Source organism: Taudactylus pleione, unplaced genomic scaffold, assembly GCF_031769625.1.
Source record: "Taudactylus pleione unplaced genomic scaffold, aTauple2 ptg000296l, whole genome shotgun sequence".
Taxonomy (NCBI): domain Eukaryota; kingdom Metazoa; phylum Chordata; class Amphibia; order Anura; family Myobatrachidae; genus Taudactylus; species Taudactylus pleione.
In genome coordinates, this window is record NW_028284698.1 from 15,839,519 (window position 1) to 15,911,607 (window position 72,089).

Sequence of the window (72,089 nt, forward strand, 5' to 3'; positions counted from 1 at the left end):
GGTTTGCATGGTGAAGCCTTCACCATAGAGACCCATCGAAAGCTGTCAGCGGCTTTGATAGATTAGAAGTCCCTATCTCAGATCTATATGGCAATCCAATGCATAGCTAGTCATCCGATACTAACAGAAAGTAATACAGCATGTATAACACTGCTGTGTACTTTTCACCTGCAAAATAGTGATTTTCCAGGATTTTATGGTATTTTTTTTGTTGAAACATAGCTCTCAGTTACCTGAATTACAAGAGAGTTTTTCATCTTTAGTAGCAATGTACAATGTACAACTATCTAAGCTGTAATAGTAAGGTTATCCGGTCTGAAGATCTACAGTAAAAAGGTAGACATGTCTAGATAGACACCAGATGTTAGACAGTCAATAGGTCAACAGGGACAAAAGGTCGTCAGGGTCAAAATGTCGACAAAGTAAATGTCGACACGCAAGACGGTCGACAGGTACAAATGGTCGACGTGTTCAAAAGGTCGGCATGGAAATGGTCGACACAAAAATGGTCAACATCTGTTTTGTTTTTTTTAGGGTTAGGTTTAGGGTTAGGCACTTACTGAAGGGTTAGGGTTAGGTACTTACCCCGACAGTTATGGTTAGTCACTTACCCCGACGGTTAGGGTTAGCACATACCCCGACGTTTAGGGTTAGGCACCAGGAGGGAGGGTTAGGGTTAGGTACTTACTCCGATGGTTAGGGTTAGGCACTAGAAGGGATAGTTAGGGTCAGGCACCTATCCCGACGTTTAGTGTTAGGCACAAGTAGAGAGGGTTGGGGTTAGGCACCAAGGGGAGGTTTAGTGTTAGGGTTTGGGTGAAGATTAGGGTTAGAAAAATAATGTGTTGACTATTTTTGTGTCGACCTTTTGACCCTGTTGACCATTTGTACCCGTCGACCTTCTTCCACGTCGACATTTAGTGTGTCGACCATTTGTCCCTGTCAACCTATTCACTGTCGAACAATCTGGTGTCTATCTAGACATTGTCTACCTCTTTACTGTATATCTTACAATCCACACCCATATTAAGACCATGTTATTCCTGGTATATAGAAAGTACAGTATATAGAGAAACAATAAGAATAGATCTGCAAATTGCAGGACACAGTGCAGGACGTTTGGTAAGTGAGAATAGTATCACAATAAAGATAACAATATTTGTGGGAGATGACACTACCATAACTGAATGCCTTTTACAGACTTTGGGCATATTCAATTAGCCACAATTAGCCATGGTAATGAAATAACTTTTCGCACAATGATTTTTTGCGCCCTTCACGTGCAAATTCTGCTTATCGCATCTATGTGCGCACCTGTTTTTTGTGCAATTCAATTCCAAAAGTTGAAAAGTGGCATTAGCGCATTTTTTTTCCGTTTTCACCAGCAATAAATATAGGTGAAAATGGGGAAATGTACCTGCACCCCAAAAAAGGCAAAGTAATATAGGATAACATTCCAGAAGTGTTTGGGGTTCTTAAATTGTATCAAATGGCTGTATTATACATATTTCTCAAACAGTCAAGTAATGATATAAAAAAGTTTTTTTTTGGCAAAATAAATGTTCTTTTTAAATTGGGGTGCATAAGTATGTCTATATTTGTGTCATTTAAAGACACTTACAAAAACCATCAAAATACGCCTCTAACACTCACCTGCAATCTTAAAAACACCTGTCCCATTCATGCAACAGCCCATATACCTGTCTCACATCAGTTAACCAATTATTCTGCACTTTTTCACACCAAAAATGATGTCATTAGTGGCCAAATTCAGATAATTAAAAACTTATTTTTGACTAATTAGTCATTATTGAGGGTATCCTAGTGGTTCTAAACCAAGTCCCCACATTTTTAGCTAAAAATAGGTGTTTGCACATCATTTACTATTTAGGAGGTGGTGAAAACTTTTTGCAGCAAATGGTATGGAGAATTCACACCTGCAAGAAGTCGCAGCTAATAGGATTGTGCAATAAGTACACATTTGCATGATAAACTTTTTTTTTTTTTTGCAGAAAAGCGGCTTTTCGTGGCTAATTAAATTCCCCCCTAAGCTATAAGAAATACCTACTGTGCTCACCTGCTATATAACATCATTTGTACTGACACCTGATTGTTTATTTTTCCAATAACTAGTTGTTATTGTTATAAATAAAAAAAGAAATAAAATAAACATAATTTCATATGTTATAGATAAATTTAAATCTGACTAATTTACATTGATAAAATCACTCCCACAACATAATTTAGGAAACCCCTGTGTTATGCAGTGGTCATTTCACCCATGGCTCCCAGTGGATGTTACATGCACATAGACACATCCAGCATACACCATATACAGCACAGTGATATGGGCAGGTAACTGCCACATGTTGTTTTTGAGGCATGCGGCTGCCGCCAGGACAGCTGAGCTGTTTACTTTTAGACCAGTGACAGTTGGACGTTAGCTGTGGATGCAGAGATGGAGAACGCTGCCATGAAGAGAAGGATGATTTCCAACTCATCTGATGAGGAAGATGTGAAGGAGTCCATCATGAGGAGGAATAAGAAGAGATGAAGAAAGTTATCTAGCTCAGAGGAGGAGAGGAGTGGGGCTCGAGAGGCGATGAAGAGACGGATTGTTTTCAACTCCTCTGATGAGGAAGATGTGAAGGGATCCATCATGAGGAAGACTAAGAAGAGATGGAGAAAGTTACCATCTAGTTCAGAGGAGGAGAGGAGCGGGGCTGGAGAAGCCAGAAAGAGGAGGATGGATTCCAGCTCATCTGATGAGGAAGAGCAGAAGGGATCCATCAAGAGAAATGATAAGAAGAGATGGCGAAAGTTACCATCTAGCTCGGATGAGAAGAGCGGAGCTGAGAGGAAGATGAGCGACGTACATGACGCAGATGCAGAGAGAAGAAGTAAGGGAAACTCACACATACAAACTATATTCATATAAACACTGTGAATGTCTTTTGGTCGCTGTACAACATTAGAGAAGTGCTGAGGCCTCTATCTCATCTACTAATATTTAAAAATACATTTATAAGAATTTATTTGTAATATGCTAAATTAGCTACATCAAAATCTAAATTACTGTTATTTGCCTTGCTGGTCAATCTGAGAATGCTTATACATCCCAATATTGGGAGTAAAGAAATAAAAAGCAAGTAACTTTGTATCTGGAACAAACCATGTTGCAATGCAAGTGGTGCAAATACATTTATATATTTTTATGCATGCAGGGTAAATACTGGCTTGTATTGCATGTAGCCCACAAATACTGGACAGCTTTATATTTACACTGCAATTTAGATTTTTGTGTGTACGCGCCCATCTAAGGGCCGTATTCAATTAGCAGTGATAATTACGCCGCCGCCAGCAGAATCTTGTTTCTGCCATCATCTCTTGTTTTATATCGGGCGTGCCCCCGCATTTTCCCTATTCAATTCCAAAGGACGCGAAGACGGCAAGCTGCGATGTCGGGAACAGGCGGAAAGTGCTGTTAGAAATGGGGAAATCATCCTGAACCCCCCAAAAAGGTGCAATAACATTGGGGATCAATGTAGATGTCCCCGAATAGGGCTAATAAAGCTGTTTGGGGTATTTAAGTTGTTGCAATAGCTTCTAATTAGTGTCTTTGCACTAGTGAAGAATGGCATAAAGCAGTTGTTTTGGTGAAAATAAGTACAGTACTCAAATTTGTGGTACTTCAAAATGGGTGCTAGCATATTTTAAAGTCTCTAAAGTGAAGTTAAGAATATCGTAAAAAACCCACCTGTTGCAAGCACCTGCAATCAAAAAAACACCTCACCCCTACTTACAGACCCCCCAAAAGTCTATTTCGCTACATTTTATGTTTATACCCCAACTTTGTACTTTTTTACCCCCATTTTCAAAGTCATTTTTTGCGGTGTACCTCTCTTTTTTTTTTTTTAAGGATTTTTTGATGCAGTTATCATTTGGGGGGCAGTCCCAAGGGTGCTGAGTGGTTTCCCCACCTTTGCACCCCAAATCCGCAATTCTGCACTTTTTCTCTGTCTATTTTCAAAGGCGAATCTTTTCCGCCTATTACATTGCATTGACTTTCCGCGTATGCGAAAAGTCTTTGAAATTGAATACGGCGTAAAGTTTCCGCCTGGCGAAATGACGTCATCCGCTATACTTTTCCGTGAATTCCGACCTTTCGCGTCTAATTGACTAGGGGCCTAAGTCTCTGCACATTTTAAATCTGCCCAACATGCAGTGCAGCATGGTTTTACCAAGGTGCACAGTTACTTGCTTTGCTCCCAACTCAGGATCAGCTCCTGTATCTTCTCCACAAGTATCGCTAATGTGTAATACAATGACTGTGCTATCTGTCTGTGCCATGGAGCTGCTCTTTTGAATCAGCCACACATAAGAGCTCAGGTTTGGAGCAATGATATGATGTAATTGGATGTAGAGACTTATGGTGAGCTGCTCATGGCAAGAAAGCTTTAGTCACTTGCACTAGAGACTTAAACCGCTGAAATCGGATGGCTGTCTGACACTCACAGGCTGTTACATTTACCTCACATATGTTTACATTTCTTATTGAAAGTGTATTTACAGTATACTGTTTATAACCTATGTCTATTTGCAGAAGGGTGGCCATCGATGGTTACCATCAATGGGCCCATCGCTGATTACCATCGATGGCACGGAAAGCATTTATGGTAAACCAGCGATGGTTTGCACCTTTGATGGCTACCGCTGCTGGGGGCTCAGCGGGCCAATCAAAAATGGGTACGGGGCTTAGCGGGGGCTGGAGGCGGGGCTATGCTCTGTCCTGTCAGGGAAGAAAAAAAATCGGCTCCCACTCTTCCATTGATGGCAGGGAACCATTTTTAAAATCATTATCGTTCATATCTAACAACAAATCTGACTGTGTGTATGCATCAGTACATAAACAAATGAGCACACAAGAAAGACAGCTATTAACAGTACAAAACAATGCAGGACAAGGACATGGTTTATAAACATTGCCGCATAACACTTAAATAGGTAACAGGGTGTCAGCAAACAAGTGTTAGGTGCCTTTGTGGGGAGTTAGCAGTAAATGATAGTATAAGTAAGGCAAGGAGAAGCACGTGAGGGAAAAGGCCCTGCTCGTGAGAGCTTATATTCTATAGGTGACTAAACACAATAGCTTATCCACAAAAGAGTGCTAAGTATAAAAATGTATATCACAAATACATTTCTTGACATCAATTTAATAATATAAAAAAACCAAAAATATATAAAAGAAACCTTGACCCAATAAATAAATACACACACATAAAATATATAAACCCATGAACAATATCAAGCCTTCATAAGCTTATATCCCAAATATTCAATATATAGATAGATAGGGAGCACCACTGCAGCAGGCATCCCTACTCCCAATCTGATAGTGGAGAGACCTTGGGTATAAATGTCTGATGTAAGGTGCAATAATACAGTCACTGATGAATAGTCACCTCTCGGAGGGATCTGTGAAGAGCTGACAGTCCAAATATTCATACAGATCTTCAGTCCTGTAGCAACATGACAGTGTTACTAGTGCCTGGGGAGGAGGATAATCAGCACCACTTGGTTCTTGTGGGGATAAATTGTAATTATACATTTTGAATAGTCCATTAAATCAACATCTCTCTAATAGGAAGTTCCATAAACGTAATAGGACAATGATCCTCACAGGAGCGAAATGAAGCCCACTTAATGGAATGTGTAGTAACGAGTGCCAGTGCTATCAGTCCTTATAATAAGTGATTCTGGGATACAACATACTTATCACAAATGCAGCTTCCAGTTTGCTTTTAGTAAATGCAGTTATGTAAATGGGTTGGGTATGAAATCCTGATGGCTGAATAGCCGCAGGGTGAAATACCGACGCTGGAAGCCTGAACAAGAAGAATCCCGACGTGGTAGGTAAGTCAGCTAATCCTACCCTTCTCTCCCCCCTAACCTTCCCTTGGTGGTGCCTAACCCTAAAACTCCCAGGGCGGTGCCTAACCCTAAGTCCCCCCAGGGTGCCTAAACCTAACCCCTTCTCTCCGCAACCTAAACCTAACCCTTCCAGAGGGGGTGCCTAACCCTAAGTCCCCCCAGGGGTGCCTAAACCTAACCCTCCTTCCCCCCCTCCTTGTAGAACTAAGTAGCCGGATTACATTCGTTCGGGAAGCCTTCTGTCGGTATTCCGTCATTGGGCTAAAGATAGGCGTCGGGATTTAAACGCCTATCTTTAGTCCCAAGTCGGGATTTAAACGTCAGGATTTAGTGAGCTTCCCGCCCATCAGTGTTTTGACTACATCCCATGTAAATAATGTGCTAATGCTCTGGATATCGGAATACAGCACAACACAGTAACATCAATGACAATAAGCACAGCTGGCAGTTTGCTTTATCAATAATCACGCAAAACAAAGTGCTAGTCAGCAGCAGAATTAATCAGTGGGGACGGCTACATAGTATCAAGGAGCCAATCCAGCTGTGGCTGTGGATGACAGAACAATTCGGGGTACCACTGGTGCATCAGCGTCTTTTATCAGAGATGTCCAAAGCTGCTCCCTGGGAGGATGGCTTGCTATAGAGATTGCAATTACTAATTATTTTCTACAACCCCCCACCCACACTCTCCCCACGAAACAATCCGAAGTTGGCACAGCGGGTTTAAGCTACAAAAACACTTTACAGGGCTTGGTAAATAAGTGCCAGACTGCTTTCCCTATTGAGAATAATGGGGACTGATGTTGCAGCACTAATTAGCTTTTTTCAAGATATTTCTGATATCTCCTTTATTAGGCTGTTGTTAAATAGCCCCCGTACTGAAAATGTCGAAACTGCACTGCATGATTTAAGTAAAAAGGGACTTTTGAGAAAACAAATGACTCTTATTAAATCGTTTTTTACTGACATGTTTGCTACATGAAAATGTTTAAGTAAAAGTAATAGCAGCATCCACAAAAGAATGGGGTCAGGGATTGTAAGCAATATTCAGTCCTGCACAATCTCATGATCACTGGGGTAACCTTTCAGTATGTATTTATGTTATATGTATATCAGAAGTTTTTCTGGGCCAGATTAATGCTGGATAGATATTTTGGCCGGTATATGGTGTGCGCATTGGCCAGTGTGCCAATATGTCTATAAACAATGTCGTTCACAGACATATTACGTTGGCTGTGCAGCAACAGGCTGCTGGTGACTGACATCACAACTAGGCCGGGCGGGCACATGTAAATGCCCGCGCAGTTGTGACGTCAGACATGACACATCGTGTGATGATTGGTAAGTGTGTATGCGCTTACCAGTTGTCAGATAGGATGGCAGATCGGACGAAATAGCCAATCCGTCGTCCTAATGTGTACCCACCTTACCACTTGCCTGGCACTAACGCATAAGATGCGACCGCAGCCAGGAGTGCGTTACCTGACCAGGTCACATCTCATGCGTTAGTGCTGCATGTCCGACTCCCCCTTGAGTAATGGAGGAAATCCGTTGCACACATGTGCAGAATGGATTTCCTCCTCCTCAGGTCCCCTGGGAGAGCCGACATCACTCCCAATATCGCGCCCCAGAATGCCATGTAAACGACACTCCGGGTGCATGCACTAAAAGTAAAAGTGCGAGGAGGCCTCTGATAACTGGTAAGCTGATCTCTAGGCAGGGGCGTATTTATAATGGGTGCAGGGTATGCGGTGCACACAGACCCCTGAGTCCTGGGGGGCCCACACTGTACACCCTGCACCCATATGTAGTTTACTTACTTATACTTTCCGATGTCTTCAGAGTTCTGCTCTGCAGCAGAAATCAATGTGACCCGTGCATGCGCAGAAAAGAGGTCTCCGGGAATAAGGTGCGGCTGCCATTTTCCCGGAGACCTGCGCAAGTGCAGTAGATTCTGGCATTAAGCCAGAATCTTCTGCGCTCAGTGCGCTGTCAGAGTGGAGGGGGCCCAAACAAAGGCAGCACATGGGCCCCCTCCTCTTTTAAAATGCCCCTGAGAACAGCTGCAACAGGGGGACTGATGATCAGTTCCCCCTGCACCACGCTCTGCTGCACTCTGCAAGAAGGAGGTGAGGGCTAGACACGGGGGGCATCATTTGGCTCTACGGAGGGAGGGGGGTTTTAATATAATATAATATAAATATAATATTTAATATAAATATTAAAATATGTTTTTTTTTCTGGGGGGCTATATATATGATATACCTTCACGTACATAGTGACACATGGGGAGGGGGTGGCTCAATTGGGGACCCATTGTCCCTGGGGGTGAGGGTGGGGGCTCTGCCAATGGGACATATTACCAATAGGGGGGTGTGGGTTAATATTGCTGGGAATTCTTTTTACACTGCGGATTAATTTTGATGGGGGGTGGTAAATGACATTTCAATAGGGGCCTATGGACACAGGGGTTGGGGGGTGCATAACACCTCCTAGGATATATATTTTTTAATAAAATATTTAAACATATTTTAAAAAATACTCTATAAAGTTAATTAAATGATATAAAAAAAAATTCTGTGCAGTTTTGATGAAAATAAATTGTCAGCTAAGTGGTTAAGGGCCACCTGACAAGAAACAGTATGGGCATGGCCAGTGCTGTGTGGGTGTGTCATGATGGGAGGAGGGGTAATGGAGACAGCAGGAAGCCACAGACTTATATAGTGTAAGCAGCAGGGTCCCCAGCAGCACAGAGTATATCAGGAAATGAGTGATGTGCTAGTAAACAGGTACTAAATATCTGAGCCCAGTAATTTATGAAACTTATTAAATGTATTGTTTTTTTTTTTTTTAAGGTTGCTTCGCATAAGACATAAAAGCTGCTGTTATCCATTGCTAGTTTATGTACAGTATATTACTGCTCCAGGCCAGCACTGTAATTTTTGTTTGCCAAAGCAAAATTCCTCTATTTTATTATTGGGAACAATCTCAGGTTGAGTTTACGTATTCCATTTCCATTGTAAATACAGGAAAAGTTCTTATTTAACAGTACTAAACACTAGGGGTGTGCACCGGCCACTTTTCGTGTTTTGGTTTTGGATCTGGATCTTTCTTCATGTTTTGGATCTGGATTGGTTTTGCCAAAACCACCCTTCTGTGTTTTGGGTTCTGGGTTTTGTGTTTTGGATCTATATTTTTTTGAAATATAGAATTTGTGGGGTTTTCTACTTCTATGCTATTATTAACCTCAATAGCATTAATTTCCACTAATTTCCAGTCTATTCTGAACACCTCACACCTCACAATAGTGTTTTTAGTCCAAAAGGTTGCACCGAGGTAGCTGGATGACTATGCTAAGCTACACGAGTGGGCGGCACAAACACGTGGCCCATCTAGGAGTGACACTGCAGTGGCAGACAGGATGGCAGTTTGAAAAACTAGGCCCCAAACAGTACATAATGCAAAGAAAAAAAGAGGTGCAAGATGGAATTGTCCTTGGGATTATGTTGTATAAACAGGACATGCACACTTTAACAAACCAATCATTTCAGCGCCAGGGTCTGCCACACGACTGTGGCTGAAATGATTGGTTTGTTTGGGCCCCCACACAACAAGCTGGCAATTAATCTGTCCCTGCACAAACTGGATCTACGGAGGCAAGATGTCATCCTCATCCTCCTCATCCACCGATTCCTCACCCTCTTCAGTGTTGTGTACATCCTCATCCTCATAGAGTATTAATTAGTTCCCGCTGGAATCCACCACCACAGGTCCCTCTGTACGTTCTGGAGGCTGGGCTCCATGGAAGTTGATAATTCATTTTTATGAACATCATCTTCTCCACATTTTGTGGAAGCAACCTCCTACGCCTTTCGCTGATAAGGTTCCCGGCTGCACTAAACACTCTTTCGGAGTACACACTGGAGGGGGGCAACTCAGGTAAAATAGAGCCAGTTTGTACAGCTGCCTCCAAATTGCCTCTTTTTCCTGCCAGTACAGGTACGGACTGTCTGACATTCCTACTTGGATGCTGTCACCGATGTAATCCTCCACCATTCTGTCAATGGTGACAGTATCATATGCAGTGACAGTAGACATGTCAGAAATTGTTGCCAGGTCCTTCAGTCCGGACCAGTTATCCAAACTTGGTCCTGCCTGCCCTGCTTAACCCCCGGGGGCTGCTTAAGATACCTAAGTTTTTTCCTGGCAGCCCCAGTTGTGGGAGAAAATGAAGAAGGAGCTGTTGACGTGTCACGTTTCGCTTCAGCTGACAGTGTTTTCACCAGCAGGTCTTTGCACCTCTGCAGGATTGTGTCGGCCAGAAAGAGAGACACCACATAGGCTTTAAACCTAGGATCGAGCACGGTGGCCAAAATGTAGTGGTCTGATTTCAACAGATTGACCACCCTTGAATCCTGGCAAAGCGAATGAAGGGCTTCATCCACAAGTCCCACATGCCAAGCGGAATCGCTCCATCTTAGCTCCTCCTTCACTTTCTCCAGCTGCTTCTGCAAAAGCCTGATGAGGGGAATGACCTGACTCAAGCTGGCAGTGTCTGAACTGACTTCACGTGTGGCAAGTTCGAAGGACTGGAGAACCTTGCAAAACACGGAAATCATTCTCCACTGCGCTTGAGTCAGGTGCATACCCCCTCCTTTGCCTATGTTATAGGTGGATGTATAGGCTTGAATGGCCTTTTGCTACTCCTCCATCCTCTGAAGCATATAGAGGGTTGAGTTCCACCGCATCACAACCTCTTGTTCAGGTGATAGCGGGGCAGGTTCAAGAGTGTTTGCTGGCGCTCCAGTCTTCGGCATGCAATTGCTGAATAGCGAAAGTGGCGAGAAATTTTTCGGGCCACCCAAAGCGTCTCCTGCACGCCCCTGTCGCTTTTCAGAAAATTCTGCACCACCAAATTTATTGTGTGAGCAAAACATGGGACGTGGTGGAATTTGCCCAGATGTAATACCCGCACAATATTGGTGGCGTTGTCAGATATCACAAATTCCCAGGAGAGTCTAAGTGGGGTAAGCCACTGGGCGATGATTTTCCTCAGTTTCTCTAAGAGGTTGTCGGCGGTGTGCCTCTTACTGAAACCGGTGATACACAGCGTATCCTGCCTTGGAACGAGCTGGCGTTTGTGAGATGCTGCTACTGGTGATGCTGCTGTTGTTGCTGCGTAAGGTGATACATCTACCCAGTGGGCTGTCACAGTCATATAGTCCTTAGTCTGCCCTGTTCCACTTGTCCACATGTCCGTGGTGAAGTGGACATTGGGTACAACCGCATTTTTCAGGACACTGAGGACACTTTTTCTGACGTTTCTGTACAGTCTCGGTATCGCCTGCCTAGTGAAGTGGAATCTAGACGTGATTTGGAACCGGGGACACACTACCTCCATCAATTGTATAAATCCCACTGCACTAATGGCGGATACTGGACGCACGTGTAACACCAACATAGCAGTCAAGGCCTCAGTTATACGTTTTGCTTCAGGGTGACTGCTGTCGTACTTCATCCTCCTCGCTAAGGACTGTTGGAGGGTCAATTGTATAGTAAAACTAGTGGTGTTCCTACTTCCTCTCTGGGATGATGAACGACTCCCAGCAGCAACAGCAGCAGCGGCAGCAGTAGACGTAGCAATGCAGGATCCTCCGGAGGAATCCCAGATAGGAGAGTCAGTCATGCCAGTGACATGGCCTGCAGGACTACTTCCGATCCTGACTAAGGAGGAAATTGACGAGGAGGGAGTTGACGGTGTCATTTGCAGGCACTTGGATACAACAGGACAAATGGATTTAGGTGTCCCTGGACTGCTTACGGTCTTAGCCAAAGTTTCTGAACTTGACAGTAACTTTTTATGAACGCGCTGCAGGTGACGTATAAGGGAGGATGTTCCTAGGTGGTTAACATCCCTACCCCTACTTATTTCCCCTTTACATATGGTACATATGGCAAGGCAGTTGTTGTCCGGATTTGGATAGAAATATTGCCAGACCAAAGAGGTGGAATGTTTGGTCTTCTGCCCAGGCATGATCGTGATGAGCTTTTTCATCCAACAACTGTCTCCCCCGGAGCCTGATTTAAACAAACCACATCACCATCAGAATCCTCCTCGCCAACTTCCTCCTCTGCGCCAGCTACACCAGTATCCTCATCCTCTTGTACTTCAACAGTGACATCTTCAATTTGCATATCAGCAAGTGGACTGTGGGTGCTCCCTTCAGCACTTGCAGGGGGCGTGCAAATGGTGGAAAGAGCCACCTCTTCCCGTCCAGTGCTGGGAAGGTCAGGCATCGCAACTGCCACCACACTTGGACTCTCCTTGGGGATTTGTGATATCTTCTTAGAACGCACAGTTCTTCGCTGTGCTTTTGCCAGCTTAACTCGTTTGATTTTTTTAGCGGGAGGAGGGCTTCCATCGTCATGTGAAGCTGAACCACTAGTCATGAACATAGGGAAGCCGTTCCTTGCCACTCCGTGTCGTAAATGGCATATTGGCAAGTTTACGTTTCTCCTCAGATGATTTAAATGTTTTTTTTAAGGTCATTTTCCTGAACTTTGTCATTTGGGATTGTATATGCCCTCTACTATGACATTGGGCATCGGCCTTGGCAGACGACCTTGATGGCATGTTATCGCCTATGTCATGACTAGTGGCAGCAGCTTCAGTACTAGGAGGAAGTGGTTCTTGATCTTTCCCTATTTTATTTTTATCGGAGAAAGTTTGGTCCTCCATTTATGTTATATTGATATATACGTGCGGCTAAGGCGCACACAAACACAGAAAATAATTTTTTATTTTTGTTGGAGACAAGTGCACTTTGTAGGTTACACCACCCTTTAAGAAATGAGCCAGCCGCCTCTTTACTTATAGGACACAGGCGCACTTTGTTGATGCACGTGCAGCTACAGTGCACACAATTCACAAAGACAGAAAACATTTTATTTTTATTTTTTTGTGGAGTGCACTTTGGGCCTGATTCAGAGCTGGACGGTCTGAACGAGCGCCCGCTCTGAATTGGCGTTTTTTTTTTTTTTTGGGAGCGTCCTCCTGGACGCTCGCATAGCTGTGGGTTACCACCCACAACTTATGCGAGCGTCCATGATGATGGTCACGATGGTCAAGACAAAAGTGCTCAGCACTCGCGAGCGGGTCTGAATCAGGCCCTATGAGGGTTACACCACCCTTTAACAGACAGACGCACGCTTGGCTTCTGCTTTGAGGATGCACGTACAGTGCAGGCAATTCACAAACACAGAAGAAAATGTTTTATTTTTGCTGGAGTGCACTTTGGGGGTTACACCACCCATTAACAGATGCACGCTTGGCGCTGCTGCTTTGAGGATGCACGTACAGTGCACACAATTCACAAACACAGAAAAAAAATATATTTTTTGGAGCGCACTTTGGGGGTTACAGCACCCTTTAACGGATGAGCCAACCGGCCCTTTACTTATGACACAGGCGCACGCTTGGCGCTGCTCCTTTGTTGATGCATGTGCAGCCACAGTGCACACAATTCACAAACACAGAAAAAAAATTTTTATTTTGTTTTGAGTGCGCTTTGGGGGATGCACCACCCTTTAACAGATGAGCCACCCGGCCCTTTACTTATGACCCAGGCGCACGCTTGGCGCTACTTTGTTGATGCACGTGCGGTCACAGTGCACACAATTCACAAACACAGAAAATCATTTTTTATTTTGTTTGGAGTGCACTTTGGAGGTTACACCACCCTTTGACAGACAAGCCAGCCGGCCCTTTACTTATGACACAGGCGCACACTTGGCGTTACTTTGTTGATGCACATGCGGCCACAGTGCACACAATTCACAAACACAGAAAATTATTTTTTATTTTGTTTGGAGTGCACTTTGGGGGTTACACCACCCTTTAACAGACGAGCCAGCCGGCCCTTTACTTATGACACAGGCGCACGCTGGCGCTAGTTTGTTGATGCACGTGCGGCCACAGTGCACACAATTCACAAACACAGAAAAACATTTTTTATTTTGTTTGGAGTGCACTTTGCAGGTTACAGCACCCTTTAACGGTCAAGCCAGCCGGCCCTTTACTTATGACACAGGCACACGCTTGGCGCTACTTTGTTGATGCACGTGCGGCCATAGTGCACACAATTCACAAACACAGAAAATAATTTTTTATTTTGTTTGGAGTGCACTTTCAGGGTTACACCACCCTTTAACAGACGAGCCAGCCGGCCCTTTACTTATGACACAGGCGCACGCTGGCGCTAGTTTGTTGATGCACGTGCGGCCACAGTGCACACAATTCACAAACACAGAAAATAATTTTTTATTTTGTTTGGAGTGCACTTTGCGGGTTACAGCACCCTTTAACGGTCAAGCCAGCCGGCCCTTTACTTATGACACAGGCACACGCTTGGCGCTACTTTGTTGATGCACGTGCGGCCATAGTGCACACAATTCACAAACACAGAAAAAAATTTTTTATTTTGTTTGGAGTGCACTTTGGGGGTTACAGCACCCTTTAACGGTCAAGCCAGCTGGCCCCTCACTTATGACACAGGCGCACGCTTGACGCTACTTTGTTGATGCACGTGCGGCTACTGTGCACACAATTCATAAACACAAAATATATATATATTTTTTTTTTGGAGTGCACTTTGGGGGTTACAGCATCCTTTAATGGTCAAGCCAGACGGCCCTTTACTTATGGGACACAGGCGCACGCTTGGCGCTGCTCCTTTGTTGATGCATGTGCAGCCACAGTGCACACAATTCACAAACACAGAAATTTTTTTTTTATTTTGTTTGGAGTTCACTTTGGGGGATACACCACCCATAATGGTCAAGCCAGCCGGCCCTTTATTTATGACACAGGCGCACGCTTGGCGCTACTTTGTTGATGCACGTGCAGCTACTGCGCACACAATTCACAAACACAAAAAAATTTTTTTTTTTTTTCGAGTGCACTTTGGGGGTTACAGCACCCTTTAACAGACAAGCCAGCCGGCCCTTTACTTATGGGACACAGGCGCACGCTTGGAGCTGCTCCTTTGTTGATGCACGTGCAGCCACAGTGCACACAATTCACAAACACAGAAAATAATTTTTTATTTTGTTTGGAGTACACTTTGGGGGTTACAGCACCCTTTAACGGTCAAGTCAGCCGGCCCTTTACTTATGACTACTGCGCACACAATTCACAAACACAAAAAAAAAATATTTTTTTTGGAGTGCACTTTGGGGTAGCACCCCTGATGCACAGATCACCCCCTGGACAACACTACAGCACCCCTCTAGGACTACAGCCTTTATGGGACACTGCACAACACAGTCCAGCCAGCCCCTATAGACTTTGGAGTGGACACAGCCCCTATGACTGCAACTGACTGCACAACACAGCCCAGCCAGCCCCTATGACAGCAGCACAACTCAGCCCAGCCAGCCCCTATGGACAACAGCAGCACAACACCGCCCAGTCAGCCCCTATGGACAACAGCAGCACAACACAGCCCAGCCAGCCTTAGCTCCCACCTTCCCTCTTCACTGTCCACAGCCGGAGTGAGAAATGGCGCCGATGCGGGGACCTTTTATAGAATCCAAAACCCGCGAGATCCGGAAGGCGGGATGATGACGTTTTGCCTCTATTTCAGATCCGAGTCAGGCGGGAAAAGTCGAGCCTGACTCGGATACGACTCGGATCGGGGGGGCTCGGGGGGGGGTTCGGATTTCAGAAATCCGAACCCGCTCATCCCTACTGAAAACACTGGAATTAAAATTACATTTAGATCCACTCACATTGATTTAGTAAAGATAGTTCTCAGCATTAAGTCACTTTATATTTATTATCTTTTCATTGCGCTTTACATTTCAAAATTCGGAATGACAAGTTTATACAAAATATAGATCTAAAATCTTATTTATTTCAGTTTTCACTGCAAATACAGTATACTGTATCACTCATATAGTATATGGCAGTAGTACATGTTTATAAACATACCTGATATTTACTTGATGGTTGAAGTGCCTGGTCTGGCACAGCTCGGGCATACTTCCCTACTGTCCTACTTTCGGCGGGGCAGTCCCGCTTTTCTGGGACTGTTCCATTGTTCCACTCCAACTTTCTCATTATTACTGTGGCACTGCAATGGGCCCTGCCACAATTGCGATTCTTATATTTTTCTTGCTGAAAGAGAAGAATAGGCTTTTTTTTATACTGTCTCCGCTGCCCTGATAACCTCTTTAATAACCTCTGCATCTCCCTTGAGAGCTGCGCACTTGTGTATATGACAGCGTGCAGCACTGATGACCAGTCGCTGACTTATGATTGGCTTACACTAGCAGCACTGTCATGTGACCACACAGAGGTAATGGAAACATAAATGTTGTAGGCACTGCTGTGTACCACAAACAAAATAAAGGGTTTAGATATGAATGCATTTATGTGTGTATATTATTACTATGAATAGTGTTAATATTTTTACTGCACTTGGCACTCAGTAGGTAGTAGGATACAGGAAAAGAAATGTTCATTTCACTTGTATGTCCAGATTTATATGTTGTTTTTGCTGTAATAAAACCCTTAGTTAATGATCTATAATATATGGTAGATATGTTCTGTAATGTTACTTTTTCATTCCTTTAGGAACCAGCGGTGCTCAGTCATCCTGCCTTAGAGCCTCTGAAACCATCCAGAGACTTTCATTTTACCACCAGATAGGCCAGGGTAGTTTTGGAAAGGTAAGCAATAAAGTTTCAATAGTCACAGGGGCAGGGCCGGTGCTAGACTTCTAGGCACCCTAGGCAAAACTTCTGCATGCGTCCCCCCCCATACTCATTTAGCCCCTCAGGTGAAAGTGACTTTGCACAGGTGGAGTGGAGGATAAGTTTTGCGTTAAAAAAAAATATTTATATATGTATATATATATATATATATATATATATATATGGGTGTATATATATATATATACAGTATATATATATATATATAAATATATATATATATAAAACACAAAACGTATCCACCACCCCACCTGTGCAAAGTAATTTTCACCTAAGGGGCTAAATGAGTACGAAGAGGGGGGCGCAGGCAGAAGTATGTATATATATATATTGTGACACAGTTAGGTTAGGGGGTCCCTCTGCTGGGTAGAGGACTCCTTCATTTCACACACAGCAGCTGGGAAACAGTACGCCAGACTGGATGCAAGTACAAGCTGGTCGGCGCCAGTCTTTATTGTACAATGTCAGAAACAAACATAAAGAAAACATAAACATAAATCCTAGCCCTGTCGGGGCACTAACTTCACAGGTAGTTCCCTCACTACCAAAACCTGGCAGGGCCTAATGCCCTCACCAGCAACAAGGGCACAGCACAACACTTACAGTTTGGTTTTCAAGTGTCTCTGAGCAAACTCCCTGTCTGCTCTCCCAGGTGAGACAATCAGCCCTCAACACACTAGGCTTATATTGGCCACTCTCAGGTGGAAACCCTAACAAGCCTGTTACCAGGCTAAGAAAACCAAAACCTGGAGTGGCCGTGGGTGGAGTCCTCCCTCTCCTCTCACCCACAACCCCCAGGTCCCAAACCGGCTTTTCAAAAAGCCGAGACTCAAGCCTGCTACACTGCAGACTTTCTCCTGGAGGTTTAAAACACATAAGACAGGAATCTGGGACAAATGTACCTGCCACAGACCACTTTAGCAATGATCCTATCACAATATATATGCACACACACACATATATATACAGTATATATATATATATATATATATATATATACACACACACTATATATATATATATATATATATATATATATATATATATATATATATTAGGGATGTGCAGGCTCGGATAGGTTCGAGTTTGCACGTGGAGTTCGGATTTTTCCCTCCAAAAAAACGGAACTCAGAACGAGGCAAAACGTCATCTTACATGGACGAACATCATCATTCCTGGTCTTTTGTCCAGGAATGATGATGTTCGTCCATGTAAGATGACGTTTTGCCTCGTTCTGAGTTCCGTTTTTTTGGAGGGAAAAATCCGAACTCCACGTGCAAACTCGAACCTATCCGAGCCTGCACATCCCTAATATATATACATATATACATACACACAGTATCAGGGGCGTATCTAGAAGTTTTTGGGCCCATAGCAACATTTTTAAGGGCCCCCCCCTAACTTAGGTCTTACACAATGCCCACAGTAGTAGTTCCCCTAAAACAATAAATGCCCACGGTAATGGTACCCCTTATGCAATGCCCACTGTAATGGTGCCCCTTTTGCAGTGCCCCATTCTTAATAATGCCCCTGTAGTAATGCCCCTAAAAGTAATGCCCCCTGTATTAGTTCCCCCAGTAGTAATGCCCCTTGAAGTGCCCCCAGTTATAATGCCCTTGTAGTGCCCCCAGTAGTAATGCTCCCTGCAGTGCCTTAGTAGTAATGCCCCTTTAAGGGCCCCTGTAGTGCCCCCAGTTGTAGTGCTCCCAATAGTGCCCCTGTAGTGCCCCATATGATGCCCCCAGTAGTAAGGCTGCTGTAGTGCCCCATATGATGCCCCCAGTAGTAAAGCTGCTGTAGTGCCCCCATATGATGCCCCCAGTAGTAAGGCCCCTGTAGTGCCCTCAATAGTAAGGCCCCTGTAGTGCCCCCAGTAGTAAGGCCCCTGTAGTGCCCCCATATGATGCCCCCAGTAGTAAGGCCCCTGTAGTGCCCCCATATGATGCCCCTGGTAGTAAGGCCGCTGTAGTGCCCCCATATGATGCCCCCAGTAGTAAGGCCCCTGTAGTGCCCTCAATAGTAAGGCCCCTGTAGTGTCCCCAGTAGTAAGGCACCTGTAGTGCCCCCAGTAGTAAGGCCCCTGTAGTGCCCCCATATGATGCCCCCAGTAGTAAGGCCCCTGTAGTGCCCCCAGTAGTAAGGCCCCTGTAGTGGCCCCTGTAATACCCCCTGTAGTAAAGCCCCTATAATACCCCCTGTTGTGCCCCCAATAGTAAGCCCCCCCTGCGCACACACACACACAAAAAAAACATGACGTCACACCCATAGTGCACTGCGGGACCCAGAAGCCGGAGCTCAGGAGTGAGCTCCGTCCTCCAACTGCCGTTGGCGCCGGGGGGTGGGGTGGGGTAACACAATCTCAGCGGGAACCTGGCAAATGGGGGGGGTGCGATCGCTGGGCCGGAGTGCCGGACGGACTCATAAGCCCCCTCTAGTGGTCGGCCCCCCTAGGAAGCTGCCTAAGCTTGCCTAGTGAAAGCGCCGGCCTTGCACAGGGGATTTACTACAGTATATGTCTAAATTTGGATGCTATTAGAAAGCTGCAGCACAATTCTTTTCAATCTATCAGGTTTGATTTTGCATTACCATTCTATGTAAGTATATACTCATGTTTGCTTACAGATACTTAGGTTGTTAATGTGTTGTGAAGTATAAATGTGAGGCCTTTGGGGTTGGAGTGGACCATAGAAAGCAATCACTGACTGCACATGCACCATAGAAAGCAATCACTGACTGCACATGTACCATAGAAAGCAATCACTGACTGCACATGTACCATAGAAAGCAATCACTGACTGCACATGTACCATAGAAAGCAATCACTGACTGCACATGTACCATAGAAAGCAATCACTGACTGCACATGCACCATAGAAAGCAATCACTGACTGCACATGCACCATAGAAAGCAATCACTGACTGCACATGTACCATAGATAGTAATCACTGACTGCACATACACCATAGAAAGCAATCACTGGCTGCACATGCACCATAGAAAGCAATCACTGACTGCACATATACCATAGAAAGCAATCACTGGCTGCACATGCACCATAGAAAGCAATTACTTGCTGCACATGTACTATAGAAAGCAATCACTGACTGCACATATACCATAGAAAGCAATCACTGACTGCACATGTACCATAGAAAGCAATCACTGACTGCACATATACCATAGAAAGCAATCACTGACTGCACATACACCATAGAAAGCAATCACTGGCTGCACATGCACCATAGAAAGCAATCACTGACTGCACATATACCATAGAAAGCAATCACTGGCTGCACATGTACCATAGAAAGCAATCACTGGCTGCACATGTACCATAGAAAGCAATTATTGGCTGCACATGTACCATAGAAAGCAATTACTTACTGCATATGTACCATAGAAAGCAATCACTGACTGCACATGTACCATAGAAAGCAATCACTGACTACACATGCACCATAGAAAACAATCACTGGCTGCACATGCACCATAGAAAACAATCACTGACTGCACATGCACCATAGAAAACAATCACTGGCTGCACATGTACCATAGAAAGCAATCACTGACTGCACATACACCATAGAAAGCAATCACTAACTTGCGCATACACCATAGAAAGCAATCACTGGCTGCACATGCACCATAGAAAGCAATCACTGGCTGCACATGCACCATAGAAAGCAATCACTGACTGCACATGTACCATAGAAAACAATCACTGACTGCACATGCACCATAGAAAACAATCACTGGCTGCACATGCACCATAGAAAACAATCACTGGCTGCACATGCACCATAGAAAACAATCACTGACTGCACATGCACCATAGAAAACAATCACTGGCTGCACATGTACCATAGAAAGCAATCACTGACTGCACATACACCATAGAAAGCAATCACTAACTTGCGCATACACCATAGAAAGCAATCACTGGCTGCACATGCACCATAGAAAGCAATCACTGGCTGCACATGCACCATAGAAAGCAATCACTGACTGCACATGCACCATAGATAGTAATCACTGACTGCACATGCACCATAGAAAGCTATCACTGACTGCACATGCACCATAGAAAGCAATCACTGGCTGCACATGCACCATAGAAAGCAATCACTGGCTGCACATGCACCATAGATAGCAATCACTAGCTGCACATACACCATAGAAAGCAATCACTGGCTGCACATGCACCATAGAAAGCAATCACTGACTGCACATACACCATAGAAAGCAATCACTGGCTGCACATGCACCATAGAAAGCAATCACTGACTGCACATGCACCATAGATAGTAATCACTCACTGCACATGTACCATAGAAAGCAATCACTGGCTGCACATACATCATAGAAAGCAATCACTGACTGCACATACACCATAGAAAGCAATCACTGGCTGCACATGCACCATAGAAAGCAATCACTGACTGCACATGCACCATAGAAAGCAATCAGTGACTAGACATGCACCATAGAAAGATGCACATAGTCACTGTCCATGTTACTAGTCTAATCAATACTGTGTATTGTATACACTAGCCCATGGCAAGTACTTTGTAGACTTATTTATTTATTAACAGTTTCTTATATAGCGCAGCATATTCCGTTGCGCTTTACAATTGGAAACATTTATAGAACAAAACAGGGTAATAACAGACAGACATAGGCCCTCATTCAGAGCCGTACGCTCTGAGCAGAGCGCACGCTCTGAATGAGGGCCGCCCTCCATGAAAATGGAGCGTCCTCCTGGACGCTCGTATAGCTGTGGGCCACCACCCACAGCCTATACGAGCGTGCATTTTGATGGCCGCGATGGTCGTGACCATCGCGGCCATCGAAACTGCGAGCCGGAGCCTGCGGTTGAGGTTTTCAACCGCAAGCTCCGGAGTGATTTTGGCTCTATCAGAGCCAAAATCACTCCCACTGACATCACTAGTGATGTCAGTGGGCCGGCTTCTGACGGGAGGTGTTCCCGTGGGAACGCCCCCGTCAGGGAGGCACGCCCCCGGCACGCCCACCAAAGGGGGCGTGCTGTCAGTCAACATCGACAGCACGCCCCCTTTGATCAGACACAACGAGCGAAGGACTTTCCTTCGCTCGTCGCGTCTGGCGCATGCGCACGACGGAGCTCCCTCCATCGTGTGCATGCTCAGTGCATAACATCGACCCACTTGCGAGCGGACAGCCGCTCGCGAGTGGGTCTGAATCAGGGCCATAGTCAGGTGCATAAATATTGGGACATTTACAGAATTTTCAGATTTTGGCCTCTATTCACCACCACAATGGCTTTGAAATGAAACAAACAAGATGTGCTTTAACTGCAGACTTTTAGATTTAATTTGAGGTTAATTACATCCAAATCAGGTGAACGGTGTAGGAATTACAACGGTTTCTAAATGTGCCTCCCACTTTTTAAGGGGCCAAAAGTAATGGGACAAACTAAACAATCCTAAATCTGACTTTTACTTTTTAATACTTTGTTGCAAATCCTTTGCAGGCAATAAGTCACCCATTTGTTTTATTATTCCCTTTTGTTAATTTAACTTAATCCTAAACCTAGGAATAAACACACTGACACATGTATATGGAATTAAAAGAGGTCACAGCCAGAATTTATTGATCAAATTGAAATTTTAGAATAGGTGGCAAGAAGAAAGCAGTGCTCGCAAGGCCACAGCCCGATGGATACCAATACTAAATAATAGGGGCGGATCCCCGCCCTGCGCAGACTGACCTGGGGCAGTACCATCCTCCCCTAATTGGCACAGCATTGGCCCCTCCCTTGGAACAAAGACCATGTCCCCCCTTTAGGCGGTGACAAACTGGCTGCTCTCAAAGGAAAGATGCTACCACAGGCACTCCTGCGCTAATAATAGGCCGCCCATGAGCACTGCTTCCCGCCAAAGCCCGGTTCGCAGAACCAGGCCCGCCACCAAACTGTGACCTTACTGAAAATAAAGGGAAACTGCAGAGGTCACTGATCAACCACACTAGCCCCGCGCCCATGAGTTAAGCCCCATTGGGTCTATGAAAGCTCTCCGCCCTGTAACGTAAAAAACTTGGGTATTGCATGACGCGTCCGCCAACGCTAAATGACAAGCGTGCAATGGCCATATCCGCTCAATACCCACGCATGCGCCCAAATCATTGCCTCCCAAGTGGGGCCCCAAACGTCTCCTCTGCTGCCCATAGGGCATCTAGCAGGCGCTTCCAATGCATTTCTCGTAATCCTAACAATTGCAACTTACCCACTCACAACAAAAAATTGGACCTGCAAATCCAAGGGGTGCTGGCTAGCCCAGTAAAAATAGGAATTTACCCACACCCGACAATTAGCATTCCCGGACAAACCTGTCCGAGAGTTCACGTAGACATAAATTGGCATTTATACAGACAGATATTGGAATTTAATACAGACAGAAATTGCTATGTATAATAACAACAACAATCTAACCCCAAGGAAAGGGAAACAAATAGTTGGGTGACCCATCTGAAGATGAAAAACAGCAAAACCTCTTTGAGGGCAAAAGCTGAAAATCCTTTCAGAATCCCTAGCGGCAGTAGGCATAAGGCCCCTGGGATTCCCAACAAACTCGCAAGGAGCGCAACTACTTAGTGCAACTTATCCTCCTTTAAATACGACCTCACCACCCTAACTGTTTTTAATAAGTCGACTGAAACACCTGCCCCCGCTGCGCAAGCTGCTGCCCCTAACCTAAATTAATGAGTCCCGCAAAGCTCCGTAGCTACACCTAAAGCAATAAGATAATTCTGAAACACCCTCATAAACTGCCACCTGGACAAAGGGGTTGGATTAGCAAGAATAAACCAGTGCCCGCCACCTGGAGGGCCAACATTATTAAAGCACCCTGCCTGAGCAACTGGACAAATTCACGAGATATGCAAGCGCCTGAATAGAAATCCAACGCCCCCTGGCCAGCTAATCTGTCTTAAACCTATGTAATTAGCATAAGATCAATACCTGCTTAATAACCACCTTATTAAACCTTAAACCTGCTAGCGCATAAAGCTTATTAGCAGCAACTAGCTTGCCCATGGTTAGTATAATGTAATTGGCCAGATCCGCCCAAGGCATGCCTGGAAAAATTTAGAGATACTTGATAATGCTGAAGACAAACCGCCTTGGAATGACCCCCTTTCATGGCAGCCCCAGACAAACTCTGGTATATAATCATCAATCGACCTACCTCACCCGCTCTTGGAAGCTAAGACCCTGCTCATCGTACCAAACCGCCGTGTAGGTCTTTAATGTACTAGGCATCAATGACTTCAGTGTGAGGTCCTTGATGCCAGCCCAATGAAATGCCGGGCATGGAAAGGGAAGGTTAAACCATTTAAACAGGAGGCGCGATAAAATGAACCTGTCCCACTGAAAAAGATTTTAGGCGTCCGCCATACCGTTTGCAGCTCTTGAAACCTGCCATGCCCTAAATTCAATATTCCTTACCCACTTAGCAGTGTAAAATACATCAACAACCGTAAGGCCGGATCTAAGTCCGTCCTTGATTAGCACCGACCTACACCACGCTTAAGTTATCCAAAAAGGAATTCGCCTATTGCAAATCTTGCTCTCCTACAGCTCAACCGCCCCTACCATTGGGAACACTCTCTAAAAGAAGGATGTTCTTGTTTAGGCCCTGAAACCCATAAGTAACCGGCCCGGGCTCCGTGCACCACACCCTTACAAAATGCACCAAAACTTAAGGAACCGGACACATCTGTAAACAGTTGAAGTTTGAATTGGCTATAGATGCCAGAGGCCATATCTTTACGCCATTGAATTCGCACATAAGCAACCAACCAAAAACGCAGAACCTCACTCAGCTTCAAAGAGATGCAGAATGAGGTGATGAGGCTTCCTAACCCCCGCTGAGGTTCCTCCTAGCCATCTGCTGAAAGAACCCAACTCCTAGGTATGACTCTAAACGCAAAACTGAGGGGACCCAATAGCGCTTGCAACTACATTAACTAAACCTTCTTTACCGAAATGAACGCTTCTAGCAACTCCCCCGAAATGCCACGCCCTCTCCATAGACAAGTGGTATAACCCTATCAAGGTATCGGTTTCTACATCCAAGTAATATATGCGCATACTGTAAGTAGACCTTACTAACGACGAACAAGGCCGGCAAGCAAAAAAGTAAACCCTCGAAAAGTACACGAAATCAAACAGCCCATCGACAGACATCAGTCTACGTAATAGAGCTCTACTACTTTAATTCCCACATATCTAAAGAACTCGGGGTGAATGGGCGACAGCCGGAAAGCGGATTTGATATCCGCCTTAGCTAGTAGAGCCCTCCCCCCGAAACCTTGTACTATCTCCAGGGCGTTTTTTTTTTACAGATTGGCAAACGACACGACAATCTGATGGACATCATGCGTGGGAGTCCAACCCTTCTAACTGGGCAAGAGAGATGCTGTATCAACCCAAATCTACTCGGTTCCCTCTACGGTGCCGCCTTAAAGGCGGTGCACCTAAACTTTCCGAAAAGGGGGGGGATGCAAAAAGGTGGCCGCACATGCGCCCTAACCTGGCTTCCGCCTCCACCGTACCTCTAACGACTTCCGGATGGACATGTGCCGATTTCAGAATCCTCCTAGAAAACCCAGATATCGCCCATGTCAAAGGTAAACACCAACCCACGCCAAAACCTTGCCCCCCAAAAAAAGGCTGCTTCCTCCCCAAGGGGATAACGACCCAACCAACTCCTCAAAACCCCCAAATTACTCAGCAACGGCGCTTCATTGAACACCTCCGCGATGCTCGTTGCCCTATTCTCCTCAACCTGCTCCTGCGCCGCAGACCCCCTGCGCAGAGCATGCAGATATGCCAATATCCACAGCCTGCCCCTCATGATGCTGCATGTTATTACACGCGTAGCACGATACGCAACTGATGCCTGCAGATCCAGTGCGGATCAGAAAAGGCTGCTTCAGACCAGCCGAGGAATCTGCAGGCGCGTTAGGCAGTTGATTGACTGCAAGCCAAACCTCGACGTCCTTGAAACCTAATTAAAACACTGCCTACCCCTCCTGCTGTGTCCTAAATGCGTCGTATTGCCGCCAAGCAGTACCTTTAGCTGACTAGTTTAAGCCATGTACAATGTGCATGTATTTTAGCACATTCTTAATACTCCCCAGGCCTGGATTCAAGGGGCGTGCCGCAAAAACATATGCACACTCCACCGAATTCTGGTAAGAACAACATGTCGCCTCCGCAACTACCCCAGCTGACTAAGTCTGATCCAAAGACCTACTTGCGTAATCCGCAACCGCAAACATATGCAGAAATATACTCTTCTTGATCTACTCCCTAAATTTAGAACTTAAACCCTTAAGGATAGCCATATTCGCGCAGTGAACCTAATCTCCCGATGCATCCGGCACCTTAGTTGCCGACACTGTGTTAGACCTCTTAGGGCTCCCCCGCTTTGCCTTAATTTTTTTAATTTATTTATTTTTAAAAAAATTTTATTTTTTATTTTTGCGCAAAGAAACGCCTTAAATTGCGCGGCCTATCAGATGAACTGGAAGAATCGCTAGGATCAGTGGAAGATAAATGTGCGCTGCGAAATGTAGAAAAACCATGCTCACCAGAAATTGCCGCCGAAGGACCAGACATTTCCTCCTGAGCGTTCGCCAACTGTCCCTCGCTGCGCGGTGCACCCACCACGATTTGACTCGCTGATACCACTGCATCATCCGTCTGCTGGACCTTCGATAACGCGAATGGAAAGATCAGAAACTCCTACCTGGGGGCTTGAAACAAGAACTAGTGAATTGGACCGCACAGCAACTGCGCCTGCGGAATGGGGGACAGGGGGGGCAATGGGTGGCAGTGGGGGGCGTGGGCAGATTGCGGGGCAGGCAGGGGGGACAGAAGGGGGAGGATATGTGTAGTTTGGGAATATGCAGGTGCGGGGGCATGAGGCAGGGAAAAGGGGTGAAAAAACCTGATAGGAAGGTGCAAAAACCTTGTAAAAGGGGGTTAGGGTCTGGAGTTGCAGCAGGGGGGGCGTACTGGAACAGTGTGGGGGGCGGTGACTGATGGTACACGGAAGGGGCAGGATGGTAAGGGGCAGTATATTTCAAGGGGATTCTGCGTGTAGTGTGTTGGGGTATAAATATGGGGACCTGTCCTACTGCTGAGCCAGAAATGGGGCGAAGGGGTATAACTCCCGCCCCTGGGTGCCGGCAAACAACAGGGGAAAGATTGCTGGGTGGGGCACCTGGGGCCTTGGAAAACCCTGTTACTAAAGAACAGCGGTGATGGCTGGGGGGGGTGGGGAGGTCTCTGCTCCTGGAGCAGAGGGGGCGGATGAAGGGGGGAATGGGACCAAGCAGGGCTCCCTGCGTAGGCCGAAAATATATAAAATGGCCGCCGTGACCCTGTGGGCGGGGCCAACCGCCGGCGCAGGGAGCGGGCTGGCCGTGATCTGCGGTGCTGGGACGGGGGGCTGTGGCCGCCTGAGCTACTCGCGGCGCCGCCGGGGAGCCAGGCGGCCATGATCTGGGCCATGTGCGGGAGCGCAGACAGCCGCGCGGTCGCGGCCTATAGCAGGGCGCGCCCCGCTAAGAGGAAGCTACTGTGGTGAGAGGCGGCGGGGGGGCGTTGGGTGAACGGCGGGGCCTGGGAGTAAGTGAGGGGGGTACTGGAAGGGGACGGGGGGGCCGCAGGGCGAGAGGCCTGGAAGCTTCCATAAGGCGGCGGGCGGGCGGGGGGTGGGGGGCGGCTGAATGGCTGGGCATGGCTGAGAAGATACTAGCAGGGGACAGGGGATGGATGAACACAAAAGCAGGGGAGGGAGGAGGAAAATGTGGAACAGAGTCTGAAAGGAAGCAAAATAGATAAACAATAGGAGAAATACTGACAGGAGCTAGAGAGGGTGTAAGAAAAGGGTAGATAAATGAGGTGTAAAATGCAGATGGACAAGGGAAAGACAGGCAGATTAAATATAATATATAAGTGACACTTAGCCAGCCTGGTTGAATAAACTGGAAAGAGGAAGATGGCTCCCTTCCCCAGATTATTTATATGGGACCTCTAAGCCCTCCCAGAAATCCTACCATAGGCTTATACTCCTCAAATGACCAATAACTAACCGCACCCCCCTCCAGCTTTTAACCCTTAATTTACCTAACAAAATTACATATCAAACAGGGTGCTTATCTATCCTCAAACTTATTCAAGTATTCGGATGCATTTACAGCCTGAAGTCTGGAACGCATAGACATCACCAGACGCTGGGTTTCATCCCTGGTTATGCTCTGCCAGGCCTCTACTGCAAATGTCTTCAGTTCCTGCTTGTTCTTGGGGCATTTTCCCTTCAGTTTTGTCTTCATCAAGTGAAATGCATGCTCAATCGGATTCAGGTCAGGGGATTGACTTGGCCATTGCATAACATTCCACTTTTTAGCCTTAAAAAACTCTTTGGTTGCTTTTGCAGTATGCTTCGGGTCATTGTCCATCTGCACTGTAAAGCGCCGTCCAATGAGTTCTGAAGCATTTGACTGAATATGAGCATATAATATTGCCTGAAACACTTTCATTCTGCTGCTTTTGTCAGCAGTCACATCATCAATAAATACAAGGGAACCAGTTCCATTGGCAGCCATACATGCCCACGCCATGACACTATCACCACCATGCTTCACTGATGAGGTGGTATGTTTTGGATCATGAGCAGTTCCTTTCCTTCTCCATACTCTTCTCTTCCCATCACTCTGGTACAAGTTGATCTTTGTCTCATCTGTCCATAGGATGTTGTTCCAGAACTGTAATGGCTTTTTTAGATGTTGTTTGGCAAACTCTAATCTGGTCTTCCTGTTTTTGTGGCTCACCAATGGTTTACATCTTGTGGTGAACCCTCTATATTCACTCTTGTGAAGTCTTCTCTTGATTGTTGACTTTGACACATATACACCTACCTACCGGAGAGTGTTCTTTATTTGGCCAACTGTTGTGAAGGGGTTTTTCTTCACCAGGGAAATAATTCTTCTGTCATCCACCACAGTTGTTTTCCGTGGTATTCCGGGTCTTTTGGTGTTGCTGAGCTCTCCAGTGTGTTCTTTCTTTTTAAGAATGTTCCGAATAGTTGATTTGGCCACACCTAATGTTTTTGCTATCTCTCTGATGGGTTTGTTTTGATTTTTCAGCCTAATGATGGCTTGCTTCACTGATAGTGACAGCTCTTTGGATCTCATATTGAGAGTCGACAGCAACTGATTCCAAGTGCAAATGTCACACCTAGAATCAACTCCAGACCTTTTACCTGCTTAATTGATAATGAAATAATGAGGGAATAGCCGACACCTGTCCATGAAATAGCTTTTGAGTTGACAGTCCCATTACTTTTGGCCCCTTAAAAAGTGGGAGGCACATATAGAAACCGTTGTAATTCCTACACCGTTCACCTGATTTGGATGTAATTACCCTCAAAGTAAATCTGAAAGTCTGCAGTTAAAGCACATCTTGTTTGTTTCATTTCAAAGCCATTGTGGTGGTGAATAGAGGCCAAAATATGAAAATTCTGTCAATGTCCCAATATTTATGCACCTGACTATAGAGGTAAGAGGGCCCTGCTTGCAAGCTTACAATCTATAGGGAAATAGGCATTGATACACAAGGATAGGTGCTATATTTTGCAATTTGGTCCGGTCAGAATGCAGAGTTTCTTTGTGGGCTGCATGATCCAGTCACACAGGAATGTCGGCCAAATGACAGGAGTATGTGAAAGAAAGACAATATGTGAGGTTATGTGTGGACTGTGAGAGGGGATGTAATAAGACATGGAAGCTATGAAGGTTATTTGGTCAGTTCTGGAATCTGATAAGCTTGTCTGAATAGGTGAGTGTTCAGGGAACGCTTGAAGGATTGAAGACTAGAGGTAAGTCTTATTGTGCGTGGTAAGGCATTCCATAGCGTGGGTGCAGCCCGAAGAAAGTCCTGTAACCTTTCCACCAGACCACTGCCTCATAGTGGCTCACGTGTAGCAGATTTGGTGTACCAAGCACAAGGGGTGGTAGAAAACATCCAAGGTCAAGAGCCGTGCTACAGTAAGGAGGTGCCTATCAATGTGAACTGAGGGCACCTTGGCATAATGTGAACTGGAGCACTGTGAGGCCTAATTTGAAATGAGGCACCATGTGGCATAATGTGAACTGTATGTACTGTATGCTATAATGGAAACTGAGCATTAAATGAACAACTGCTACTGAGAGATGTGTCTCTGTAGAAGTATTTGGAGTCTATTTAAACTGTTGCTATGGCCCCTCAAAATTATAGTTACACCCTGACCCTACATAAAGTTAATTAAACTCCAGTGAGCAGGGATTGTTAATAGCTGGGTAGCCAATCAGGAGCTGTCTCTCACACTGTCAGCCAATAACACATTAGAGTAGCTGCATATCCCAGATACTTTAAGGGGTCTATTTACTAAGCAGTGTTAGGAGCCAGAGTGAAATGAGATAAGGTAACAGCCAATCAGCTCCTAACTGCCATCTCACAGGCTGTGTTTGAAAAATGACAGTTGGGAGCTGATTGGTTGGTACCTTATCTCATTTCACTTTGTCTCCTAACACTGCTTAGTAAATAGACCCCTAAGTCTATTTCTGCAATGTGGAAAACTAGGTGCAATTCATTGCCTAATGCACACTTAGCAAAGATTCAAGATTCGGTCAATATCCTGCCACATTGGATGCCGATGCTTAGAATACTGGCACTGGAATCCTGACACCTGTCAAAATCCTGGCATCTGCATCTCTACTGCTGGCATCCCGAAGGTATGCGGTGGTGTTATGAGGAGGGTTAGGGGCTAGGGTTAGGCACTAGGGGGAGAAGTTAGGTTCAGGGTAAGAGGTAGGTGTAGAAGAAGGGTTAGGATACCTACCATCAGGTGTCGGTATCCTAACCCTGTCAGGATGCTGGCATCGGGATTTTGACCACCGGGATCCCGAGCGCCAGCATCCCATACCCATCCCCAAATACTCCTCATCAGTATCTACATACTTTTACTCCCAGCAATCGAGGTGCTGAGAGGGGGTGCAAGGTGGTATATATATCAAAGTACCTGAAATTGGATTATGGGTGTGGGATTATGGGTGCCTACAGAACAAAAGCTTCTTATGGGTCTATCTTTTCTTATTCAGTAATCCAGCAGTTAATACACAATCACTGTGAAATAACAATGCATTTGCCTTTATATTCCTGTACTGCTTATGAGGCTGACTCTGTAATATTTCCTCTAGGTCCTGCTGGCTGCAGATTCCTATGGTAGTCACCATTTGGCCGTTAAAGTCATGAGCAAAAGAGAGCTGCTAGCGGAGGGCGAGGAGGATATGGTGTTTGTGGAGAGGAGGATATTAGAACTTGCATCGGGAAGCGCCTTCCTTATCCATGGGTACTTTGCTTTCCAGACCAAGGTACTGCTGTCATTATCTCTGTATTGCTCAATATATACACATATACCATATATCCTCAATTTCCTCTGCTGTGACTTTTCTTTCCTAGAAAGCAAATCTCATCTAATCATTTCCATATCTACAACACTTGGTGATATAGAGGTTATTGAAAATGAACAGCAGAATTGAATGTTGTACCTGAGTGTATGTCTGTAGCATCAGACTAATAAAGTGCTTCCTGCAGTTTTATATTCGTGTACACAGCAATTTTGTATCTCCTGCCACATACTGTATACTCCAGTGCTGGGACCTGGCTGTTTACTTGGCCTAAATATGTCACAGACCTTCGCCGATAATCATTAATAGTGGGGTTATCTGAGGGGCTGCAGTTACTGGACTGATTAATGGGAGGACATAGCAGGTGATGAGTATGGGATACAGGGGCGTATCTATAATGGGTGCAGGGTGTGCAGGGAACACGGGCTCCTGGTTCCAGGGGGGCCCCACACCGCACACCCTGCACCCATAATATTACTTACCTTTCCGGAGTCCCACATCGGCGCGGGGGTCCGGCGCTGTAAAACGACTGGAAAATGGCCGCGGCGGTCATTTTCCCGTCATTTGCGCATGCGCAGTACAGGGAAAATGGCCGCCACAGCCATTTTCCCGGTGACCTGTGCATACATTATAGACTCTGGGCACACTCTAGTGCCCAGAGTCTATACCTCCAGCGCTGGCCGCGCACAGCTCAGTGCGCTGCCGGCTTCCGGGCGGAGAGGAGGGGGCCCGTGTTGAAGACTGCACACAGGCCCCCTCCCCTCTAGAAATGCCCCTGATGGGATATCCTAACATGGAAATACAGATAAGAGCCAGCTGTCCACTATTCTTTTTATCATATAGTTAGGGATGTATTATTTATCATACCACCATACTAATAGAGGAGGGGACCATGTGTAGTCTCAGTCCGGGGCCCCCTCCTCTCTCTCTGGCGGTCGGCAGCACACTGAGCGCAGCGCTGCAGCAGTAGGCTCTGGGCACTAGTCTGTACCGAGAGTCTACTGTGCATGCGCAAGTCACAGGGAAAATGGTACCACAGCCATTCTTTCATCGATTTCCCTTCTGCGCATGCGCAAAACGCCAGGCAAATGGCTGCAGATTTTTACAATGCTGATAGTGCCGACATAGGACTCTAGAGTGATAAGTATTAAAAATATGGGTGCAATGGTCTGCACCCATTACAGATACGCCCCTTGCCACCATCTCTGCTATTACACATTCCTCCCTAACCTCTGTAGTAAGACATTCCCCCTCCCCCACTGCAGTAACATGCTGTATTTCTTCCCCATCCCTCCCAGCTCATACTTCCTGTCCCCTTATGACAATATGCAAATTGCACACATTTGCACACATTTGAATAGGGGGTGGGGCCAAATTATGCAAATATTATAGAATTGCATCATTAAGCCCTGCCTATTCCCGATGGACTGTGGATTCCCGGTACGATTCTACCCATTTTGCCCACATAACTAAGATGTCTACTCCTCCAGGGGTGCGGGATGACTGCCTGAAAAATCAGGAGCCTCCTGCAGGTTCCAAGAGAGTAGGCAAGTATGTCCCAACTATGCAGTAACACATTCCCCTACATATCACTTACCTGTCCTCCCATGCAGTAACACATTCCCGTACATATCATTTACCTGTCCTCCCATGCAGTAACACATTCCCCTACATAGCACTTACATGTCCTCCCATGCAGTAAAACTCTTTATGAGACCATGCTCTCCTGTAAAACAGTAACAGTCTGGTACAGTGGCAGATTTTACCAAGGAGCTGTGGGACTGCAGCTCCCCCTATAAAATCCACCACCCGCAGGGACTGCCTAGGCTAGCAGTGCTAATGACTTCTGATTGGAAGCACTCCCAGCTGATTACAGCTAAACAGGCAGTCATAGGGGGGAGGTATTTTCTCCCCCTGGGACTGCCAATCTGGACTGCAATAGCAGAGAGAGTGCTTCCCATGAGAGCCACTCCCCTGCTATCACGGTAGCCCTATTTGGGTCATAGGGGTTGCAGCTGATGCAGCCCCTAAAAGCCAGCCTGTCTACTAGCAGCTCCGGGTTAAAGTCACGCCCCTTATTCAGGCTCCGCCCCTCATGTCGACGGACTTAAGCCCTGTGACATCAGCTGTCAATCACCGGGATGGCAAGGGAGGAGAGGGCCACATAGACTGCAGCCTATGAAGTGCAAACCCCCCGACCAGGCAGGTAAGGAGCCACCACTGGTCTGGGGGCATATTGCAGAGTAGCTCATTCATTCTTGCTGCTTACTGACATTATTTACAAGAAGCCTCATTGCAGCTGTGTGGGTGAATGTAGAAACCCGCACCGACTCAGGACAATGCAAGAAAGGACAGATACAGGGAGACAGCGGTAATTCTGTACCAGGTATCTGTGCATCTGTCCTGCTTCCTGCAGGAAGAAAAGAGCGGCTTTGCCTGTGTTATGTGGCCCATAGATTGGGGATCAGTACCTTTGATAGCTTCCAATGCTAATGTAGTTATGCAGCCTTTCTGCAATTATTCATTAATTGCGATGTTTTGCTTTAGATGTTTGAATTATTATCAATGTTTGCATGTAGGATCATTTATTTCCTTTTTTGTCATTGTAAAAATAAACATTTTACTGGTATGATGTATTAAGAACTTCACTATAAAAAAACACTATAGAACAAACACAGTGTGATACTTCTTACCAGTTCTCCTACCTACTATATGTTCTCCTTGTCCTCCCTGGACTGTCCTTTTTATTCCCAAGAGGAGAAAATAACGAAAAAAAAAACATTAAAAAAATGCAAAACTCATATAATTTGATTTCTGTTTATTTATTAGTGGTAAATAGATGACACAGTCCAGTTTGTTCCCTCCTGGCTTCTCCGACATGTGTAATGATACTACTGCTTCTTCCATAAACAGGAGCATGTGCTTCTTGGCATGGAGTACGCATGTGGTGGGGATTTCCATCAGCTCCTCACAAGGGAAGGCCGCCTTGACATCCCCAGTGCAAGGTGAGGATATAGAATGATATATTGTAAAAGCAACTAGACAGAGGATGGACTTAAAGACAGTGGCCCTCATTCAGAGTCGGTCGTAAGCGGCCGCTCGGTCGTACGCCTAACGACTGCAAAACTGAAAAAAGAAGTAATCGCACGGCCTGTCGGTCGCAACCAAAGTGACGCCCATATGTGAACAATGCACCCCCTCTAGCTAGCGAGTGATAGCAGCTAGCGATCGAGTCAATCATTGTATGTTCATTTTCTTTTGAAGGTTGCGGCCGCTTGTGTTGTGTGCAAATTACACCAAAAATTAACAAAAAAACGCATAGAATAAGCCATCCCCATGAAATTTATTTATTCTTATTAGCTAATGCAAATGCAACTGAATCAATTACAAGCCAATAAGCAGTGTTATAAGCTTCAACAAACGATTATTAGCTGCTTGCATTGTGTGGCTCAAAATAGAAACATCAATCCTAACATCAATAACATTCGATAGTATCGATTATACTCTGGGGCTTGCGAGAGCATGAACCCAACCTTTATGCTGTACGATCAGCCAGGCCTCGAACCTGCTCACAGAGTGAAGTTTTACTACTTCCGGCCTTCTATGTTGGTCTTAGCAGGTAATTTATGTACGCCCCTAAAACGCCCTGAAAACGGTGAGGACCACCTGCGTTTTCAGACCTCCACCCCCGTCAACACCCACAAACGTCCTTTCATGTCAATCAACTCTTGGAAGCCACTTCCTGCTCGTAAGCCGTACGATCGACAACATTTTGGATCGCAAGGTCTCGTACGCACATGCGCACAACTAACCGTACGCATGCGTGGTTTGGAAACATCGGATGCGTACGACTGAACGGCCGCTTATGACTGACTCTGAATGAGGTCCTGTGTTGTTCTAATGTATAGAAATAGATAACACAGTGTTTATAAGTATAACATACTGCGTTATATCTAGAATTGGGATATCCATAATATTAGCAGGCAAAACAGTTGTAACATAATTGTAAAGCTGTTTTATCAAAGTGTGCAAACATGTCACCGATCACAGCTGGTCTTATGCTGGGTACACACTGAAGCGATGTGTACCTGGAAGATATGGTGGCCGACGGGCCGATTTATCGTATCCGTGGTACACATCAGAATGATGTATTGAAGGATGGAACAAACCCTCATTCCTTCCTACATTACCTTGCACAGCGCCTCATGTGTTATTGTCCCATTGGCCGTGTAGTGCGGCTGACCGGAAGATACATTTACACTATCAACCTAGCACCCACTGGCCTGGTGTGCCCTGGAGAGGGAAACACCTTTATTGAAAGGGTTTCCCGACTGTGGCATTATACCACCGCTAGAAAGAGTCTGGTGTTGGTTATGGAAAATACAGGGGACCCATACTCATTTTGTCCCCTGTATTTCCACAACCAGGACGGGATCAACAGAGCCTTTTGTTGGTTCTTAAAATACAGGAGAACTCTCCACATTTTTTCCCCTGTATATTAAGAACCAGGACAGGCTCAGCAGAGCCTAGGGCTGGTTATGCTTGTGGGGGGTGGGGTGGTGAAACGCACGTAATATATATATATATAAATATATATATATGTTTTTTAAACACACAGAAACATGCTCAGATCTTACGGACCTGTGCTTCTTTCTGTGTAACTCGGACCTGCTCAGGCTAGACTCGCTATCCTGAAGCAGGTCCCTTTTTTATTTAGTTTACAGACAATAATAGTATGTGAGCTAAACATGTATGCTCATAATGGCAAAACATCTGGATGCATGTTTTGCGAGTTGCAGGGCTGTTAGAAACATGTGAGTTTGCATATTCTCACACCCTAGTGTGAGTTCTGAAAATGTGCGGGTATAGCTCTATACTCGCTCATTTTCCAACTCACAACCAATTACATCTCGCCCTTGGTCTGGACAATCTTATAACATGAAGGTTTTTAGATATTTTTATACATAATTTTTTGGAAAATCTGCTTTTAAATGTTTGCACCTGTGACCATGAAATGTTCTCCTCCTTACACCTAGTCATGTGGCATAACAAATTATATTATGTTCTCCTCCTTACACCTAGCCATGTGGTATAACAAATTATATTATGTTCTCCTCCTTACACCTAGCCATGCAGCATAACAAATTATATTATGTTCTCCTCCTTACACCTAGTCATGTGGTATATCAGATTATATTATGTTTTCCTCCTTACACCTAGCCATGCAGAATAACAAATTATATAATGTTCTCCTCCTTACACCTAGCCATGTGGTATAACAAATTATATTATGTTCTCCTCCTTACACCTAGCCATGCAGCATAACAAATTATATTATGTTCTCCTCCTTACACCTAGTCATGTGGTATATCAGATTATATTATGTTTTCCTCCTTACACCTAGCCATGCAGAATAACAAATTATATAATGTTCTCCTCCTTACACCTAGCCATGTGGTATAACAAATTCTATAATGTTCTGCCCCTTACACCTAGCCATGTGCTAAAAACCTCTATTGATTGCAAAATGTTATTGCATTTATATATATTATTAATAATTTGGAGCTGTGCACCTGAGATTTGTCTGTTTCTGTGCCTGCAATTAGTCTCATCAGGTAGCACCTCCCATCATATATATAGTCAGGTTGTGCAGTCCAGAAATCTTTCCCATATGCTCCATTTAATGTACTTTATTGCACTTCTGAGGGAAAAGAGACACCCTCATTCTGGACTAGCACCCTTCCTTATTGGTTTCAAAGCATGGAGTATGGTAATGTATATGCACACTGTATTAGGCACAATTCTAGATAAGTCCTACAAGTTATATACTGTAGTGCAACTTTGGTTCATTTTTGGGGTGTGAGTCCCCCTGGATTGCATTGGTTAATCTGTCTCAGGGCACCGCATTATAACACATTTTCCTTTATAACACATTTTAACCCTTCACTGTGTGTGTTTAATATACATGTACTTCACTTTTTTATTTTCATTCTTTATATGCAGCTGCTCCTAACTATCTCTTTACACTGCACTTTTCTTACTATGGTGGTGCCCTGGGGCGGCTTGGCTGGGCCAGTTTTGGGGGGTCCTGCGCTCTGGATTTGAAGCCTAGTATGTCAGGGACCTACCCGAAAGAGGTTTCTTGGATATGGTGGGTAGGCCCATAACCTTGGCCATGATTATGCTTAAAACCTCTATTGATTGCAAAATTTTATTGCATTTATATATATTATTAATAATTTGGAGTTGTGCACCTGAGATTTGTCTGTTTCTGTGCCTGCAATTAGTCTAATCAGGTAGTACCTCCCATCATATATATAGTCAGGTTGTGCAGTCCAGAAATCTTTCCCACCTAGCCATGTGGTATAACAAATTATATTATGTTCTCCTCCTTACACCTAGCCATGTGGTATATCAAATTATATTATGTGCTCCTCCTTACACCTAGCCATGTGGTATAACAAATTATATTATGTTCTCCCCCTTACACCTAGCCATGTGGTATAACAAATTATATATTGTTCTCCTCCTTACACCTAGCAACATGGTATAACAAATTATATTATGTTCTCCTCCTTACACCTAGCCATGTGGTATAACAAATTATATATTGTTCTCCTCCTTACACCTAGCCACATGGTATAACAAATTATATTATATTCTCCTCCTTACACCTAGCCATGTGGTATAACAAATTATATTATGTTCTCCTCCTTACACCTAGCCATGTGGTATAACAAGTTATATTATGTTCTCCTCCTTACACCTAGCCATGTGGTATAACAAATTATATTATGTTCTCCTCTTTACACCTAGTCATGTGGTATAACAAATTATATTATGTTCTCCTCCTTACACCTAGCCATGTGGTATATCAAATTATATATTGTTCTCCTCCTTACACCTAGCCACATGGTATAACAAATTATATTATGTTCTCCTCCTTACACCTAGCCATGCAGTATAACAAATTATGTTATGTTCTCCTCCTTACACCTAGCCATGCGGTATATCAAATTATATTATGTTCTCCTCCTTACACCTAGCCATGCGGTATAACAAATTATGTTATGTTCTCCTCCTTACACCTAGCCATGCGGTATAACAAATTATATTATGTTCTCCTCCTTACACCTAGCCATGTGGTATATCAAATTATATTATGTTCTCCTCCTTACACCTAGCCATGCGGTATAACAAATTATATTATGTTCTCCTCCTTACACCTAGCCATGCGGTATAACAAATTATATTATGTTCTCCTCCTTACAACTAGCCATTTGGTATAACAAATTATATTATGTTCTAAGCAAAATGTTAGTTTGTTTTTTTAAGTATGTTGATCCTACCCTAAGCAAATTAAGGGCCAAGTCGCACGCACTGCCGATTTCTTTGTGCTACGCATGAATCTATGTCGCACTGCGCATGTGCCCAGATAGTGTGCGCACAGGGTCAGAGCTGCAATTGAGGCTCACAGGAGACACAGTCTCAGAAATGTGCTGAAAATGTAGTGGGTGTTCCTGGGCGGAGACAGGGAGGTGGCTTAGATCATACACAGATATGGCCCTTCTCATGGGTGTGCCAAGGGCGTGTAATTGAAAATGGTTGTGTACACAGACTCTTAACCACTTATGCCAGGAGAATTGGCATAAAGTCACAGATGAGCGACCATCAAAAGATGCACACACGGATGCGGCTGGGTCCCACTCAGAATCATATGCTCACCAATGCCAATATTAGCCACATTTTACATTGTCAAACACTTATAAAGCAGAAACTACATGAGATGTATATTTGGGACACACTCTTATAGTAATAAATGTGTGCTGAGAATAAAAGTAAACAGTAAGGTAAGTTACATTGGTCACTTGGGGCTCTATTTATTAACATTATTTTTACTAAAATAAAGTGAAAAAGGGTGTTTTCACACCCTTTTCACATTATTTTAGTTTCACCTGTAGTTATTACAGGGCAATTGGAGTAGAATTAGTAAAATTCTACTCCAACCCCCAGTATCACTTATTTTTAGTAAAGCAGATCGCATTTCCCATAATTGTAATGGGAAATGTGATCCGACCTAAGTTACTAAAAATAAATTGTAAAAAAATACCGGGGGAAGCCCTGTGATAATAACGCCACCTGGAGGTGGCGTTATCCAGGGTCTCCCCCGGTTACCGGGCTCCCACTCTGCTCTAACGGGGAGAGCAGAGGCGGGAGCCGGTACCAGTAATCAGCTGTGTGGTCTAAGTAGACCGCAAGCTGATTACTGTAAAAAAAAAGAAAAAAAAATGAAAATTTTTTTTTTTCCTTACCTGAATCCAGGGACCGGTGATCGGGCCTCCGGTGATGGCTCCTCTCTGGTCAGCTGGTCTCCCACAGTGCACTGGGGCCCGGTCATCAGGTGATCGGGTCCCAGTGCAGTATGGGAGATCACCTGATCGGGAAGCCCGGAGAAGATCACCGGAGGCCAGGAGGATGCAGGTAAGTGTAATGAAGGGAGGGGGGGTCGCGGGGGGTCCGCGATCGCGGGGGGTCCGTGATCGCGGGGGGTGGGGCTTAGCACCAGGGGCGGGGCTTAGCGTCGGTGGGGGGGTAGTAGCGGTGGTCGGTCGGCGCATGCGCGGGCTCTTAGTCGCGGTATTTTTTCCGAAAATACCGCGACTAGAGTGCGGATGGGATCCGCAGGGACAGAGCTTTATCGCAAGCTCTGTCCCTGCAAGGGATTTATAGTAAATCCCTGTGATATTGCCTGAATTCGCAATGCAAATTCACTCGGTAATATCACACTACAATCCGCATTCAATATGCGGATTGTAGTAAATAGAGCCCTTGATGAGGAATGTCCCTATAGTAATGTATACATATAATATTCACCACATGTGTTTGGAGGAGATTCTGCTCTCACTGTTGATGCCAGATCTCAGGTTGGGCTTCATTAGGCAGGTCAGAGAGAACAGCGGGGCGAGTCAGCTTTATATAGGAAAGGAGGCAGTTGTCAGATGCAGGGAGAAGGACACATGGGTATAACCCCATCCAATTAGGATAGAGCTGGGGTGGAGCTTATCACATAGAAAGGTGCTATTTGCCTATGGGCGTGCAAGTTGGCCAATCTTATAGAGAGGTGAATACTGTAGATTAGTGATAGGGATCACCAAAGAGAAATGAGTTAGTAAATATAAAAGAAATGTCAGAGACATTGTCAGAAAATATGAGTGTTGGCATTACGTAACCATCCTAACAATGAAACATTAACTTAATTCTATCCACCAGGTTCTATGGAGCGGAGATTGTATGTGGGGTACAATACCTCCATTCAAAGGGCATTGTCCATCGGTAAGTATATAGCTACAACATAACAATAGTATAATGACATTATATAAGTATGGATAGTATTATGCAGAATATTTACATGTTATACATTTATTCATTGCCGATATGTCCGCCTACATCTTATACACTGCTTCCCTTACACAGTAATGCTCACTCTGTATTCTCAGAACACATATAGGATCTCTCTGCACAAGTCATTTATTCTGTTATTGGGATTTGTGGGTGAGGAGAGTTTTTAAAAATTTGTACTCACATTATTCAGAGGTTCTTTCCAGAAGCTTCTCAGCTGCCTGATATGGGGATGTATTGGTTGTAGCCCCCTCACATCAGGCATTGTCAGGGTAACTCCATAGCAGTCTACATGCTGAGTATAGGACATCCTTTCTGTCTGCTTAAGGACGTCACTCTCTCCTGTAATATGGGGATATCACACTCTTACTGCACATTACACTACTGGCGGGGACCTCTGAGGAAGAGTAATTAAACATTGAAACCCCTTAATCTTTACATTAAATTAAAAGATTAAGGGACCCATTTATCAAAGTGAAAACACCTGTTTTCGGGGGTTTACCTCAAATACTAAGTATCCCCCGGATGTATGAAGGAGGGACTGCAGCAGGTATCTCCGATCCCTCCATTGTCGCTGGCAGCCGCCTCCCCCATAGGTTTCTCTGGGGGAAGCGATGCTGCCAAATGTATCAATAATGGGAATGCGAAGCATTCCTGATATTGGCCCCAGCAGCTAACGCCATCTGAAGATAGTGTTAGCCGCTGTAGTCTATAGGTAACCTACCGCATTTCAGCCAGTGGAAGGATCTCCTGGAACCCTCCGTCGGCAATGAGAGCCACTCATGTGCAGTCCGCAGGACTGCGCATGCGCAGCACCGACTGCCCACCGGAGACATCGCAGGGATGGGCTCCTTTTGGAGCCCGTCTCCCTGCATGTCCCGGATAAAACATCCAGCAGATAGGATCGCATTTTGCAATGTGATCAGGGGTGTTAATGGCATGCCCTGATTGCATTGCATAAGCGATCCTTGATAAATGGGGCTTTAAAACACTTGTACAGAAATACCAAGTTAGGATATTACCAATTTCCCTTTCATGAGTTGTGCATATAACAACAAGAGAAGGAGAACTAGACTGCAGTTAATATTGAGGAGTTATTCATAATAACATCCATTATGTACTCTTCTAGCAGATTAGTTCTCTGCCAACAATTGCAGCAAACCCCAGCAGAGAAACCTCCCCCCTGGTCTGGGAGCAGCTATAGTACCAGTAACTGTGGTTACTGCCTGGTAGCTGCTGTGCTTTCTCTATGCCATCAACTTGGGCAATCCAATACAAGACAGGAAACTGAATATTACCTAACATTAGCTAATAGTGTTATATTTCTTCTCGTGTACCAAACTGCTACCAAACTTCAGTGAGGAAATAGCAATAGCTAATAGCTCTTAGCCAGTAAAATTAGAGGCTTTAAGATGCAGTAAAAGTCTGGGAGTTAGAACAGTATACACTGGCCACTAAGCAAGATAGGTCGGGCCAAAGGAAAAAGATATACAAGTGACATGCCGGCCACTGTTCTATCATCACAGCACATTTATGTAACATACTGTGTATGCATTGTGGCACACATATCTGGCACAATTAATATGCATACTTTATCATTAATGGTATAAAACATTAATGTGTTTTATACAAATGGGACTTGGGCCCTGATTCAGTCCTGCTCGCTAAGCCGCAATCGCTGGTTACCAAAAGGGGCCGGGTATGCAAATTCCGTGATCGCACTGTGTGGCTTAAGGACGCAACGGTAGTGAGCGTATGCAGGTGTATAAAGCCGCCCACCTTTCTCTTGTAGCACACGTCATCTCCAGGAAGTGTCTGATTAATCAGTAACATCGAGAGCCATCGGAGCTGCTCGCAGCCCTTGAGGTAGCCCCTACCCCACCGCAAGCAGTGCGATCAGTTCAGGCTCAAATACAACTAAGTGACATGTTCAATGACGCTACTTTGCTAATTATGCACACCCATTAAACTCCGTTTCAACGCTCAGACACGCCTGCGTTCGCACTACCATTCCCCCGTTCACAAGCACCTTCCCCTGTCACCACCCACAAACGGCGCTATTTGTCACTCAAAGTAGCATACAGTCTGTGTACTGCGAGCGCACGATTCCCGGCCGCAGTGACTGGTTTGTGCATGTGTACTTTGAAGCATACGCATGTGCAGATGTGCGATAATTGCCCCTAGCGAGTGAGCGCAGCTTAGCGACTGGATCTGAATCAGGCTCTTGGTCCAAGCAACATCAACTATAAGAGGGGACTGTTAGATAAGTCCCCCACCCCAAGTTGAACCTCTGCAGTGCTTAGCAGGAAAATGGTTAATGGAATTCTGCTGTACCCATACAAATGTACATAAAATAGTGGGATCATATGAACACTAATTTAAAAATTCTAACAATAGGTACTGGCACTCTAGTCATTGCTCCTAAAGCTACTAATATTTAGAATGTATACATTTAAAGTTTAATATCAGTTAATGTATCAAAATAATATTTGCATAGTGCATACAAAGGCCCTCATTCAGAGCCACTCGCTAGCGGCAGTACGCTCGTTCCGAGCGATGTTCGCACATCTGCGCATGCGTACGGATCGTTATACGCATGCGTGAACCAGTCAGTGCGGCCGAAATTCATGTGCTCGCAATATAGCGAATGCCTGCTATTTTGAGTGACAGAATGAGGCGTATGTGGGTGGTAACAGGGGAAGGTGCTTGAAAATGGGGAGTGGAGATCCGAACGCAGGCGTGCTTAAAGGTCAAAACGGGCGTTTTATGGGTGTGCATAATTAATACAGCAGCGTCATTGACCACGTCACTGGGTTATTTTATAGACAGAACTGCTCGCAAGATTGTGGTAGCAAAAACCAACCACAAGAATAGCGAGCAGTTCATACGCTGGTCGATGTACTCGATTAATCTAATAAATAGCGGACATGACGTATGGTGCGAGCGGCCAGGGGGCGTTTTGAACAAATAGACGAGCGTATGTTTTGCTCGCTCGTTCAGACTTAGAGGTGTGAACAGACTGCAATTTGCTAACGGATCATTTGAATAGCCACCCCTTGTTTTTGAACGAACGACCGCAAATAGCGAACGGCTCTGAATCAGGCCCAAAGATTGTATTTTCTTCACAGAGACCTCAAGCCTGAAAACATTCTAGTTGCTGAAACGGGTCATCTGAAGATTGCAGACTTCGGTCTTGCAATTGAAAACATGCTGGGAGACAGAACAGCCAATGGATACGCAGGAACACCTGGCTACATCGCTCCTGAGGTGAGGTGCACAGGATTTCCTACTGTTAAGCTAGGTACACACTAGACGACATTTTAAATTATTTTGCTGATAACGTGACAATTTAGTTTTATCGTCCAGTGTGTACGCACTATATCATTAACAATGCGCGTCCCGTGGGTCGTTAACGATATCCCAAATTGTCTGTACTTGCATTAAAATCTGTGGATATCATTAGCGATGCCATGCTGCCGAATGCAACATGACCCCACCCCCTCTCCTCCATCGTGTGTCATTGCCAGCAACTGTGTATGCACGTACCGATGCCGGCACCCCCACCGGGTCAGTCGCATCTGACATCGCTGGGTACACATATTGTTTAGTGTGTACCCAGCTTAACTCATGTAACTAATCACATTTCATAGAGAAGCCTGGTATAATGTAATATGGCTACAAAAGTCACACTGTAAGATCACCTGTACATTACCTGCACCTACAAACTATCCAATAATGAGGAAAGTAAACTAAGATTTAATACTGTACAACAGTTTCTATACCAATAGAGGAAATGTGTAATATTCATATTACAGCTGTCATTCAGCTGATTTATGTTAAGGGGGCGTGGTCTTGTGGGAAAAGCTTTATATATACAGTGTGTATATATATATATATATATATATATATATATATATATATTATTCTCTTCTGTTACCACGTAGCCAGTTTTTGGAACCATAAATGTACACCCATACCTAAAGCATGTTCTTCATACATGTATATAAATATGCAACTACATATCTACACAAATGTATAATTACTCTATGGGCTCTATTTACTACAATCCGCATATTGAATGCAGATTGTAGTGTGATATTACCGAGTGAATTCGCATTGCGAATTCAGGCAATATCACAGGGATTTACTACAAGTCCCTTACAGGGACAGAGCTTGCGATAAAGCTCTGTCCCTGCAAATCCCCTTCGGAGCCTTATCACGGTATTTTTGCAGAAAATACCGTGATTAAGTGCCCGCACATGCGCCGACCGGTCGCCGCTGCTACCCCCCTGCACTAAGCCCCGCCCCCGGTGCTAAGCCCCACCCACACAATCACGGACCCCCTGCGACCCCACCTCCCCCCTGCAACCCCCCTCCCTTAATTACACTTACCTGCATGATCCGGGCCTCCGATGATGTTCTCCATTCCTCCGGTCATGTGATCTCCCATACTGCACTGGGGCCCGTTCACCTGATGACTGGGCAGCAGTGTACTATGGGAGACCAGCTGACCGGAGGGGAGTCATCACCGGAGGCCCGATCACCGGTCCCTGGAGTCAGGTAAGTGAATTTTTTTTTTTACAATTTTTTTTTCTTTTTTTTTACAGTGATCAGCTTGTGGTCTGTTTAGACCACACAGCTGATTACTGGGACCGACTCCTGGCTCTGCTCTCCCCATTAGAGCAGGGCAGGAGGCCGGTAACCAGGGGAGACCCTGGATAACGCCACCTCCAGGTGGCGTTATTATCACAGGGCTTTCCCTGATATTTTTTCACATTTTATTTTTAGTAACTCTGGTCAGATCACATTTCCCATTACAATTATGGGAAATGCGATCTGCTTTACTAAAAATAAGTGATACTTAGGGGTTGGAGTAGAATTCTACGAATTCTACTCCAATTGCCCTGTAATAACTATAGGTGATACTAAAATAATGTGACAAGGGTGTGAAAACACCCTTTTTCACTTTATTTTAGTAAAAATAATGTTAATAAATAGAGCCCTATGTGAGATAACTATACAAAATGCAACTACATATTTACACAAACGTATAATTACTCTATGGGCTCTATTTATTAACATTATTTTTACTAAAATAAAGTGAAAAATATAGTGTAGTATGTCTTAACAAAAATGTAATAAACATTAAAAACAGATATAAGGAGCATCTGTTACTATAACGAGACACTGTGTGGGGTGTTATGATTCTTGCCTGACACATGAGGATCACTGTTTGAAGGGTCTCTCTAATGGTTTCCTTTTCCGATGTCTTGCTGACAGGCTATCTGGTTTAGATTATTTTCTAATACAGTATTCCATATATTTCTTTGTTTTTATGTACCCATGGAGCAACTACATTTAACCATATAAGAATATTTGGTCATCCCAAAATCGTTCCTCATCTGAAATCAATACAGTGAACTTTCATTGGAAAATTGCTGGCGCAAGGATTGTTTGTCATATTGTTTCTGTTTCTATAATTACTCTGTGCCTAATATATATGGCTATTTGGTGCAACTGCGGCAATAGTGTGGGCTACTCTGTGTCCCTCAGCATTGACTATGAAGTTTTAGAGCAGGGATGGGGACCCTCAGGCCGGGGGGCCATATAAGGCCCACGGAATCATTTGGTCTGGCCATCTGAACTTTTCTCTGCTAGCCTCATGTGGCTAGCAGGGTGCCTAGGATGATACCCTCAGCCAAAATGTATGCAGCAGTGCCACCTGGAACATCCTTAGGATGCTTCAGACGGTCACACCACTGCCCTGACAGCTCCCTGGAGCATCCTGAGGATGCTCCGGGCATTGCTGTAATCACCAGCGATTGTGGCCCTGCCCCCATGTGATATCACACAGAGGGGGGGTGGCCTGAAGCGGGCCCGCAAATAATGTTATATATATCAAAATGGCTCTCGGCAGAAAAAAGGTTTCCCACCCTTGTTTTAGAGGATACTGACAGCGAAGGCCAGAGTCTGCCATTAAAGGTCCCCCTGTAGCATGCACTCCATAACGCGTTTCGAATTGTGGATCCACATCTGTAGAAGAATCGAATACAATTCGAAATGTGTTATGGACTGCATGCTACTGGGGGACCTTTGACCGTCAGCAAGCCAGGACATATTACACTCTCTGGAGTGGTGCTGAGATGCATAGCCTGGGACCTCTTGATTTTGCTGTGTTTTCAATAAGCCCACTGCAGGCTTGTCTAATGGTGAGAAGCTGTTTTTTGGTTGCCGCCTTATTTATATTATTTTGATCTTATGTAATATATATGTTTTGAATAACTTTGTTCTCTCTTTTATCCTTGACTTGGATATTTTCAATCCATCTGAGGTAGTAGCGCCATTCCTTCCACCTACATAACTTTATTTTATATATAAGCCTGTGAAGTTGGTGTTTCCTTCATTAAGGTGGTTTAGGAGGCTGCTTCTACCCAGTTTATTGTTCAAAAGTTTTGATTGCCCTTAAATTGTTGTTATTTCACATGTGACTACCTTGTTACAGTTGTATCTGCAAGATCACTGGTGATCCAACACTGCAGAGAGCTAATCCCCACACCCCCTGTTTGTCCCTCTGCTTTAGCTGCACCAATTCCTGGCTATAGCACTGGCAGGGCTGCCATCAGAAATTGTGGGGCCTGGGACTGACAAAATTGGCAGGGCCCCCCTTCCCCCACTACCTTATTCCTACAAAAAAAATTTGGCCCAAAAATATCAAGCCTGCCCTCTTATGTGCATCCAGCTAACCCCACCTTATGTGCATCCAGCCAGCCCCCCTTATGGTCATCCAGCAAGATCCCCCCTTATGTGCATCCAGCCAGCCCCCCTTATGTGTCCAACCAGCCCCCCTTCTGTGTGTGTCCAGCAGACCCCCTTCTGTGTCCATCCAGAACCCTTCTGTATCCAGCCAGCCCCTTATCTTTCCAGCCAGCCCCCCTTATGTGTCCAACCAGCCCCCATTCTATGTGTGTCCTGCCAGGCCCCCTTATGTATCCTCTAGCCCCCTTTCTGTGTATGTCCAGCCAGCCCCCTTATCTGTTCAGCCAGGCCCCCTTATGTGTCCAGCCAGCCCTCTCTTCTGTGTGTATCCAGCCAGCCCCCTCTTCTGTGTATGTCCAGCCAGCCCCCTTATCTGTCCAGCCAGGCCCCCTTATGTGTCCAGCCAGCCCCCTCTTCTGTGTGTATCCAGCCAGCCCCCTCTTCTGTGTGTATCCAGCCAGCCCCCTCTTCTGTGTGTGTCCAGACAGCCCCCTCTTCTGTGTGTGTCCAGCCAGCCCCCCTCTCCCCCACTTTCACAATCACAAGCACAGCACATTTAAACTTACCATCTGCTGCTGTGCTGTCTCCTCTGCTAAGTCCCGGCCCCCAAACACTGACGCTCCTGCATGTGTTCCCGGGCAGCCGGAGCAAGACTGTTAGAGCCGTGGCGGGTCCTGGCGCCCGCTGGGTCAACTCAATGTGATGGAGACAGCAGGCCCCCCCTTTCTGACAGGTGTCCGGGCCCAGGACTCCAGTCCCGGCAGTCCCATCAGGATGGCGGCCCTGAGCACTGGTGCTGGTTACACATTATGAGGGGATGGCAAGTACTTTTTAGTTATTTATTTGGATCTTTATAATAATGGCCATCATCATCATCACTTTATTTATAATGCTGTCTTTAGTTGTTACTATGTAAATAATAAGAAAAGGTGAGTAAGGTAGGAGACTAGATAGTAACTATTATTATATTCCTGATATCTCAAGTCAGGGAAATATCCATGATTTATAAATAATGAAATAAGGAGCTGAGTAATAGTAATGCCTGTATAGTATACATGCAGCCTTCCCCATACAACCCAGCACATGCCAATATGATTACAAGCTTGCACAGTCACTCATCAGTGTTCTGAATTGGAGCATTACATTGTATTGTTATTCTACCTCCATGTTTTCTATCCCCACATAAACACTTATTATATAGAGTGATGGACTAGGGCAGTGAGATAAAAGAGTCTAAATTAGAGAGGGACTGGTGACAGCCATAATAACTATTATCTCTCTTCTGGTAGATGCGGTCTGGCAAGAACTACAACGCTGGTGCTGACTGGTATTCGTTTGGTGTCATCCTAACCCAAATGATCACCAGCAGACTTACCTTCCAACGTAAGCTATTTAAAGCACCAGGCGCAGCAGCCAGAGACATCATTGTAAAGGTAACCTAGATATTACGTTATTTCTGTAACTTATACAATTCTAATGGCTATAGATAACGTTGTATAACATTATATACAGCATGAGGGAAATCCTAGATTTAATTTAAAATACCATTTATCACTGTGCTATAGGTTTCAAGATTATGGTATGATTTCACCACTTAAGTTAAAGTGGCAATCAGTTATAAGTCTGGTTTTGCCATATAACTGATTGCCACTATAAATTTAGAGGCAAACTTTTCGAAATCATGCCAGATCAGTAATCTCTGACCTAATAAATGACCAAAAGTGGCAAAAGTGGGCATGGCCTCGTGCCCTGTAAGACCATACCCCTGATTTGTGCCATTTTTTGTTGGCATGAATGCAATGTCACGCCACCATACTCGTCATGGTTGCTGCTGGGAGGCCCCAGCCTTTCCCAGCTCTGCTTTCACAATCCGAGGGGGTGACAGCACAAGAGCAAAGCAGCTCTGCTATTTTGGTGTCACCCCCAGATAATGTCACCCGGTGCCACCCGCACCCTCTATAGTGACACCACTGAAGTACATACACAACTGACTACATCATCAAATTATTTTCTCTGCAATCATTCTTGTTAGAAAAAGAGACAATAATAAGATAAGTAACTATAGGGAGATAAACTGGAGAAATACTAATTATTCTTACAGAGCCCATATACATATTTCTAATTGTCACATGTGTGGTCTTTGGAGAACTCTGGCTGTGTACCCCTGGCCTTGCACACCATGATGTTACATATAACTATATATTTGCCTAGTAAGATTTATAACGGTAATTATTTTATTTCCAAATTTCTAAACAATTGTCCACTTTATAATGATATCAGACCTGATCCCCCATTGTTGCACAGACATATGACAGGGCATATGGGAAGGAATGGCTTGGTGCTTAGGTGTTCCTGGAGTGGGAAATGATGATAGCTACTGGGAATGTATGCTACTGGCTGTGGCTGTAATTTGCTGCAGTGCACAATAATTGCAGGGGCGCCGATAGTGGGGGAAGCGGTACTAATTGCCCGGGCTTGCTGGAGGGGTCCAATGGGGGCCCGGGTCTGGCGCTGCCCCCCCTCCCTCTTACATCAAAGCAGCCCAGCACACGCTGCTGTGTGCTGGGCTGCAGTGGGAGATTGCTCGCAGCTGCTAAGTAGCAGCCACAGCAGTCTCCTATGCCTGTGGGGAGAGCGATCACACTAATCGCGCCCTCCACTGGCTATGCGCCGCCTGAGGGTCTCACAGCGCCTACCTCCCCAGCATGTAGCGGCTCTTCGCGGCGCTGCAAATATGTTGTTTTCTTCGTAGGGGGCATAGCCACACATCCTGCAATTAGGCCACGCCCCTTCTTCACCCGGGCCCGACACGGCTGTCGGTGCCCCTGAATAATTACACCAGAGATTGGACATTGGATGCACCATCGGATATTAGAGCAATCCTATGGTTGCTTAAAATGTCTGATGGTACATGGCCGCCAGTGCTAGTGGAATGCATCTTACAATACAGTTCGTGACACAGCCTGCCAACCTGCAAACCGACATAAGCCACCCCCTGTAACCTGCCAGGAACATCTTTCAGAATTGCATATGTCTCCATGAAATTTCTATCTGCGTCCCCTGGCGGTAACCATCAGGATGCTTGCGCAGTGTGTCTCCAATACACACATTTATAACATCTGGCACTTTTGTCTGATGTTATAAATGCACTCCTATGTTTCCTTATCCTCCTCTGCATCAGGCCCAATGTGAGACATGCTACAGACCCCAGATAGAATGCCCAATGTAAGACATGCTACTGAACCCTAATAGAATGCCCAATGTAAGACATGCTACAGAACAGAACCCAGATAGAATGCCCAATGTAAGACATGCTACAGAACCCAGATAGAATGCCCAATGTGAGACATGCTACAGACCCCAGATAGATGCCCAATGTGAGACATGCTACAGTCCCCAGATAGAATCTCAGTGTTATCATACTGTGGCCATGGACAGATCACTTTATATTCCTCTGTGCCAGGCAGCAGAAATGTGTATAAAATGATGTGTTGAGCACTTCTGCTGTATTAATTAAAGTCACTAAATTAAATACAAATCACTTTTTCAGCTGCGCGATAAAGATCCGACCAGACGTCTCGGAGTGCATGGAAAGATCCGCCAGCATCCATTCTTCCAGCATGTTGACTGGGTCTCAATTGAAGCTCTTAGAATTGCACCCCCATACATACCCGCTCCAGTAAGTATAACACAGAACTATATACTGTTGTTGCAGGATGCCATATATTTTTTATTGTTTTATTTATGCACATATTTTTTTTTTATATTGTTTTTTCACCCTTATATTCAATTAAGTATTTTATGATTAAACTTCATATGAACTATCTGCGCTCCTTGAACCCTTTTCTTTTTACTTTTTGAGTCACTTGGGGTTAATCTCCCCACAACAGGTGTAGCAGCACTTTAGTTATTTACTTGATACATTATAAATTATTGGAGCGCCTAGGTTTGGTTATTTTCCTCTATTTAAAAAGGATAGTGAATAGCGGCATAAAAGCATCACCTCTTTCTGGTTGCATCTTATCTATATATTTATATTTTTTTGGGTGCCGGGACAGACCTAGTGAGGAGATAACAGAGGCCCTGATTCAGAGCCGGATGCTCTGACAGAGCACTCGCTCTGAAACAGGGCCTTCCTTCCTAATTTTAGAGCGGCCTCCAGCTATAGCGAGCGGCCAAAAAGATGGTCACGATGATCAAGACCATCGCGACCATTGAGCTTGCGACGAGACCCTTGTAATAGGGTCTCGTTGCCGCAAGCCCTGGAGTGCTTTCGGCTCTATCAGAGGCGAGAGCACTGCCACTGACATCACTTGTGATGTCAGTGGGGCTGGTCCCAGACGGTAGGGGTTCCCATGGGAACGCCCCCGTCATGCCCACCAAAGGGGGCGTGCTGTCACTCACGATCGACAGCACCACCCCTTTGTAGCGAGACCCATAGCGACGGCTTGGCCGTCGCTATCCGGGTCTCGCGCATGTGCACGACGGAGCCGGCTCCCTCGTGCGCATGCACACTGGGCCAACATCGACCCGATTGCGAGCGCTCAGTGCTCGCGAGCGCGTCTGAAAGGCCCAGAGTCCACTGCCATCATTTACCTTTCTGCCCCAGGGGGGCCTGGGGTGCAGGAAGAGATTGGTATCTTCCTGCTTATCTCCCCCGAGGGTGCACATAATGCCATCCTTAGATGGCGTTATATTGTAGAAAGAAGCTTTGCTTCTCTCATTTGTTTAAATACAGTTATGTGCACAGTCCCCATTGAAACCTATGGGGGCTGCAGCACTGTTATTAGAGAAATAATGCTGGACAAAAGCCTTTATTTTGTTTACTAAATAGACCCCATAGTGCCTTGTGACAGGCGTCATTCTCATTAATGCTGGTTCAGGGCACAAAGAGATTTCCTCTTCGGGATCATTGGTGAAACACAACACAGTCACTGAGTAAAGCCAGCTGTGAGCACCCAGTGCACCAAGATTTCCAACAAGACACGTGGGCAAGATGTTGGCATCTGTGGAAGGCCACAAGTTAGCACAAGCAGAGATGCTGGGCAGAATAAAGGAGCTCATTATGAAGCAGGGACTAGGTATACCGGCACTCCTACGTTTCCAGAGCTACAAGATCTGAGACTTACATTCTCAGAGTGATATTTTGGAAATGAAATAACGTCGGACATGGTGCATTTCCTTTTTCTACAAAGGGAACATTTCCACTATTAATGGGGATTTATAGCATCTTACAGTATTGCAGGAGAAACACTAAATGTTTATGTTAATGAATGAGGGGAAATAACGTGGTTGGAGCGTAAAGTGATAGTTACACTTTCCAGTGAGCCTCTGGAAACTCATTATCCTCTCTGCACACCAAGGAGCTTTTCTAGGTTACGTAGGCTTCTCCAGAGAGCACAGAGGGCCTGATTCAGAGCCGGACGCTATTTGCGCTCGCTCGTTCAGAAAAAGGGGCCGGATATTTAAATAGCGCTCGCTCTTTGCGGTCTGTTGACGCCTCTATGTCTGAACGGGCGAACGAAACATGCACTCGCTATTTTTAAAAAGATGCCCCCCGGCCACTCGCATCCTACGTCATCTCCGCTATTTATTAGATTAATCGAGTACATCGAAAGTCGTATGAACTGCTCGCAGTGCTTGTGGTAGGATTTTCCTACCGCAATCATGCGAGCAGTTCAGGCTAAGAAACAACCAAGTGACGTGGTCGATGACGCTGCTTTGTTAATTATGCACACCCTTAAAACGCCCGTTTTGACCATTTGGCACGCCAGCATTCGGATCTCCACTCCCCGTTTTCAGGCACCTTCCCCTGTTACCACCCACAAACGCCTCATTCTGTCGCTCAAATTAGCAGGCATTCGCTATTTTGCGAGCAGACAATTTCCGACCGCAATGACTGGTTCGCGCATGCGTATTACAACCCATACGCATGCGCAGTTGTGCGAACATCGCTCGGAGCAAACGAGCGGCCGCTTACGAGCGGCTCTGAATCAGACCCAGAGTACACAGAAGTTCCATAAATGCTATTTTTCTATCTTACACATTGAAATGAAAGATGCAATAAGCACTTGTATTTCTTCTTTCTGTAGCCAGCCATTCCTCACTCTGGATGCAGAAAGAACCACCTGGAAAGTCTGGAAGCAGCAGAGGCCAGCAAACAGCCAATAACATCCAAGGACCAGGCAGTATTTCATGGGTTCTCATTTACCAACTCCACCTGGAGAACCCTGCCAAAGCCACCCTGCCTATAAGTACACAGAGCTCAGGCAGCAGCACTGCTGGTTACACCAATGGAGGTCTCTGCATGTATGTACATAATATATGTTTTATTATTTTTTTAAACATGTTTCATTGAATATTTTAATTTTAAATGGAGGAAGGATAAAGAAAGACAAAAGGGAGCTAGAGCTAACAATAATGTAAAGAACAGTAATAATCAATATTCATAATGAAAGGTGTACAATAGGCGTCTCACAAGACCAAATAGAGTAACAATAGCAGTCTTGAGATTATTACATAAACTGACATACAGCTTCAGTTACGCATAAGAGATATAATAAAATGGGGGAAATGGAGGGCAGGGTGGAGGAGAAGAGACCTGTCAGGGGATGTTAGCAGAGGATGGACACCGCAGAAGAAGCAAGAGAACCATGCAAAATCAGTTGTTTCACGGGGCCTTATGGTGAGTGATCCAGGGGGAACAAACGCTGGAGAATTTATTACAGCACTCATGAAAGACGCTAGTAATGTACTCTAGTTGGTATGTACCCCAAATGGAAGTGATCAGTGCAGTGGGTGATTGGGTTATTGTATGTCATGTAGAGCATAATAGCCAGGGCTGCATGTAAATGGTTGTAGAGTGTATCACCAGAGATAGAATAGGGACAGGATAAGTAATAAGGTGTGTTCTGTCTACAGATCATATGGTAACATCAGTGAGAGCCAGCTAGTGGAACACCGTCATGCACATGAAGAGAAGGAGCAAGGATTCCACCGAGGTCGTCAGATGAACTCATTACTTGGTGAGTATAGTTTGGTCAGGGACATGAATGGTGCTGCTCTCGCAGAAATGCCCTTTCTTTTTCTTTTACAGAAATCCAAGGCCGGTGTACAAGGCAGGGATCCTCTTCTCCCGTGTCAGTGCTGCGTCCGTCAGTGAGGCCTGAGTTACATTCTCCGAAAGCGGCTGGATCACATCATGGTGAGTCAGGAATTTGAGCTGTCTCTCTCTTACTATCTAGCTCTACACACCCTTACTTATTGGCATAGTGGGCAGGATCATCTATGATATATTAGGACCAGGGAGTGCCTAACACCTCCCATACCAGCCGGAATTGGTATGAAATACGGCCGGCGGTTAGATTCCCGGCAGCGGCAGCCTGACCTCAGCAGAGATCCCGGCAGCGGAAGCCCGACAGCGCTGGAAATCCCGATCGTGGTAGGTAAGTATTGTCTAACCTAACCCCCTAACCCTAACCCTCCTTAGGGGTGCCTAACCCTAACCTCCCCCCCAAGTGCCTAACCCTAATCCCCCCTCTGTGCCTAACCCTAACCACCCCCTTCCCCGCTGCCTAAACCCCGGGGGGGTGCCTAACCCTAAGTCCCCCCCCGGGGTGCCTAACCATAACCCTCCCTCCCCCTAGCCTAACCCTAACACTCCCGGGGGGGTGCCTAACCCTAAGTCCCCCCCCGGGAGCCCTAAACCTAACCCTCCCCCCCCGCGGCTGTCCGCTCGCGGCGCCCGGCATCACTACGATCGGGATGCTGGGCGCCGGTCTCCCGGCGTCGGGGAAATGCCGGGCGTCTACATCTAGACGCCCAGCATTTCGCCCTTGCCGGGATATGACAGTCGGGAAGCCGGCTGCCAGTATTTAGGCAGTCGGCTTCCCGATTGCATACCTACCAGCCCTAGTCCTGTTTCTATTCAATCACTAGCCATTCTCTGCTCACCACACTTTTCTATCATATGTCACCCTTTGCCTACCAGCTTCTATCTCACATTCCATGCCCTGCTCACCAGCTTTTTGTTCATATTCCCCATGGTCACTATCTTTTCCCTCACATGCCCCCATGCTCACCAGATTTCTGTCACATGCCACACACTCCCTACTAGCCGCACGGTCGTACGCCACCGATGTTTGCTATACTGCGCATGCGTAAAGTTCGCAATGCGCGTGCGCAAACTAGCCGCTACGATCAGAAATTTCTCTCTCCTTGAACAAAGCCAGGTCGGTAGTTTGAGTGACATATTGAGGCGTTTGTGGGTGGTAACAGGGGAAGGTGCTTGAAAACGGGGGAGTGGAGATCCAGACGCAGGCGTGCCTAATTATGCGAACGGCGTTTTATGGGAGTGCATACGGTTTATGGGAGTGCATAATTAACAAAGTAGCGTCATGGCACATGTGACATGGGAGGTTTTTACACTGGCATGATCGTAGAGCTTAAGAGAGGGTATAGTCAACCTTAAGCTCTACGACCAGTTCCGATGGTCTCGATTAATCCTTATATGCCCGGAGATGATGTATAATGCGTACGAGAAGGGGGCGTATTTTTTTGTATTCCGGCCGCTTCCTCCCCTTGGTCGGCCAGCTACCAATCCGAACTTAGGGACGCAACTTGCGAGGGAATCATTTACATATCCGGCCCCTTTTCCCGTACGACCGTGCGGCCGCTTCGACCGACTCTGAATGAGGTCCATTGTCCTGACACTTTGCCAGCCTAATATGTACAGTAGTGACACGAGTACATTATACATACCACACTTTATGCTGACAATTTTTCAGCCTTATATATGTATAGTACTATATATGCATATTATAGGGATCACACTCTGATTCCCTGAATCTATACTAGCCTCATTTATGTACAGTATCTAATACCCAGCACATTACAGGGACCCCACTCTGCCCTGATTCTATGCCAGACCTAAATATAATATATGCATAGTACCGATACCAAGACTATAAAAGGTATACTCTGCCCTGACACTATGCCAGCTTCATAGATGTTCAGTCTAATATCCAGCCCATTACAGGGACCACATTGCCAGCCTCATATAAAGCACTAATCCACGGCACTCACTATTCCTAGATTTGGGGTGCAACATGGTATGTGACCAAATTGTTTAAATAGAAATCACAGGGGCTCTGCACTCACCATAATAATAATAATAATAATAATAATAATAATAATAATAATAAACAGTGGGGTTTTAATTCATGAATTGATCAATGCATTTAAGCTTGCAGACCCCATCAAGTGATCCCACTTTACTGCAAGTTCCTACTCTATATTATTATTGTTGTTATTATGGTGAGTGCAGAGCCCCTGTGATATATATATATATATATATATATATATATATATACACACATATACTGATAGCATGCCTCACATTCTCCACCTTCTGCCTGACATTTCTCTCACATAAAGGGCTCTATTTATTAACATTATTTTTACTAAAATAAAGTGAAAAAGGGTGTTTTCACATACTTTTCACATTATTTTAGAATCACCATAGTTATTACAGGGCAATTGGAGTAGAATTCGTAAAATTCTACTCCAACCCCTAAGTATCACTTATTTTTAGTAAAGCAGATCGCATTTCCCATATCTGTAATGGGAAATGTGATCCGACCAGAGTTACTAAAAATAAATGTGAAAAAAATATCGGGGAAAGCCCTGTCATAATAACGCAACCTGGAGGTGGCGTTATCCAGGGTCTCCCCCAGTTACCGGCCTCCTGGCCTGCTCTAACGGGATGAGCAGAGCCGGGAGTCGGTCCCAGTAATCAGCTGTGTGGTCTAAACAGACCGCAAGTTGGTCACTGTAAAAAAAAAAATTACTTACCTGACTCCAGGGACCGGTGATCAGGCCTCCGGTGATGACTCCCCTCCGGTCAGCTGGTCTCCCATAGTGCCCTGCTGCCTGGTCATCAGGTGATCGGGTCCCAGTGCAGTATGGGAGATCACCTGACCAGAGGAATGGAGACCATCACCGGAGGCCTGGAGCATGCAGGTAAGTGTAAGTAATGGGGGGGGGTTCCGCGATCGCGGGGGGCGGGGCTTAGCGCCGGTGGGGGTAGCAGCGGTGGTCGGTCGGCGCATGCGCGGACACTTAATCACAGAATTTTTTGCGAAAATACCGTGATAAGGCTCCATAGGGGATTCGCAGGGACAGAGCTTTATCACAAGCTAGTAAATCCCTGTGATATTGCCTGAATTCGCAATGCGAATTCAGTCGGTAATATCACACTACAATCTGCATTACAAATGCGGATTGTAGTAAATAGAGCCCAAAAGCCCTTGCCCAGCAGATTTTCTCACAAATTACACTTCTGTCCAAGAGCTTTTCCCACACAAGATCCTCTCTTCTGCTGGGCACTATGGGCTCGTAGCCAGTGATTGTTTGCAGTCTGCATATGTGTATGCATCGCAGTGCGCGAAGCAGTGCTAGAGATCGGGAAGCAACTGCACATTGCGCATTGATAGGCCAGCAGAGTGAGTGACAGGAGAAGCCGTTTGTGGGTGGTAACAGGGGCTGGCAACTATTAATGGAGGAGTGAAGATGCGAACGCAGGCGTGTCTGAGCATTAGAATGCCATTTCAGAGGCGTGCATAATTAAGAGGCAGCGTCATTGTACATGTCACCTGGCTGATTTTTACACTGAAATGATCGCAGTGCTTGAGGTAGGGTATAGTCAACCTCAAGCGCTGCGATCGCTTCCGCTGGTACCCGATGTACCGATGGTTGCATACACTTCCTGGAGATGACGTGCATAAGTGAGCGTCTTAAGACAGGCTTGTGGGCATCTGCATGCACTAAGCGATCGCATGCCAAGACATAGTGGGTGTGCTTATGGCTTGCCGTGCGATCGCATGCCATACCGTCACTTAGCCGAATTTGCATACGCTCAGCATCTGGGTCTGAATCAGGTCCAATATCTTTACTTTTGTTTGCTTCTAAAATGGTGGCTGGCCACACAAATTCTCTGTGGTTGGAGGCTTTATTATAAAAAAATACAAGGTAACTAAAGCAAAACAAATGACTTTATAAATATGTACATTTCTATCTATTCTATCACATACCACAATCAGCCCACAGCTTTTCTATCATATGCACCTTCTAAACAATAACTTTGCTCCCAAATGTCTCCTGACTGCCAAGTTTTCTATAACATGCCAGCCCTACCCACCAACTTCTCTCATATACCAATCCCTGCTCACTAGCTCCTACCTCACATGCCCCACAGTCTTTTCTATCATTTGCCACCTATCAGCTTTTATCTCACATCCCTATTCTCTCTCATTCCGGACTATTCCCACCACATTTTAACTCTTACATGCCATCTACTACCCACCAGCTTTTCTCTTACATGCCATCTACTACCCACCAGCTTTTCTCTTAAATGCCATCTGAAGTTCCTGAAATGTGTCCAGAAAGGAACAACTTTTCAGGGGGGCTGGGAGTGCTACCCAATCGGGAGAGTAGGTAAATATGACGTAAATCTAGTCAGATACTCATATCCAAGGTGTCCGGATGATACAAAAGATGTCTTACTGATAATATAGAGTTAGACCAACTCCCAATTACAGACACCTTCTGAGAACCTTTAAAAGAAAGAATTTTTTAGCAGAGAAGAGTCTCTGCAGCCACCCACTAACCAGAGAATGCCCATATACATGCTAAATCTCCTTCCCTTCAGTCTCAGGGGCCTATTCATCAAACCTAAACTTTCTCTGGAGATAATTAGGTTTAGAACTCGCATGGCGTTCTACCTAATTAGCAGAGGAATTCATCATTCCTCCTCTCCATAAGTATCTATTTCGAAAAGCTGTAATTTTTGCGATGACAGCTTTTCAGGAAATAGATAGTTATCCCTATATACACTAACTTACCGCAGCTGGAATCCGTGCTGCGCATGCACTGTTAAATTCATTAACCCAGCACATGCGCAGCACTGCCTACACCTGCGGTAAGTTTGTGTCCCCCCCCTCTGCTCACCTGCCCCCTCCCCCCTTCCGCTTACCTCCCCCCATTCAGCACTTACCTGCCTGTGCAGCAGCCTCTGGCTCCGTCTGCTATGCTGTCATGTGTTCTCCCCAGCAGAACTCAGTAGTTTAGAAAAAAAGAAAAACTTTTTTTTTTTCTAAACTTTATTGTGTTCTGCTGGGGAGAACACGTGACAGCATAGCAGACGGAGCCAGAGGAGAGTTCAGAGCGACAGAGGGAGACGCCGGGGGACCTGCCCTGCTGGAAGCTGGTAAGTGTTACCTACGATACGCCACCTCACAGTGGCGTATGGTAACACCATCAAATTCCGAAAATACATAATTTTCGGAATTTGATGAATAGCCTAATTTTCCTATTCCCATACTAATGTATGGGAAGTGTGGAAATTAACGCAGGGGGACTTTGCAAGGAGATATCAGTGATATCTACTGTGCTAAGTGTGTTCATGAATACTAAAATAACGTTAATTAAGGAAAATGTCCTAGTAAGATCTATTTGTTGGTGAAAGCACACTGAAACAAAACACATGTAGCCATAGGGATCATTGTGCCTTATAACCAATGTAGGGAAATGATACTAATGATCCCATTTCAATGTATATATCTGTTTTTTTTTTTTTTAATAAAGCAGCTTCATAGGGGGGGAAAGGTGCAATCAGGGAGATTTGTAGACTCTTCAGGGAGACAGGGAGATTACTACTATTTCAGGGAGTCTCCCTGACAATGAGGGAGAGTTGGCAAGTATGCTACCAACCAGCTTTTCTCTTACATGCCACTTGGAAGTCCTGACATGTGTCCAGAAAAGATCTCTAGAGTGACCCCACTATCAGCTGATCATTACTACTTTACTGTTGTGTTGTTTCTAAAATGGTGTCTATGGGCTTTATAATAAATAACAAGCTAAATAAAGCAAAACCACTGACTTTATACACATTTCCATCTATTCTAGCACATGCCACTCCCTGCTCACCAGCTTTTCTTTCATATGCCAGCCCCTACCCGCCAGCTTGTCTCACATGCTCATGACATGGTCCCTCACATATCACTACTTTCCCACCAACTATTCAATAAATACTGTGCTACCCCCTGCACACCGGACCCCATTACAAATATATGAGTAACATATTACCTAATAGATATACTAACCATAAGCATTCACTATTGTGCCAAACTGGTTGTCTTCTTCATTGTGTCTGACATGTGACGGGAAATATTTTAGGCTTATGTGTATGAATGTAGGTAGTCATACAATGACAGCGCCCATATCACATAGTAAACACTAATGTTTAAAAAAAAGTTCCAAGAGGTATTTGTTACATTTTCCTTCATTTACAGACATATGTTTTCCTAACATTTTCAGATAAAAGTGTCATAAAACACAGCCTTATATACTCAGCTACACATACAGTACTGTGCAGAACTAATACATGTTCTTATCTACCAAAGGCTTTGTATTATTTATTTCCCATCCTCCACATCAGCAGCGGCTCCTGCACTCTTACCTGAGGAGGGCTGCTGCTGGCCTGGGTCCCGGCGCCTGATAAATGAATCTGGCTGGCGTTGGAACTTGTGCATGAGCGATGGTGGTGCCTTGCATGTGAAACACCAGCTTCTCGGGGCAATGTAGGGCTGCCCTAAAGGCAGAGCAGCGGCTTCCACTGGAAGCTGCTTTCTGCTGATCGCAGCCCAGACTGGCAGTCCCAGGGGGAGGAGATACCTCCCCCCTGGTTGCCTGTCTTCAGTGTGACAGTGTGCGCTACCAATAGGAAGCCACCTCTAGTCACAGTGAAGCCAGTGCAGTCACGAACAGTGGAGGATTTTACTAGGGGGGCTGCAGCCTTGCATCCCCTAGGTAAGATCTGCCACTGCTCAACATTTTGCATTACTCCAAATGGTTTGGTATACCAGCACCCAATCATTAACAGTCATTTACCAAGTCCCATATATATTTTCTAGGTTAATAATTATATTATTATTATTATTATTATTATCTATTTATATAATGCACCCTAATATGTAGACAGCAATGCAGGAACCTGTGCCGATTATAAACACTAAATGGCAGATTGGGTGCTGGTACTTAGCAGAAGGAAGTATCTATCAGTAACAGTGCTGTCCCTGCTGCGGCGGCTGCCGGCTCCACGCGGGGATCTCGCGATACTTGCGAGATCCCGCGCATGCTCAGTGGAGCCGGCCGGGAAGAGACACGGTGCATCAGCACTAGGCTGATGCGCTGCTGTCTCTAAGAGGTAGCGCCGGAGGGGGGAGTTAACGCTCCCCCTCTCCGGCCGATGACATGTTTATACATCTCATCGGTAGTGCTTCCTGCTTCACCTCGGTAAAGAGGCGATGCAGGAAGCGTTATAGCGGCACGCTATAATACATCTACCCCATTAAGAGGTGCTACCATGCTGAGACAAAGTCCTATGTAGGAAAAAGAAGATGATGGTGCACACTCTTATTCTTTGGAAGGTTACATTATGATTAGAGTAATTTTCCACTAATTACACTTCAGGCTCTATGAGGACCCCTTGTGGGCTGGGTGTTGGACAGTCATGGAATAATATAAATATCACAAATTTGCTATAACAACAGATTTTACCTTTCATCAGTCTAGTGCAGTGGTTCTCAAACTCAGTCCTCAGGACCCCGCACAGTTCACGTTTTCCAGGTCACCCAGGAGGTGCACAGGTGTATTCATTACTCACTAACACATTTTAAAAGGTGGAGATAATTATTTAATTTGTGATTCTGTGAGGAGACCTGAAATACATGTACTGTTTGGGGTCCTGAGGACCAAGTTTGAGAACGTGGTCTAGTGGAGAGTAAATGTATGATTAAAAATACTACTTGGTTGCTATGGACTATATCACATGTCTGTTAGTAAATGTGCCCCCATGCCTTAATAACTAATAACAGCTTTACAAAAACTAAAAAAGCACTGAACGCACACAAAGGTGCTAAGTGTAGTTTACTAACTGCAGCATATAACAACATTCAGTGTGTGTTCTGTTTTTTTAAATGTGTGTATTAGGACATGTACAGGTGAAGCCCATATTGTACCTTAGGTAATTGTCCACAAAATGGAGAAATATCGCAGAGGGGTCCAGGGGGTGGGGGAGCGATGTGAAGGCTTGCTTACTGTTTTTGGGAGGCTCACAACATTTTTGGAAGGCTCCCAGCTGAATCAGGGGAGTAGGTAAGGTATGATGTGCTCCTAGTCAGACACTCATATCAAAGGTGTCCGGATGATACAAAAGAAATCCTACTGATAGTATTGGCCACTCATCTAAAGATTATCTGTCCAACCAGCCAACTAGTTGATTGGTTGGAGTGAAAATCTGGTAAGGTATGAAAGCAAATGACAATCAGCAATTTGCTCCCAAACGCTGGAAAATGGACCAAAACTGTTGTTTGAACAAATAGTTTAGATCAAACATTTAACAAACTTTTCTGAATGACCATTTTCATCTGTTTTCTGGCATTTACTAGCAAATTGCTGATCATTAGTTACTCCCATACATTACCAGATTTTCATTCCAATCAATCAACAAGTTGGCTGGTTGGATGTAAGTTGGTCTAGTGTGTGGCCAGGTTAAGACCAACTCCCAATTACAAACACCTTCTGAGAACCTGTAATAGAAAGAATTTTTTAGCAGAGAAGAGTCTCTGCAGCCACCCACTAACCAGAGAATCCCCCTATAAATGCTAAATCTCCTTCCCATCAGTCTCAGTTACATATCATATCCTGCAAGTGTAGCCCCCGATATTTAGCTACAAACACTCTAAACATCCCAACTTCTCCCACCAAGATGTTGCACCACCCCATAGATGTGCAGATCCAAGTGATTACTGTATAAGTGTGCGTATTAGTGCAAGAAGAGATGTCACAAGGCAGCATATGTTCTGCAGGGGTGTAATATTACACGCTGGTACATAACCCGGCTATATTACTTCATGCTGTCAGCTGTTGGTGAGTAACAGGGAATAAACAGAGGGCACAAATGTAAATAAAGATGTATATAATGTTATACAGTATCTTGTTGTACTTATTGCCAGAGTATACATGAGTGCACATGAGTAATAGGTATACTGATCTGATATTCTTTTGTAATTATACAGCACATCGAAGACAATGTACAGTAGTTATCAAGTTTTTAGAAGATCGAAGAATGTAGCCAACAATAGAAAATGAAGAATTTTTATATTTAATGAATTACTTTTGTTATATTTTAAAAAAAAAAAATCTTTTATATATAGAAAAAAATATTTATATGTATTAACTTTTATACCTATTTATTTACTTTTACACCTTTAACTTTTTTATGTATTAACTTTTATACTTATTTATTTACTTTTATACTTTTATATGTATTAACTTTCATACTTTTTATTTACTTTTATATTTTAATATTTATACAATTTTAGTATGTAATCACAACAAGATAATAACATCAGAGGTGTGTGCTGGCCGGCTAGAAGGGGTGGTTTGGAGGCCGGATATATATATAAAATAAATTGATATAAAATTGAATGGATTGTAATACGAGGGTGGTTCAATAAGTAAGGTAACAAGACCTCTCACACTCTATTTCATTCTAATTTCCCACCAGGCTAGAGCAGGTAGACCACTGCTTCCCCTCATGGCCATTACACTGAGGCTCATATCAGTCATACTGTCCCAACATCAGTAAGATGGCAGGGCTGGCAGAAACATGGGCAAACATTGAGGTGCGTAGTATGATCAGATTTCTGCCTCTAAAGGGCACATCTGCAGCTGAAATTCATAACCAACATGTCGAGATGTATGGTGATAACGTCATGTCACAGAAACAGATTTGGGTTTGGTACCATGTATGAGTTGAATAAATTTACAGAACGAGAGGTCTTGTTACCCTATTTATTGAACCACTGTAGTACTTAAAAAAAATTGATATAAAAATTGTAAAAACAAAACTTTTATATGTATTAACTTTTATACTTATTTTTTTTACTTTTATACTTTTTACTTTTAGATGTATTAACTTTTATACTTATTTATTTACTTTTATATTTTAATATTTATAGAATTTTAGTATGTAATAGCAGCGAGATAATAACATCAGAGGTGTGTGCTGGCCGGCTAGAAGGGGTGGTTTGGAGGCCGGATATACCTAAAATAAATGTATATAAAATTGAATGGATTGTAATATAAAATATGAAGATTTGTAAGAACAAACACAATAAATGTTTTCCAGAACATTTCCTGCTGAGTGATGCATTATTCAGATACATGAGGTGCTGTTCTATAGGAATCTGTGGTTACCAAGCTGTCTAACAGAATATTATCTACAAATATTCACATCAATACTACTAAATACATATAAAATGATGGAAATAAAACAGGTCAACCCACAGAAGATATTTATATATCTCATTATCTCAGATATTATGTTGCGCTGCCATAGCGCCTTCCAACAGAGCCGGATTAAGGGGGGGCAAAGGGGGCAAGTAACCCCGGGCCCCCCGCTCACAAGGGGCCCCCCTGGACCTGTAGAAAACTTTGTGGTCAGGTCCAGCGCTGCTGCTGCTCTGTGTTGTGCAGTACTCTATGCCCTGTATGCATTAAACTATGCAGTGTGCACTGCAGGGCTGTGTGTGCGCTGCAGTAAGCAAGCCTCTTTCTCCTCTGAGGCCTCCCGGCTGAGACTCCACCCCTTTGCCTCCGTTAAGCCCCGCCCATTTACCCCACTCTAGCCTGTGTTTAGCCTTCTCCTCCCCTAGTCTTCACCCACCACTCAGTCCTCTTCTCTCCCTCGAGTCCTCTGTCTGTGTAGGGCAGCCTGTCTCTCTCCTCCGAGCTCTGCAGTGACAGTCTGCTGAAACCAGGACCATAATCTTCCTGCTGAGGTAAGTACAGTGGATGAGAAGGTGTATGGTGTATGGAGCCCTTCTGCTCCACGGGAGGTTTCTGTCCTCCCTGAGCTCGCCTAAGGACACCTGCGTTACAGTTTGACAGGTGTACCGGCCCCAGTCAAACTCCCCACCTGCCACTGTCCCCGGAGCGGTCTGGGGGTGGGGTGCATTAATGTTATCTGTGGGGGTACTGTTAATGGGGTGGGGGGGTGTATTAATATTATGCGGACTATATTACTACCATCTGGGTGGTGGGGTGGGAGTGCAGATATATTATGGGGGGTATATTACTGGCATCTGGGTGGTGGTGCAGTAATATTATGGGGGGATATTACTGCCTTCTGTGTGGTGATGGTGCAGTAATATGGGTGATATATTATTGCAATCTGGGTGATGGGATGGGTATGTAGCAATACTGGGCTTGATTCAGAGGTGGATGGATCTGCAGTAGCAGCTGTGACAAAGTCTCAGCCACTACAGTGTCTTGATGCCAATGCCGCGGTCAGAAGGCATCTTATTGAGACACCCATTAGCCGCAAAACAAATCCGCCGATGCGCACATGAAGACGCACCATCAAGCGAACATCAACTGCACCATCAGACAATAGAGCAAACTTATGGTTGCTCAGAATGTCTGTGGCGGTGCCAGTGAAACTACGTCCGACACCAACACGCCCATCGCCATTTAAGTCCCTGCCCAGGAACACCTATTGAAATTGCATAGATCTCCATGCAATTCCAATATGCATCTCCCGTCGGTAACCATAGCTGCACCCACCTCGGAATCAGGATCACTATGTGGGGTGAGGGGTATAGTAATACCATCTGGGAGCATATATATACGGCAGAATATACACACACACATTATATGGTAACAAAATACATATTTTATATAGAGAGAGAGTGAGAGAGAGATAATTCATCTGCCTACCTCTGTAATAGGGCCCCCTGTCTGATGTGCCCCGGGCCCCCCATAGCCTTAATCCGGCCCTGCCTTCCAATAAACAAGTGTTATTACCTAGTAGACTCTGACACAGCTAGAATCATTGGGCCACGTTGGAAGGTGGCCTTACACTTCTTAGTGGGTCTGATGCACAGATATGTGATGATGATGCCAGTAGCACTATCTCGCTGCTTCTGATTGACCCCACCAGCTGATGAATCTTCACGCTATATTATATCAGGTCACAGCTATGTTTTCAGATTTCCTCTTTGTCATTACCATTTAGGCTACTGCAGGAAAGAAGAGCCTTACTGGATTTTCAAAATGTTACACAACAAATGTGCATATATTTGCAAATTGTACAGTACTTCATAACATTTTATATGGACATGCAACTTGTGTTTGTTGATAACACTGTCAATACACAATTTTCTGTTGTGTACACAACACTTCATTACATTATACTGAGTACATTTAGGTTAATGTATCTTTCACATTTACTACTATGGTGTAGCGCTATGGTGTGGTGTCAGTATAACCATTCATACACCTGGCACACTCCTGGTGCAGATTACTGCTGCTGTGTATCAGTTGGATGTACCCTGAGATATGGGTGGTGTCAGTATATACAGTCATACACCTGGCACACTCCTGATACAGATTACTGCTGCTGTGTATCAGTTGGATGTACCCTGAGATATGGGTGGTGTCAGTATATACAGTCATACACCTGGCACACTCCTGATGCAGATTACTGCTGCTTTGTATCAGTTGGATGTACCCTGAGATATGGGTGGTGTCAGTATATACAGTCATACACCTGGCACACTCCTGATGCAGATTACTGCTGCTGTGTATCAGTTGGATGTACCCTGAGATATGGGTGGTGTCAGTATATGCAGTCATACACCTGGCACACTCCTGATGCAGATTACTGCTGCTGTGTATCAGTTGGATGTACCCTGAGATATGGGTGGTGTCAGTATATACAGTCATACACCTGGCACACTCCTGATGCAGATTACTGCTGCTGTGTATCAGTTGGATGTACCCTGAGATATGGGTGGTGTCAGTATATGCAGTCATACACCTGGCACACTCCTGATGCAGATTACTGCTGCTGTGTATCAGTTGGATGTACCCTGAGATATGGGTGGTGTCAGTCAGTATATGCAGTCATACACCTGGCACACTCCTGGTGCAGATTACTGCTGCTGTGTATCAGTTGGATGTACCCTGAGATATGGGTGGTGTCAGTATATACAGTCATACACCTGGCACACTCCTGATGCAGATTACTGCTGCTGTGTATCAGTTGGATGTACCCTGAGATATGGGTGGTGTCAGTATATACAGTCATACACCTGGCACACTCCTGATGCAGATTACTGCTGCTTTGTATCAGTTGGATATACCCTGAGATATGGGTGGTGTCAGTATATGCAGTCATACACCTGGCACACTCCTGATGCAGATTACTGCTGCTGTGTATCAGTTGGATGTACCCTGAGATATGGGTGGTGTCAGTATATGCAGTCATACACCTGGCACACTCCTGATGCAGATTACTGCTGCTGTGTATCAGTTGGATGTACCCTGAGATATGGGTGGTGTCAGTATATACAGTCATACACCTGGCACACTCCTGCTGCAGATTACTGCTGCTTTGTATCAGTTGGATGTACCCTGAGATATGGGTGGTGTCAGTATATGCAGTCATACACCTGGCACACTCCTGATGCAGATTACTGCTGCTGTTTATCGGTTGGATGTACCCTGAGATATGGGTGGTGTCAGTATATACAGTCATACACCTGGCACACTCCTGATGCAGATTACTGCTGCTTTGTATCAGTTGGATGTACCCTGAGATATGGGTGGTGTCAGTATATGCAGTCATACACCTGGCACACTCCTGATGCAGATTACTGCTGCTGTTTATCGGTTGGATGTACCCTGAGATATGGGTGGTGTCAGTATATACAGTCATACACCTGGCACACTCCTGATGCAGATTACTGCTGCTTTGTATCAGTTGGATGTACCCTGAGATATGGGTGGTGTCAGTATATGCAGTCATACACCTGGCACACTCCTGATGCAGATTACTGCTGCTTTGTATCAGTTGGATGTACCCTGAGATATGGGTGGTGTCAGTATATACAGTCATACACCTGGCACACTCCTGATGCAGATTACTGCTGCCGTGTATCAGTTGGATGTACCCTGAGATATGGGTGGTTTCAAACATATTTATTTGCAACTGATTTATTGGGGGTGATTCAGTTGTTTTGGCCACTGTGATAAATAATGGGTGCCCATTAATTATTACTTATTTGTTGCTTGTCGTGCCTAATTAGACAGGGTTTAGCCGTGTATAACGGCTAAACCTGCCTAATTTACTGGTTAGGGCGCCTAAACCACAGATTTTCTTTGTACAAATCTGCTTGGTTTCTCGAGTTAAATCGACAGTGTCTAGAGATATACTCAATAGGACAACACCAGATGGTCGACAGGACAAAAGGTCGTCAGGTACAAAAGGTCAACTGACAAATGGTCGACAGTGCAACAGGTCAACAGGGGCAAATGGTCAATAGGAACAAATTGTTGACACTCAGATGGTCGACACAAAATTGGTCAATGCATGTTTTTTCAAAATTTTTAAGGGTAGAGTGAGGGTTAGGGTTAGGCACATACCGGAGGGTTAGGGTTCGGCACAAGGGGTTCCCGACTATAGATAGACAGTAATTAGACAGACAATGTCTAGATAGACACCAGATGTTAGACAGTCAATAGTTAGACAATAAGGATTCTGGATTTGAACCTCTATACACTCCTGCCTATACCTTCTAATATCCTGCCTATAAACCTCTAAGGTTGACACAATTTGCGTACGCAGTCATACATGAAATAAAGACTCTAGACCTTGAACCTGTGTTTCCAAAGCACAAAGTATTATTCAAGTAAAAGTACAGTCAGTTACACGCTATGATCTAAGTACAATTTAGCACAAAGAAATTATACAGACCCAAGTACAGTTATACATACGCATGCGCTCTGGACCAGATCCCGGCATCAGCAAGAAACCACCGTCAATCAGCATTCAGCAAGAAGACTAGAAACCCAGGGTCAAAGCACACATATTTATACCCCCCCAGAAATAGACAACACAATAGAGGAGCTTGTTGCTGATCCCATTGGTTCCCAGTGCGGGTGCATTTGTTACAGGGCATTTAACAGGTTGGTTCAAATGGACACAGAACAGCCTCTAACAGCTTGTTGCCTCCTCTATTTCCCCTGCATGCAAATCTAGGCTGTTGGTTTCACAAAATACACTTTGGTTCTTTATGTCTTTACGGTCCATAAGTTGTGAACGCATGTTTCGGTCTTCACACTGATGGTACCGGAAAGCTGTGGATAAAGTGCGGATAAGTATAATATCAAACACGGCTTACTTATCACGTATTAAACCTTAAATACCAAAATAGTCTTTATTTCACAGCATTTGTAATAAATGAATAAAACTTGGATCTTTTACTTTATAGCTATGGAACCTTTTGTGTAAGTGTGCATCATGTAAGTATTAGAGATATGGGAAAAGACGCTAGTTAGGTTTATCTGATTTGGGGCAGATGTGCACACATGCAGCTAATAAACAGCGTTCACATGCAAGTTATTGTGCATTCGCTACTGAGCGTCATGTTAGCAGCACAACTGTGCGTAATGTGCGGTGTTTATGCATGAGAGTCTATCTATGATGGACTTAACACATGTGTGTGTATATATATATATATATATATATATATATATACACACATGTAAATATATATATATATATACACATGCACACACACATCTCATTCCTTACTTACAGTTTAAACTGCAATGCAAATGTGTTACCCCCAGCTGTGAAGCTGGGGCCATTCTGTCTGGGAGTTGGACTAAAACCTGTTTAGGATTCAGACAAATTCAATTGTGTAGATCAATGTCTGGGTTATATTACAATTGCCACAACTATACTTGTCTATATACAGGGATTCCCAATTTGTATGTAAAACACTCACAGTATTCTGGTGTATTGTCTATTCTGTTTACTTTTCTCAGGAGGCTGTTTTTCTAGTTATTTTTGGTAGATTATCAAAAACATTGCCATCTGTACTTAGCTCGTGAGTTGTAACTTAAAATGGCGCTGGTCGCAAAATGGCGTCTTGCAGATTCTTATTTTTAAGATGGAGTCTAGCTGCCATTCGCAAGATGGCATCACGCACGCTAATTTTTACGCTGATTCCGTCTCAGCCACTAATCCAGCTTCGACAGTCCACCCTTTGATAGCGAACAACATGCTATCACACTCGGATTTAAAATTAATTTAGGCATACATTTATATATATTACTTAATGTTATTAGGGGGTGGCACAAGGTGGTTCTTAATCCATCATTAATGTGTCTCTAGGACGGGACATAAAACTACCATTATACGCACACCGCGGACCTTGAGAGATCATGTGAAAGATGTGGGGATGCACCAGTCCTATAAAGGAAGTCTTGAGGGGGATCAGGGACTTACATTATTTGAGATGTTTGAAAATAACATTTTAATAATAATACATTTCATGCACGTCTAAACATAATACATTATATGATGGTATTCCCAAGTTCAGGGTTGTAATGCAGTTCTATATTTACCTCAGTATTCATATTGTCATTACTGACCACCATCATAATTTCGTTCCTTCGTTTTACCTTATTCTTACATTTTCCATACTTCAACACATTAGGAACACACTTGACACATATGCCAATTACTATGATGACAACCAATATAAGGATCAGGAGTTTACCTATGCTTGCAATCATTTCCTGGACCCACTCCCCTAGACCTGAGAACCCCTTCACGGGGTTCAACCATGACACCCATTCCTCTACCTTTTCCTCTACTTCAGCAATACTCTCCAGTGACAGCTGTTAAATAATTTAGCACAAGTCTGTGTTGCACCAGTTCTTTCTTGTACGCTTGCAATTCCCTACCTGTATACCTGAAGGTGTCATCATACATCTCGGTGATATTATCTATCAATTTAGCAAGATCTTGGATATATCTAAAATTTAGTGTACCCCGAGCGATCCTGGTGGAATCCAATGTGACTAAAACTTGAAAGCTAGTTGTCTCACTAATTAACTGAGTGGCTTTATGCACGTCACTAGGTATCATATTTCTTTGGTCTCTGTGTTCATACTGTGTGTGAAGATATGGTGATGGTGTGTTTTTATGAATACCAAGCATTTCACCATGTGTAAGGGTCATAATTTCTGGAAGTAGTCTTCCCAAATAACATAACAATTACGGTACTAAGATTGGTCAGACACTCCCCTGATTTGGCATAGCACTCATCCTCCTGACTCCACTCCATCAGCACTGCCATCAGCTCCCATCTCCTCTATCAGTCCTCCATCACAGAAACTGGGTATCCCCAAACAGATCATCACGACAGAAACTCTGGAATAAAGAACTAGGATGACCACAGCAGACCCCTCCATTGCTAGAAGCACTGATTTACACATTTCTTTAGCTCAGGTATCTCACCGCACCTTTTAACCCTCCCAGAACAGGCTCGCAATCGACAGGTTCATGTTATCTGCCTCGACTCCGCCCAGTATCTCCACCGGTTGGTTGACCTTTCTACAGTGAGTGGAAAGGACCCAGGTATCTTCCCCGGCCACCCTTTGAGGATGCGGTACTTTGTCAACAACGTCAGATACGGACCTTTCCACCAATCAGTCAAACAACCTGAGCTAAAAAAAATTCGGATCATAACAAATTCCCCAGGTTTGACATCATAACAGTTTGCATCAGACATGTTGGAAAATAACATTTTCAATTTCA

At 44.7% G+C, this 72,089-nt stretch overlaps 1 protein-coding gene across 1 annotated transcript; it reads left to right on the top strand.

The window, feature by feature from the left end:
* The first annotated feature begins 2,659 nt into the window (after positions 1-2,659).
* LOC148511739 (protein kinase C delta type-like) lies at positions 2,660-53,656 on the top strand. The gene is made up of 9 exons (XM_088482937.1): positions 2,660-2,900; positions 16,568-16,662; positions 30,989-31,162; positions 34,112-34,203; positions 40,469-40,531; positions 43,726-43,864; positions 48,643-48,786; positions 50,904-51,032; positions 53,446-53,656. Exons 1-9 carry the CDS (start codon positions 2,660-2,662, stop codon positions 53,605-53,607), a joined length of 1,239 nt encoding a protein of 412 aa, XP_088339063.1. The 3' UTR covers positions 53,608-53,656.
* Positions 53,657-72,089: the final 18,433 nt, after the last annotated feature.

Bases quoted from the DNA above. Each gene is read 5' to 3' on its own strand.
- LOC148511739 (XM_088482937.1), top strand. From the start codon at position 2,660: ATGAGGAAGACTAAGAAGAGATGGAGAAAGTTACCATCTAGTTCAGAG. The intron at 40,532-43,725 runs GTAAGTATATAG...TTTTCTTCACAG, and splicing joins TCAAAGGGCATTGTCCATCG to AGACCTCAAGCCTGAAAACA. The intron at 43,865-48,642 runs GTGAGGTGCACA...CTCTTCTGGTAG, and splicing joins CTGGCTACATCGCTCCTGAG to ATGCGGTCTGGCAAGAACTA.